The following is a 72,089-nucleotide window of genomic DNA, read 5'->3' on the forward strand; positions in this document are numbered from 1 at the left end:
GATTTCTGTTGATTTAACTCTGAACACTCACGTAATATTCTCTTGCTTGGTGAATTAAACACCACTGCATGGAATGGACGAGGATTGAGCCGAACCCTGGATGAAGCCCACTTCATTCTCATCTAAACACAAAACTATATATACGTCAAAGCTATTACAATAGATTCTGACTGTCAACACCTCGAGGTTCTGTTTATATGTGGCTACCTTTTATGGTTACTAATGAATGTGTGATTGGCAATAGTAATGGCAACTTAGGGCTGCCAAATTTCCTTCGATTCCATCACTACATCCTAACGCAAATAGTTTTTCAATGCCTTGGGTGTCTTTCAAAACTGGTAGGCAGCGTCTTCTTTGATATTTCTCGATGGTTTTAATTCCACTACAATCACAACTTTCATTTACATAAACTTCGTGTTTTCGCACGAGCGACGATTGTTCCAAGGTGAAATGTCACTTGGATGGTTTCAATGTTGTTGACCCATCATAACTAACTAACAGATATGCCCATTACAATTTTATACCACCCCATTATCAATATCAATTATGCATGGGAACCAATTAAAGCAACTTTTCACATTAATTTTATATGAGCATGAGAACATGTGTTAACAAGCAGCCCATAAAGCCTCATTTTGAATGCCATAGTCACTTAGAAGGAATTCCTCTTGTAGTAGCATCCTCCCTACTAAACTTTGCTAGTGCTAACATTAGAACCACCATTACAACAAGATATCTTTCTAGTGTTGAAAACACCATTATAGTAAGATACCTCAAGAGAGACAGAAAATTTAAAAAGTATGATAGTAATACTTATCCAGAAGATGGTATTGAAACTAGTAATTGTTCACGAATCCATAAGATTGTAAGGTCATTCTCATTATCATAATCATTGTCATCATCATCACCATCATCCTTGTCATTGTTATTGCCATCATTACATTATCATCATAATCACCATTCATGCCATCATCATCATCATTATGGACATTGTTTGCAATTGTTCATAATTGTAGATGTTGTAAGAAATATCATCAACCCAAAAAATGTGATCAGTGCTAGAAAAGGGTTGTTTAGGACACATTGATATACGTAAGAGAAATAACAACTCTATTTTTGACATATGATCGATGATCATCATCATCACCACCATTATCATCGTCATTGTCATTTTTATCATCCCCATCATCATCATTAATGTAATTTCTATCGACATTGTTGTAATCATGCATCATCATCATTCATGCCATTATTGTTTTTGATGATGACCTAGATGAAAATGATGATCATGACACCAAAGATAATGCTTATGATTATGACAATGACAACATCTAAAATTGGGAAGATTCGCCAATGTCATTAGCATCTTCATCATCATAATCATTGCCATCATCATCATTGTCATTGTAACCACTATCGTCTTTATCATCATAATCACAATTCATGTCATCGCCATCATCTTCATTTTCATCATTGTCAATATTATTGACATTGTCATCAACTGTTCATAATTGTCAATGCCATAAGGAATATCATCAATGCAGAAAATATGATGAGTGTTGGAAAAGGGATGCAAAAGCGAACATAGAAATGGGGGCAACAATAGAAGTAAAATTGGATGAAAAGTGGATACAACATAAGTAGATGAACAACAACATGAAAAACCTGACACAAAAGTGGATGCAAAAGTAGATGCAGTTGTCAATGCAAACTTGGATGCAAACATGAAGGCAAAAGTGGAAGCAAACATGGGTCCAATGGTAGGTGTAAAACTTGGCACAAATTGTGGTGAAACAAATGTGGATGCAACAACGGAAACAAAAGTATATGCAAAAATGGATGAAACAAAAGTGGATGCAATAGGGGATGCAAACGTGGAAGCAAATGTGGTTGCAATGGTAGGCGCAAGATATGGTGCAACAAAAGTGGATGTAACAATAGACAAAAAATATGCAAAATAAGATGCAAAAATGGATGTAAAAGTGGAAGCAAACATTGATGCAACAGGCAAAACAAAATTGGATGCAAAAAGTGGATATAATGTAAGTAGATGCAAAAGTAGATACAAAACGAGATGCAAAACCCAATGCATAAACTTGACATAAAAGTGGATGCAAAAATAGATGCAATATTTGATGCAAAAGAGGATGTGAACATGGATGCAAAATTGGAAGCAAACGTGGATACAACAGTGAGTGCAAAACATGGTGCAAATTGTGGCATAACAAAAGTGGATGTAACGATAGATGCAAAAAAAGAATCAAAGTATGATGCAAATGAAGATGTAAAAAGGGATGCAAAAAGTGAAATTTAAAATGGGTGCAATAGTGGATGCAAAATTGTGTGCAAAAGTGGATGCAATAGAAGTCGATGCAAAAGTAGATGCAAAACGAGACACAAAACCCGATGCAAATCCCGGTCCAAAATTAGATACAAAAAGGGATGCAAAAATAGATGTAGTAGTTGATGAAAACCTAGACGCAAATGAGGATGCAAACGTGGATGCAAAATTATAATCAAAAGTGGGTGCAAAAGGAGGTGCCAAACTAGGCGCTAATTGTGGCACAAAAATATTAGATGCAATAGTGGGTACAATAATAGATGCAAAAGAGGATGTAAATATGGATGCCAAACAAGAGGGAAAAGTGGATGCAACAAAAGTAGATGCAAAATTTTATGCAAAACTAGACACAAAACACGATGTAAAACTTGGCACAAAAGGGATGCACAAATGGATGAAAAAATGGATGCAAAAAATGATTTAAAAAAGGATGCAAAAAAGGATGCAAAATTCGATGCAAAAGTTGATGCAAGTGTAGGTGCAAAAAGTGGATGCAAATGAGGATGCAAAAGTATGTCAAACAAAATTAGGTGCCAAACTTGATGCAAAACCTGGAACAAAACCTGGTGTAAAGGATGACACAAAACTTGGCATAAAATTTGGTGCAAAACGTGGTGCAAAACCTATTGCAATACCTGGTGCTAAACTTGGTGTAAGATTTGGTGCAAAACTTGATGCAAATTTTGTGTCAAGTTTTGCACCATATTTGATAAATGGATGCAAATAGCACCAAAAATGGGCTCTAGATGCAAAAAAAGAAGTAAAAAGGGACGCTAATCGCTGGTTTTGTTGTAGTGAGCTGACATGTCTGGTTTCAGGGATATCATGCTGCTGTGATGGTCCTCCCTCCTCATGAACAACCTCAGGAGGTGTTGGTGGCGCTGTGAAAAAATCACGAGAGATAAAATCCTCCCATGGGATACCCTGCTGAGCCAACTGATGTATGACCACAAGCTGGATCAAACCATAATGATAGATGCTCCTGTGTTGCTGTGCTAGGCTCTTTCTCTGCATCAAGGGCACCATCTTCTCAATATTTTGGCACATGAAAAATGGTATGTTCATCATCCGTACCCGTGTGAAATGCATCAACAAGCGAATATGGTACGAATACAAACATGAAAATCTGCCCTCACAGGTGAAATAGTGCATGATGAGCCTCATCAAGGGAGCATACTCATCCCTCAAAAATCTGAAAGGAAATACACCAGTCATGTGCCTCATATATGCAGGTTTAATGTAGGGCTCATACTGAAATCTGTCCAATAGTTTGCGCTTGTTCCACTCTTCTCCAACATTAGGTATCCCTGTTGCTTGAGCAATAATTTCATATGACAATATAAAATCCACCCCTGCAAGATTTACATGCCCATCATGCAGATGCAAAACAAACAAGCGGACCAATTCCCTATGGTGCTGAATTTGAGAAATCCTCTCGCAAAATTCATAACATGAGAGGTGGCGAAACATGTGACTGCAAGTGGACAAGCCTGCAAATAGGTCAAAGAGGTGGGCTCCTCTCTCACATGGTGACCACTCTTACCACCCATGTGAGGCCTCCTTTGTACCTCAACTTCTGGTGTTGACTCACGGTCATCACTTTGCTCATAGTCGGTTTCGGTTTCTGACATGGTTTCAAGAGCAAAGTGGTTGAAATGTACTGCTGCTTCTGCTCAAATGACCTGCTGTTTTTCCCTGTTTGAAATGCTGCTTCAAGGGGACAAATAACACAAGGGAGATGTTAGGGAAGGGAGACTTTTAAGGGGAATTAGGGAAAATACATGAAAAAGGGAATTAAGGGAAGGAATCATGACATATACAACATCACACAATTATAATTTGCAAGGGTTTTATGGGAGGTAGGGTTTAGGGTTATATTATTGATTTTTAGGAATAGGGGTAGGGTTTTAGGGCTTTTGGTATTTTTGGTAGGGAGATTAGGTAAAAATGATAAGGGAGATGGTTGGGATGTGGGGGAAAAAATGGGAGTGAAAGGGATGACCTTGAGAGCAGCAAAACAAAACCCTATCTCTACTTGCACTTTGACATTTTTAAAGCAAATATACATGAAATTCTCATTTCAACTTGATGGCATTAAAACACATTTCCCATGCTCATTTTTATTTATCAAGAAAAATACTTTGATGATCAGAGGCCTACCTGCAATCTTGAAGAAATTTTGGGTCGTTTGGTAGTTTACAGGCAATTTTTTGTGGATGAATTCCCAACACGTCGCGCGCTGGTCTGGACGGGTCGTGCGCACCCAACACGTCGCGCTAGTGCTTTTTCCCAACTGCTATGACCCCCTTGACACGTCGCGCGCAGGTCTGGACGGGTCGCGCGCGGGCTCTGTCTGCAAATTCGCCCAATTTCTCTCCAAATCGATTTTCACTATTGATTTGAGGCAAATGATGATCAAATGGAGGGAGAGAGGGGCTTTATAGGCTTGATTTAAATTAATTTCCCCTCAAACCCTCTTTCTAAAGTTTATAACTTGACACTTTTTTAAAATTTAAATGTTGCTGACTTTATGGTTTCTTTTTTTCCTGAAATTGGTTGAACTGATGCTTTTTCTTGAAAATTTTTGCAGGGATAGCTTCTGAGGAATCTTGGCAAAGGGGACCAGGGCTGCATGCTGACTTTCGAAGAATTTTGAATTTTTACAACTTTTTACAAAAATGAGAAAATGACCTTGTCTTTAAAAACAGGGTTTTTAAATACAAGGTAAAATTAGCTGTACAAGATGAAATCTTTTGAAGAAATACTTTGATAGTCATCCCTCTGGCCTGCTGGGCATTTATTGACTTTTAAAGACATGACCTCAAAGACAAATTGGACCTAAACCCTAGACCTAGGACTTTTGACCTCAAGACAAGACAAGTAACCTTGAAAGAGTTTATTGACTGAAACAACTTGATCCAGCAGTGCCAAGAGGGGAATAAAGACACCAGCTCCTCCATCAGGGTTATGGCATGCCTAATGGAATGCAATGAGATGACACTGATGAGACACCTACTTATGCAAATGCAAAGAGCTTTGATCGCTGATGGAGGGCTACTAGACCGACTCTAACACGACCTTGGAGCATTCCAAGCAGAGTTTGGAGGTCTGCGCGCAAAGATCTTTGCACCGACAGAGTGACTCGAGGGCGAGTCACAATGTTTGTGTTGGGCACCTGTTGGCGTGGGATCCCCCAAGGGAATTTTTGGGGCTAAATGCCTACATTTTGGTTAAAAGTTGTAAATTCAATGTAAAGACTCCACATTTTGTGGGCGCGGAGTGTGTAGCTTGTAAATGAGTCTTAGGGTTGTCCATCCTCAATTTTTTAATGTAATGTCGGCTATAGAGATCTACCCATGGTCCGCAGACCATGGGATTGTATAAATAGAGCGAGGCTCTAAGTTGTAAAGAAAGGAATTTGAATGATCATGGAATAGAAGCATAGCGGGAGATCTAAGGGTAAAGTCAAGTCTTTGGGTCGTAGAGTAGGAGAAGGCTCTACACTTGAGTGTGTAGAGGCCTAGTAGTCTACAGCTGAGTGCGTGGACCCCTGCAGCTGAGTGTGCAAGGCGAGTCGAGTCTGTAACTATTGAAGCATTAATAAAGAGAATTCTTACATCAATTATGTGTATTTATTTCTTGTTTTCTGTATCAAATATATTGGGTATAAATTTCATTTCTATTGTCTATATGGTGCGCAAACATATATAACTATGTAGGTTAAGTGAATGTGAGTTAAATTATCTTTTCACACAAGGTTTACTAACATCTATATGAAGATAAGTAAGATACGCAGTGTAACTTGGGAAAATAGCACAATCGCTGCCATAGTAGTGCAAAATCACCTCAACCCCTAGTTAGGGCTGCGCGAAGGACAATTATAGCAGATCGCAAAGGTATCGTAGGTCAGAACAATGCTTGAAGTAACTTGCACGAAGGTAGGCATAGTTGGACTAAATCGACCCCTCAAACATCTCAAGGGTGCGGAAAGATGGTTGTAGCATCCCCCATACTGCTTCGGGTAAGACTTTAGTCCGTGCTCTGTAGATTGATGCCGAAAGGCCCAGTAGTGTAGGGAGTTGTTTGGCTAATTAACTCCGAACCTAGGTCAAGCCCCATCAAGCCAACATCAAATCAAAGTCTGATGACTGAGATTTGAAGGGGAGAGAGCGTGAGTAAGAGCAAGTCTCACTGGAGTCGAGTTTGGACGGTGATCGAAGCTTGGATCTGAATTTGTTGTTGGATTTAATTTTCCTGTGATTACATTAGATTTCAACAATTTTCCTCGTAGACATCATAGTATGTAATCTTTTGAAAACTATATCATTAAATATTTAATAATAAAATCAATTTTCATTTTAATGTTTTGTTAAGCATTGATCAAATTAATTTACTTCCATCCATTTAGTTTTGTTAACTTGTGTCATTAGTGTTGGAAAGGAAGAGAACCTAAAACATAAGATTCACCCAAAATACATGAGTTGCAGCTCTTCTATTGATCACAAAAAACTTGATTGTTACAATGAACCTAGCAAAGGGTATTTAACCTTTTCCAACTAGAGACTCGCCTAAAATAACTTGGCATGCAACCACAAACTATAAGTTCGACAATCAATTAACTCGACTTGACTCAAGGCTTAGTTAACTGACTCTCTAACTTTAGACAACTCCTCATGCGGGAGTAATTATCTTATTTTAACACTCCCCCTTAATTATGACCACTAAACTAAGACATGACTCATGACAACTCAAACATGCATGCTCGTCTATGTCTCAGCTAGGCTTACAACACCCAATTTTCTTCTATGAAACTCAAACACATCTTTTGCTAATGAATTAGTAAATATATCACCCAATTGATCACTAGATTTACAAGGCTTCAAGTGAACTTCTCCATTGATCACAATTTCTCTAATAAAGCGACATCTAGTATCAATATGCTTGCTCTTTTGATGAAACACTTGGATAGTGCAATCATTGAGGTGTTGTCACAGTATTGTTGTTGATTCTTCTTTCTACTTGATTTCATCAAATACTCTTCGTAACCAGACTGCTTGACATGATGTTGATGTTGCTGTACATATTATGCTTCTGCTGACGAAATTGTCAGAATGGGTTGCTTCTTAGATGCCCATGAAATCACACCTGAACCAAGATGGAACACAAAACCATAAGTTCTCTTCATATTATCCAAACTACCTGCAAAATCACTATCTTTGTATCCAATCAAATCCTTCTTTTTTGTGCTTCCATACATTATGCCACAATCTCTAGTTCCTACCATGCATCTCACAATTATTTTTTATGCACTCCAATGTGTGTCTTTTGGAGTCTCCATAAATCTGGAAATCAAACTCACTCCTTGCATGATATATGGTCTTGTAGTTGTGAGATATATGAGGCTATGAACCAATCGTTTTAATAGAATTGGATTGACATCAGATCCTACAACATCCTTGGTTAACTTTGTACCTGTTGCAACTAGTGTAGGGACAAATTTGCAATTTTTCATCCTGAATCTTTTCAACAAATATTTGGCATATTTATTATGAAAAATAAAAATTCCTTTTTTAGATTGCTCAACTTCTATGCCAAGAAAATATTTCATGAGACCAAGATCTGTCATCTCAAATTCTCTCATAATCGCTGCTTTAAATTCATCTAACTCAAAATTACCTATAAAAATCATCTCATCAACATATAAGCAAACAATCAAAATTTGTCCATGCTCATTTACCTCTGTGTACAAAGTAGGGTTAATGTTTCTTCTGCAAAATCCATTCTTAATCATGTAGTTGTCGATTCTATTGTTAGTTTCAGTCTTTGAAGCCTTCCTCCAACGATCAAATATGCTCTTACAAAGTGGTCTCAGGGTGTTAATGTTTCTTCTGCAAAATCCATGCTTAATCATGTAGTTGTCGATTCTAGTGTTAGTTTCAGTCTTTGAAGCCTTCCTCCAGCGATCAAATATGCTCTTACAAAGTGGTCTCAGGGTGTCAAAGTCAAATTTTGTCATTTCAGAGAATCTTCAAGTAAAATTTGGTCTCTAGGTATTAGGTCTAGGGTTTGTGTTCACTCCTTCTAAAGTTTTCCAAATGTCGATCCATGTCACCATTTATATGAGTGTACCATCATTCATAGAGTTTTCATCATCATTTCAGGTTCCAATGGGTCATTTTACACCTTGTTCATGCTTCAGTTGTGCCTAGTTAAGGTTCATTTCCCTCTCCTAGGGTTTTGAAGGTAATTTCTCTTGTATGGTCAAATCATCAACAAAACTTGTATCATAATGTTCATACACCTTCACCTATCCTTAATGTACCTTATTAAACACTTTCCATCACTAATATCACTCAAATTCCTCATTTTCACACAAGCCCTAGTTTCTTGCTACAATTTGACAATTTTCTAGGCTAGGCCTGTGTTTTTCCCTTTCGGACCCCTTCCCCTCACTCAATCTTTGAAATTCCACTTTCCCCTATTTCCTAAATCCATCTCTACTTACCAAAATTTCCTCAAGAATTTAGAAGCCCCTTATCCCCTTCATTTCCCTTCATTTCGACATATCCCCTGTTTCACACATCGGGATAGGTTTTACTCAAATGATGTTTCTGAGCAAGAAAACATGAATTTGGAAACACTGAGAGATATTTTTGTCCACAATAGTCCAAGGAAGAAAAAACTCCTTCACTTTTTACACAGGTGTCATGGTTTTAGAGAAATGTCAAAAATATAATTGCCTCGGGAGAATTGATGCACCTCTTAAGTGACCTTGGGAAAATCAAGATTTCTCCTAGCTTGGTTGGCGAAATGACTTGCTTGATAAGTTACATGATAACTAGACACAAATATCTTTCCAATGAGCTATCATGAGGTTAATTTTGAGTTGAGGAAGACCTTCAAAAGTTGACTGCAACAACACTCTTCATTTAGGTAGCCTCATTTTTCACATTTTGACCAGTTTTGGGAGATGACTTTTGACAGGGCCAATGACCTCCAAATTCGAAAATTCAATATTTTCTGGAAAGTAGACTCAATAATATTTCCAACGAGCTATCCCACACCTAATTTGGACACTGGAAAGGCCTCCAAAAATAGTATGCAAAAAGGCGCTACGCACTTGGGTGTTGACGCGGCGCACAGGATGGAAAATTACCATTTTTGCCAAAAAAAACTCTGTTTTTTGCCCAGTTTTTTCTCAGTTTGAATTTTTTCTCTCTCATGGTCAAACTCATGATGTAGATTGATGTAACTTGATGGACTTTGATGTAAAAATGATAAAAATTCACTCATGGAGGTAGATACATCATGTATAGGTGGTTTTCAACTGAATGAATCAGTTTCCCAGGTTTTAGAGGCAAGCTATTCCACTACCTACCTTTCAGTTCTTAGTTTAGATCTTGTTGAAACAGCTCCTAAACTCATGAATTCGACCCATAAAGGCTAGCATGAGTTGTTTGTTGCCTATATATAGTAATTTTTTAGTCATTTGTAAAGGTTGGACTCTTGTGAATGCTTTGATCATTATTGTACATCATCTCTGCAGTTTGGCAAAGGAGTAGATTAGGGTTTGTAGCATTTTGTGGGATTCTTGTGGCAAGTTGATTTGGTATTGTTTTCCTTCTGTGACTCAAGTTTACATGTGTTTATGTATGCCATAATCTCTCTCTTTTAAGCTTAACTAAATGAATCAAGTATAAAGGTGGAATTCATTGATGTTGCAGTGCTCTACCTTAGGGTTTATTTGGTTTTACATGTTTTCAACTGTTTGAAGAGGATTCCTGATACTTTCATGCCCTCTCCAACTCCTCACTAGTCTTAAGACTTTCCATTTCACTTATTTCAAAGTACTAAAGCATTTTCCTACCTCACCCCACAGAAATCTCTACAAGACTGAGTTCATTCCCCGGACCCAAAACTGCCTTTCACATTTGATCCAGCAAACCAACATAAAATTCAATCAAACTCCTCTGAGCATATACCTAGCCTAAAATTATTCTTTACATCAATCATCTCAAGCCTCATTTGCTATATTTTCCTGAGATTGACATGCAGAGAGCCCTCTCCTGACTTGGTAGGGCTAACTACTAGGTTAATCGTGGTTTGATGTTACCCTAGACCTGCCTTGCTCAGCCTAAGGTAGATTTAGGCCCTAACATCTGGTATACCAATCTCTGAAGTTTGCTTTAGTCCATAGAGTGCTTTCTTCAACCTATAAACTTTATCTTCTTTACCTTCAAATTCATAAGCTGGACGCTGCTACAAATAAATTTATTCTTCTAGAATTCCATTCAAGAAGGCTAATTTCACATCCATCTAATATACTTTCCACTTGTTTTAAGCTGTTGTGGCTAGAACTACTCTTACAGTATCCAATATGGCTACTGGAGAAAAAGTTTCTCCGAAATCTATTCTTGATTGCTAGAGAATCCTTTTGCTACAAGTCATGTTTTAAATTTGTCAATTTCACCCTCTCATTTAACTTCTTCTTGTACACCCACTTCACACCAATGATATTTTTGTCCTTTGGTAAATCAATCAAATCCCATGAATCATTCTTTTTAATAGCTTCAATTTCTCCATCCATGGCTTGCACCCAATTTTCATCTCTGATTTATTCTTCAAACGAAGAAGGTTGAAATGACAACAGTGAAAAAATTGAACTAACATCCAAATTGTCATAAATATATTTCAGACTACTCATCTTTCTCTTACCATTGCTTGATTCATCACCTATTTTTTTGTTAGGAGAACCTCAATCTATTGATCTGCTTGAAGATCCATGCTGCTTAGAAAATCTTGGAGTCCTTGTTGGTGTATCCCTGTTTGGTGTCTTCACCTGTGATTCTTGCACGGATTCTTGCTGCTCCTTTTATGCTACATCATCTTGTTCCATCAGTGGCACTTGTGCATCAACTTTTTTGTCTATACTACCATTCCATGACTCTTTTTCTTTGAACACAACATCTCTGCTAATTATGGTCTTCTTGGTGGCAGGGTTATACAATTTGTAAGATTTTGATTGCTCACTATGACAAGTAAATATTCATTTTTCACTTTTATCATCCAATTTTCCACTTCGCTCTTTAGGGACATGTGCATAAGCTACATGAGATACGCCACAAAACATACCTAACCATGCTTGTTCTGGTACTCTTTTCATCACACTCTTTGTAGGAAATATATTGATCACATAAATATCACATGTAACTACTTCTGCCCAATACTTATTAGACAAGTTTTTTCCTTTCAACATGCTTCTTACCATGTTCATAATTGTCCTGTTCTTTCTCTCTATTACACCATTCTACTGTAGTGTGTACCTAGTTGTAAATTGTCTTCTGATTCCATGTTGTTTGCAGTAATCATGGAATGCCTTTGAGTCATATTCTCCACCATGATCTGACCTCAATACCTTGATCTATCAATCACTTTGGTTTTCTGCTAAGGCTTTGAATTCCTTGAACTCTGCAAAAGTTTAAAACTTCTGCTTCAAGAAGTAAACCCAAGTCTTTCTACTATAAGCATCAATGAAAGTGAGGAAGTAACAACTTCCACGAATCGACTGTGATGTCATAGGTCCACACAAGTCTGTATGCACTAGCTCAAGAGATTTCTTTGCTCGGTATGCAACTCCCTTTGGAAAACTTTCACGGTGTTGCTTTCCCAAGATGCAATACTCACAAGTACTAGCAGGTTCTTTGATGGAAGGTAATCCTCTAATCATTTGTTTCTATTGCAACGATCTTTTACCAAAAAAGTGCAAGTGTCCAAATCAAAAGTACCATAACCAATAATCATTATAACATGCAACTGTAAAATAACTAACCTGATCATTGTACTTCATAATTAGAGGAAAGAGTTTTTTCCTCGTCATCTGCACCTTTGCTATCAACTACTTGCTTGGGGGCTTGTCATATATAACACTCTCTTGTCCTTGAAAGATAACTCTGTATCCTTTCTGTGTCAATTGATCGACACTTAACAAATTATGTTTGAGACTAGGAACATAATATACATCTGATATTTTCTTCAGCTCCCCTTGCTTGGTCAGAATGTTGACCACTCCTTTGCTATCTACATCCACAGTCTTGTCAGTCCCCAACTTTATCTTTTTTTTCACAGATTGATCCAAATTTGTAACCAAATTCTTGTTGCCTATCATGTGGTTATTGCAACCACTATTTAATAGCCACACACTATCAAAAGATTCATGCATGGCATGGCAAGCTAGGAACATGGATTTAGTACTCTCTATAGTGACATTATTCTTTGGTTCCCTTGATCAGTTATCTTCTTCTTGCAATCACGAGCATAGTGACCAAATTTAGTGCAATAACAACATCTCACCTTTGACTAATGCTAAGTTTTTTTAGTTGCTTCCACTTTCATGTTCATGCTCTTCTCGACCATCTCTCTGACCGCCATATCTTCCGCCTCATCCTCTGCCTCTTGATCTACTTTTGCCTCGACCTCTGTCTCTTGAAATAGAAACCCAACTTTTCAAAGCAGTCCCTAAAGTGGAATCCTTATTTCTGTCTATCCTTGCCTCATGTGATAGAAGTGATCCCATCAACTAATAAATTGTTAATGATGCCAAATCGTTGGCTTCTTCTATGGCTGCTACCACAACATCAAATTTGCTAGACAAAGATATAAGGACCTTCTCAACCACTGTTTGATTTTTAATTTCTTCACCATAAATTTTTAATAGATTTACAGTAGTCATGACCCGATTCATGGAAGAATCGATGTCCTCTATCTCCTTCATCTGCAGACTTTCAAAATCTCTCCTGGTATTCTGCAACTTAACAATATTGACTTTGACCATCCATACCTTTATAGCTTGTCGCAAAAGTCTCACATGCTTCCTTTGTTGAAGACGTGATCATAATCTTCTGGAACACTGCTTGGTCCACTCCTTGTTGTATAAGATGCAACGTTTGTGCATTCTTCTTCTTGTCTTTCTTCTATTGTTCCCTCTCTGCATTAGTGAGAGCTTGTTTTTTTGCTTCATTCTTAGGTTCTGAAAACCCAAACTAGACATAACCCCAAACATAATGAGCGTGCAATGTGGTTTCCATCTCAATGACCCACGCATCATAATCCTTCCCTGTAAATGATGGGAACTTGAGCTAGAAATTTGAGAAAGCCATCTTTCTTCAAAAATTTCTCTTTAAAAAATGTTATGAAACCAGCTCAAGAAAAGTTAGAAAATATAGATCAACGCCTTAGAATTCAGCCTCTTCGAGGGGGCAAACTCCTTTACATTACATAAATGAGCAATTCTTGGATGATACAAATGAAAAGACCTCCTTTCTATATATAGGAGTCTAAGGGGTCATAACATAATCAGAGCCGACATAACAATAATAATGTAAGGGCACAATAATAACAATAGTGGGCTTCTATGGGGCACATTAGTAACAATATGGGCACTACATGGGTACATCAATATAATAAGTGGGTTGTACTAATAACAATAAGGGGTTACACTAGTAGTATAGGGACCTAACATGCCCCTCTCCTTCAAAAGGTGTTGTTCTCAACGATTGAGTAGTTCTTGATGCTTCTGTATAAAATTCTTGTCCTCCCATGTGGAATCTTCAGCGGGTAAGTTCTTCCACTTGATGAGATACTCTGAAATTGATCGATTTCGTAGCTGTCAGGTTCTTGTTTCTGTGACTGCTCCAGGTTCCAATATGATTTTTCCTTCCTTTTCAATATCTGGCAATATTGTTTGAATTGGGATCTTTTGCAACTTTTGAATAAGTGGCCATACTTCTTTGTCCTTCTTCCATTCATCCCTTGCTTTTTTTATCCAATCTGATTGGATAATAGAGATAGCACAAAACAATGCTTCCACATCCTCATCCTTGAAGAGTCTTCCCATTCGGTAAGGTCGCCATTTTTTAAGTGCATGTAGTATTGCCAACATTTCCTTCTCATAAATAGCTTGGTTTAGATGTAGCAGTAAAAATACCCAATCACCTACATCAAAACATTTTTCACTATGATGTTGATCTACATGTTGTTTCATTTGATTTTGCACTGAAGTGGCGCTATCCTTTAAAAGTTGGAGAACTTGTTGTTGATGCTCGATGTGATCTTTCACTGCTTGAACCTTTTTCTTCTTGATATGTCCTTCTATATTTAGAGTTTGAGGAGTGGTAATTTCTTCCAATCCTTTACAAGATATGGTCGGATTCATTTCTTGACGCTCGATGTGATCTTTCACTTCTTGAACATTTTTCTTCTTGATATGTCCTTCTGTCTTGCTAGTTTGAGGAGTGGTAATTCCGACCAGTGAATTACAAGATATGGTTGGATTCATTTCTTCTTTCTTGATGTGATCTTTCACTTCTTGCACCTTTTTCTTCTTGATATTTCCTTCTATCTTGATAGTTTGAGGAGTGGTCATTCTTGCCAATAGTTTACAAGATATGTTCTGATTCATTTCTTCTTTCTCTGGGGTCGGGTCCTGGCATATATCCTCTTCTTTTGATGTTTCTTGATCCTTTTCTTCCTCCTCTTCATACTCTATGTAAAATAATTTCTTCTCAACACACTTATGACCTTTAGTGCATTTGCTATCACAATTGTAATAAAGCCCTTTTTCTCTTTTTTCTTCCAATTGTTGTGGTGTAACCCTTGTAGGTTGTGGAAGGCTAGGAGGAACAACACGTCCATCTTTATAGTTGTGAGGGGTAGACTTCCTTGTTGCCATAATTTTACTTTCAAATATGTCACAAATCCCTTTTACTCTTTCCAATTGTTGTGGTGTTGCTCTAAAGAAGGTGTTGCCCTTTGTATCCTCATAATGTGCTATCATTTCCTTCGTGAGAATTGACCACGTAACAAGTTTTTTACGAGAACAAAGCCCTTTATATCATAAAAATTGATCTAGTTCTAAATATGAAGATGCAATACATACCTTTTGTAATAGTGGTACACCATGTAGATCAAAATATTGCTCCATCTGAAGTATCCAATTTACCGGATCCTTGCCATCAAACTTCCTCATCTTGCTTTTTCTTGATTTTAGGACCTCGAAATTGAAACGACTGTAACTCTGTACTTGCGGATATTTAAGTTTTGAAATTGCTACCTGTAGTAGCCCTCTGTGTCCTCTTTCTAATGGCACCAGTCTGATCCAAATTGGATTCTCCAAAAAAGAGTTATGCACAATCTCCCAAGATGACCTGATTATAAACCTTTCCAAAAGAGCAAACTTGTATGAAGTGCCACGTGTTAATTTTTCGACCTTTGGCTCTGAAAAAGATATACAAGAAACTACAGTCCGTCCTCTATCTGTACCTTCTTATGAAATTTCAATCCAATGCTTAGAGAGAAAGTTATGACGTTTTTCCCTAGGTCACCTGTTTTGAATGTAATTCAGTAGTCTGCAAAAAGACCAAATTCCTCAGATCATATCTCCACAAATATCGCGCAAAAAGCTCTGAAATTCGGAGCCAAGGTTCAGCGCGATTTCTTCTCAAATGGGTTTTTTTTGCGACTTCTGAAACGTCATAAAAACAAAGTTATAGCGAAAATTCCACGATGACCTGTTTGGAGTAGCGAAACCCTAGAATCCAAAGCTCTGATACCAAATGTTATGAAACCAGCTCAAGAAAAGATAGAAAAGATATATCAACGCCTTAGAATTCAGCTTCTTCGAGGGGGCAACCTCCTTTACATTACATAAATGAGCAATTCTTGGATGATACAAATGAAAATACCTCCTTTCTATATATAGGAGTCTAAGGGGTCATAACATAATCAGAGCCGACATAACAATAATAATGTAAGGGCACAATAATAACAATAGTGGGCTTCTATGGGGCACATTAGTAACAATATGAGCACTACATGGGTACATCAATATAATAAGTGGGTTGTACTAATAACAATAAGGGGTTACACTAATAGTATAGGGACTTAACAAAAAACCTAAATTTCTCTTTTGATAAACATGGCAAAATCTCTATAAAAATCCCTTATAAATATACCCTTAATTATTTTTTAAATATTAAAATTAATTTATCTAAAAAAATATATATAAAAAATTCTTTATAAAAAACCCTTTTATAATCCCTCCTTAAAATAACTTATGATCATATATATCCCCTTTGAAAAAATTCCTTTGAAAAAGCCACGTGAAGATATAAACCATGTGAAAACGCATACTAATGAAACACTTTAAAAAATCGTATAACCTTTTAAAAACTTTATAAAAAACCCACACGTGACTTTCAAAAACTTCGTGACCTTCAAACAAAAAAAAAAAAACCACGTCACTATGCCTCGTGACTTTCAACCTTCAAAAAAAAAGTGTTGACTCTTATTTAGTCAAGACCACGACGTTTATTAGTGGTCTACGATCTTGAGAAAGCATAGAAATTATGCACTTAATTCGAAATTTTGAAGATTTGAAGGGATATGTAAATTGCACGGTTTTTCATTAATGAAGTGTGAAATTTGCACGTTTTTTAATAATTTTACAAATTTGCGATACAAATTAAAAGAAATTCATAGGCTCTTTTTTAGGCACCACAAATAAATTTGCAATAAATCATAGGCTTTTTTTTTCTTTGTTTTTTAGGCACAACAAATCTTGTAATCTTTCTTTATCTCCCATACTGATCTGTTAGAAAGGCCAAAAAGCTAAAATATAAATTTCACCCAAAATAGACAAGTTCACACTTTTCTATTCTGTTAGAAAGGCAAAAAAGCTAAAATATAAATTTCATCCAAAATAGATAAGTTGACACTTTTCTATTGATCACACAAAACTTGATTGTTACAATGACCCTGGTAAAGGGTATTTAACCTTTTCCAACTAGCAACTCACTTTTCTATTGATCACACAAAACTTGATTGTTACAATGAACCGGTAAAGGGTATTTAGCCTTTTCCAACTAGGGACTCATCTCTAACTTTAGTCTAACTCCTCACGCTGAAGTAATTAGCTTATTTTAACAATTAGCCTATCATTTTTTTTGTTAAAAATCGATTTATTTGAACGTAATGTTGATATTTTCAGCTATAAATGCGCTGCTAAATTGCACCCGAGTGCATGGCTCGCCGGTAGGGATTGTCGGCTTCCTCGCACCCCGCCAGTGATCAAATGTCGTCAATTGTGGAGCAGCTGTATCTTGGAGAAATAAATATGATTAATGTAACCATTGTAAATATTGTACATATTGAGCTTAATATAATACTTCTTCTAAAGACTAACCCCCTTTGAAAAAAAATACGCTACTAAATTAATTCATCGTGTGATATTTATCAAAATTTCAAGTCTTTAGTATGGAGATAAGTAGTTTAACGATTAATCAAATCGCCCATTTTTTTAAACACAACTGGAACTGAGCATCATATTCTTTGATCGTGTGACATTTATCGAAATTTCAAGTCTATATTATGGAGATAAGTAGTTTAACGATTAATCAAATCGCCCATTTTTTTTCAAACACAACTGGAATCTGAGCATCATATTCTGCAATTTTTAGAATCGCCAATTTGAGAATCGCCTTATTTTTGGCAAGTGGAATCTGATCATTATACTCTGAAAACTGCCATTTTGAGGGGTTGTGTCACAGGCAAAAAAGAAAAAGGAAAAGACAAAGCTGGAATTAAAATATTGGGAATTTTGAGAATTCCGGTGGTCTCACAGGGAAAAAAATCCAAATAAATCGCTTAATCATAACTTAGCTATCATTGACGAACCTATCAATTCACATTTCTACATGATTGTTTGATTTGGTTTGCTCCCATACGTGTAGAACAACTTAGCTACAAAGAAGAAGAATAATAAAACTCTGTTGTTTCTTCAGTTTATCGTCATGGAATATTGGGTTGTACTTTTTGTTCGCTTAGTAGGATGAGTGGTTCAGAACTTCGTACATAATATTAAATTGCTAACATGGTTAGATGCATAGTTACCAAGTTTGAATTCGAATTCGATTCGAAACGAAAAAAATTGGACTCTTTAAAATTCAATACGGAAAAAATTCGGCAATATACATCTTACACTATTATTAATAATATTTTTTCTTAAATTTTGAATAATCTAAATTAACAATTGTGAATTATATTATAAAAGTTGCAAATAAAATTAGACATTGAAATTAGTAGAAACAATTCCTCTTTAATGGAAGTGAATGAGATGTTGAAATTAGTAGAAACAACTCCTTTTCAATGGAAGTGAATAAAATACAATGGTCAGAACAAACTCTTTAACATTAAAAAAGGACACCCTTAAAATTGTTGGTTGGTCAATCAAAAAATAGTAACTAATGTTGTAGTTTTTAATGATAAATATTTAGGCAATTTCCTAATTACTAAAATAAAATATAGATAAAAAATCATCAAATTAGAATTCTTTTTGTTTTCCTAATTTTTCAAATGGAAGTGAATAAGATATTGAAATTAGTAGAAACAACTCCTCTTGGTCAATCAAAAGATAGTAACTAACCTGTAATTTCTAATTTCCTAATTACTAATTGAATAAAATATAGATTAAAAAACATCAAATTAGAACCATCAAGAATCATCAAATTAGAATTATCTTGCTATTTTGCTAATTGTTTAAAAGATTTAGAAACCATATAATATATTTTCCTTACAAATTTCTTAAAAACAAACAACTAAATTACAACCAATTTTATTATGAATAAATAATTCCATTTTCATTACTTACTAGTCAAAGTATTATATGAAAGAAATTAAAATTTAAAAAAAATAGACAAAAAAAATTATTGTGAAAATAAAAATTAAAAGAAAAGAAAAGAAAAAAAAAATTATTTTATTGTAAAAATGAAAATTTAATATGACAACTATTTATTTAGTTTTTATATAATTTTTTAATTTTTTTTTATTTTTAACAAACAATATAAAAATTAATAACAAGTGAAAATTACTAATACATCAAAATAACTTTGATAAAAATAAAACTATGAATTTTTTAATCATTAATCACACCTGTATTGCAGAGCAAACCGTCAATAACATTCTTGTTCCTTCTATCTTAAGTATCGTCTAACTTGATCCCTCGACCAGCAGGAATAACATCCTTGTCCCTTCTATCTTAAGTATTGTCTAACTGGATCCTCTACCAGCAGGAATAACATCCTTGTCCCTTCTATCTTAAGTATTGTCTAACTGGATCCCTCGACCAGCGGGAAGAATCAAGTTTAAACGGTTCAATATTCTACAACTGCATGACGAAACTAACGCACAAAAATTGGAGTACGATTTCTTGAAAAACACAAATCAAAGAAAAATTTAAAAAATAAATTTGAGAGACTGTAATGTGTGCGAATCGAACTTCAGCGTATTAATGGCCGAATCGGACCGAATTGCCGAATTTTCGAATTCTTCAGGCCGATTCGGCCGAATTTGGTAACTATGGTTAGATGTATTGGAAATGTATGTTTTCATTTTTTTTAAAGGGGTGAGTTTTTTAGAAGAAGCTGCTAAATTCATAATTTACATATATTTACAGAAGCGAGATTGAATTGGCAATTTACACATATTTACAGAAACAGATTGTTACAATATGCTGCGGAGCAGCAAAAATCAACAATAAATTATAGAGCAGCCTGAAACATGCATCGAGAAATCAAACCCAGGTGGGAGGCGGAAAGCCGTGTTTATTAGGGCATTGATCTCATGGAATACACATGGTGAACAACGTTCCAGTGGCGGATAGTTTCATGTGCATGGAGAGGTCCATTTCTGGGCTCTAGGAAATTTGAGCCCTATACCAGGCAGAGGGACGGTGACCTAGTAATGACTTTTCCACGCGCCAATTTTTTTACCCGAAGGACGATGAAAATGGAAGTTGGGGATTAGTCGGGTTGAGCAATGTTTACCCAGCCAACTCCATAAAGGGAACACTATCTATGTAAATATGATTTTGTATTTTTAATGATATAACATTGGTGTGAGATTGAAATATGTGATTATTTTATGTTTTGGTTTTTCTGGTTCAAATTTAATGATACAATATTTAATAAAATTGTATTTTTTATTATTTTAAATGTATTTTTAATATATAATTAAATTTATTATTTTGGAAAAAACATTATAATTATTTAGATTTTGTAAATTTTTATTAAATAAAATTGGCTAAATAACATAATATAAAAAGCCAAAATTTTTAAAAATTAAATTATAACATTTTATTTTACATTTTTAAAAACAAAAATAAACTCAATATGCTAATAAATTCAAAAATAAGTATAATTTTTCAGCAAGGATTATTTTCTCAAAAAATTATAATTTTTACTAACTGAAAATTTTGGAAATAATAGTCAAATTTCAGAATTTTAAGTATTAGATACATCATTAAAAAACATTAAACACTCCCAATTTTATTTTTTATTTTTAAATTATCAAAATTTCTATCCAACAAAATTATCTCCTACTTAAACATTTTTCCCGGATGTATGAAATCTGTATGGGAAAAAAATAAAAAAAAATCCCTTATTGACTGTACTTCACCACTTACATTTAATATCCGAACCGATAGTATTGTTCATCTCTATTTTTGAAATTAAATACCGACATAATATCAATGACCGTATGTGTTGGTAGGAACTGCCGAGTAATTTCTGAATTGGATGGCGCTAGATGTGGTTGTGTATTGAAATCGGTATTGTCTGTGTAAGTGTTTCTTGAGATAAACAATGAATGCAGGGTGCAGTAGGGTACCTATCAGTGCAATATCTGAGCTACTGATTATATGAGGGTTGTTGTTTGGTTTTATGGTTTTTTTTTCTTCTCAACGGAAGAAATAGTGTTTGGAGTAGCTTTCAATATACATAGTTTTGTGTGAGATTTGGTCTCAAGAATGTGGTTTACCTATTAGGGAAAATTTGGTCCTCGGAGAAAGTGTTTGGAGTAGCTTTCAATATACATAGTTTTGTGTGAGATTTGGTCTCAAGAATGTGGTTCAACTATTAGATGGGAAAATTTGGTCCCTGAGAAATTTATCTGAATTAAATGTAACTGGCCATTGATTACCAATGCACATGTATTTTTAGTGAATGCAAAAGTGTAGTAAAAACCCATTAATGTAGATATGTAATCTACTTCATTACACTTTTCATGTGGGGTGGGAACTAATGGTTTCAATATGATGTTCCTATCCTTTAATGTAAGCATCAACTGAAGTCAAAATGTGAGAGAAAGACTCAGCAATAAGTGAGCGAACATTTTAGTAGGATTTTGCCAATAACAAATGGATTGTGGCAGTGACATGAAAATAATCGTGTAATCTAATGAGGTGGAGGAGTTGCTGGGAAAGTTATGGAAATTCCGGTCATATTTAGATAAAATCGGCAAGGATTTTTGTAAATCCAAGTTATAGTTGTTAAACTTCAAAATTTTAGGGGTCCTAGATGTTTTTGATAGTGCTGAATCTATTTCCACCATCAAAAACATAATTCAAGCATTGCCTCTACAAAAATTTTTGAAATTTTTTTTTTCCAGATTCAAAACACTTTTAACCGTCGCAATTCTTCCACCTCATTAAAATAACGATCGATTTCCTTTTGCTATGTATCACTCCGAGCCCACAACTATCAAACCTTGGTATTCATTGGTGCAACGATTGCCTTTTTCTTTGTTTATATTCAAATGTGTTTTAATTGAGTAACCTTGAGGTATGTAGATGGTCTGAATAAGAGCCACATAAAGACAATTGGCACCGGGTTTAGCACATGAAAGATTTGAAGGTTTGAAGTTATAAATGAGGAAGGAGATTAGATTGTTGGCCTTAAGGGCTCATGCCATCACCAGGCTAATCTTTACATTGATATTTGATATTATAGTATCATGTTAATTTATAAAATGTGGGGATATAAATATGGAGATTTAGACATGAACGATCTTAATTATTTTTAATTACAATTATTTTATTATAACATAAAATTCAATATAATTTTGAAACTTATAATCAAATAAGAAAATTATATATATATATATATATAACTAAAAAAGCAAGTTAAACTTTTGTTTTTAAATATAGAATTGAAATAAGAAAAAATAATAAAAATGAAAAATTTGATTATTAAATCATATTTCATTATCAATTATATTTAAAATATTTTATATTTTTTCTCTTAATTTTATTATAAATGTTACTTAATTTTTAATTTTATTTTGTTTTTTAGTTTTTCTATTTTATTTCTTCTATAAATTTATTTAGATCTATGGTAGTTTCAAATCTATTAAGGAATAGAAGGGATCAAATCTCTTTAAATGCAATTTTTTTAGAGAGTTAAGATGGATCTAGACTAATTATCAAAATATAATTAGAGAAAACACATGATTAATGTTTAGTATAAAAATGTTGATGACCTAACTACATTCATAAGTTTATTTAGAACAATTTGTTATTTGTTAACCACAAAAACAACGCAAAACCATAAAATAAAAAAATTCAATACTAAAACCATGAAATTAAAAGAAAAAACGCATTAGTAAGACCATAAAATTAAGGTAAGAAATAAATGAATAAAAAGAAAATAAAATAATGTAAAATAATAGATTTGTCAGAATCAATTAATAATAGACATTTTATAATTATTTTATGTACAATTATATGCAAGAAATTTACTAATACAAAAAAAAGCAGTGACATACTACCAGATAACTTTTGTATATGTAAATTTTTTTCTTCACAATTCAACAAACTAGCAATTGTCCCAAAAGGTACAAAGAGAGGCCGATAGGATTATTAAATTGGAATTGTTGAACTTTTCTAGAAGAGTTAATTGGTTTGTGTAAAACCTTGTTTTCTTGGACTAGATCATTGTGCAATTAATTTTCTTTAGATGTTTTGTTTATATCTATATTACAAAGAACACATTGAATGTCTTATTTCATTTTAGAGTAAGTTAATTACCCAAAATCAAAAGGTTAAGTTAATTAAGTTAATTACCCAAAATCAAAAGGTTAAGTTAATTACCCAAAATCAAGAAACCTTTATAGATGGCCAAAAGCATATACGAAGCTCGCTAGTGACCAAGGCAATAGCCTGCATGACTATCTCCTACCAATATATTTCATTGAAAACCATAATTGTATATTGCATTTAGAAAGTCAAAACATAATATTAAAAAACATGTTGATATATTGCTATAAAAAAGTTAATTCCATTAGAAACCATGATATTATTATTATATTTTATAAAGAATAATATACATATATAGAATGATACTACATTGAAAACCATAATTATATATTGCGATTAGAAAGTCAAAATATAATATTCGAAACCATGCTAAATATAACATTACAAAACTTAAATGTCAAAGGGAGAACTTAGAAGTTGAAAATTAAATGAGCACAACCATTCCAAAGACCATGTCTATAGAGACGTTAAAAAACCATGGTCAATGCCAAATTAGGAGGCCGGAAGGCAAAAATAAAAATAAGAAAATACCAAATCGTTGCTAACATTACATGTAGCAAGAATAAAAGAAGCACTTCTTCCTCATGGATGCCTTCCTGATTGTGATCTCACGCTCGCCTGAAGACGACCATGCCTAAAGACAACCATCTAAACATGAACACGCACGCTCGCTTGAAGACAACCATCCCTGAAGATGACCATCTAAACATGAAAACACACACTTGAAAGGAGGAACAACACACCAGACACTATTCAGATCAGCTAATGAAGTATTATAAATTCTTGAAAATTTTGGAAGAGTTTATAGTGATGGTTTTGATCTTGTTGGAGACTGGTTCATAGCACATGCTAATGTGTTAATAATATTTGACTAAATTAAATGTCTCACAACAAGAATCAATCATTATTTGCATGCATAATGGCAAATTATGCAGTGCGATAAAAAAAGAGCAGCATGCAGTTTTCAATAAAAAAATTGTTTTATATTGTCTGCATACAAGAAATGATCCAATGGGTGTAGCAAGACCTCTACAAAAACTTTAAACAAAAAACTTGGGTCAGCTAGCATGCAGTTGCGTAAAGCAGTGCTTCCTCGAATGGCTATCCCTAGAGGCCATGCCTCTTCCTATACAATCGAATCATAATATAGTTGAGAAAAAAAAGACATCATTATGCTAGTAACAAAGGCAAAATAAATCCAAGTACCACAAATATAATATTAAGTATGATTTAAACACACGAGCATACTTGTAAATCCAAGTATCTAGAAAGGAGCAATTGGCGTAAACCAACAACTTTCACCTTAAAATTGTAGTTGTTCACATAGATGAACACTCGAAAATATCTTGCCATGTCAAGAAGGCAATTTAACTGATATTTGAAAAAAACAGTAAAAATATCTTGCCATGTCAAGAAGGGAACTCAACTGATATTTGGAAAAAGCAGTCACACTTCAAATCAACGGTTGAAAGTGTCTCACTTGAGGAGGATGAAAGTGTTGACAATTGTTGATACATAGGAAAAACCTATCGACCTAAAAATACATCCCAATGTCACTTCAATCCCCACTTTCCCCACCAAAATGGAATACAGTAAAGCCATCCAATTATGTTGACATCAGCGCTAGGGACACAATGAAAGGACGTATATTAAAATGCATCCCAATGTCACTTCAATGCCCACTTTCCCTACCAAACTGTAATAAAGTAATATGAACAAGGATTTTAGAAACTTCGGCTAGAGTATATGACGTTTCTAAAATATTTAATTATATGATTCTCCACTCGGCCGATCACATGGCCGTCATCAACTCATCAGCAAAGACCGTATAAAATTAATGGGGATAGCAGGGCAGAACGATTCAAGCTAATGGAATGATTATGAAATGGTATTAAGAGTAATTACGTTGATAGATTTTCTCTATATTAGAATAATTTTACGGGCTCTTTTGTATTAATTTCAAAAAAGAAAAACGATACTAATTTATTTTTGTCACCCACGTATACTAATATGATTCTACTAATAATAAACAAAGCGCTTGAATACCACTTTGATGAAAACTTTCATTAATACGAAAGAATTACAAGGTGTGCACGATTTAGACAACATTCCTAAAATTTATATGCTGCATTCCCTATCACGGGATTTAATATGATTGCAATAGACCTACAATGTGTGAACAATTTAGAAAACCTTTGTAAAATTTTATTGACTGCATTCCCTATCACCGGATTTATTCACTGTGTTCCAGCAAGAATTTGTCTACAGCTCATTCCTTCCGCACGATGTTGCAACTCAACTTAGTGTAAATCTCCCTCCACCCATGCGTCATTTGATCGTAACAGGTTTCACTTCTCTAAATAACCGAATTCATGAATCCAATCTTCGGGTTCTGCGTTATTGTAGAGTTCTACCATTTCTCTGTACAATTCTTCTGATGTAAAACCTGTTGAACAGTCGGACAGAGAAGGGAGCAGATTACAGTCTTGAGACGACTTCTCGTTCAAATACAATTGACTCTCGGCTAAAGTAGCTGCATCTTCCCCAAACTGATCGTAATGAGGAGACTGCTGGTCAGCTAAACTCGACATAGGAGAGAGAGGATTTGTAGGTGACGTTTCGACGGGATTATCAGCCAATCCCAAAGCAATAAGCTCGGATTCTTCGTCTCCGATTGAATCGTTCACAAGTAGGTGGCGCCATGAAGATTTCCGAGTTTCTTTAACATTGCATAATCTGAAGGCTTCATCCGATATAAGATTACTGGAGCCATCATCGTTATAGCCATTTTCTCTTACAATTCCAGAAACTCTCATGCCTGCTTTTATTCTAACGGCGGTGGCTTTCAATCAGTGGATTAGCAGACGGACCAATCGAGGAGAGTGTGTTTAGACGAAGCAGAGGCTTTGGGAAAAGTGAAGCACAGAAACTCTGTGCGAATTGATCTCCCAATAAATCAATCGCACTGCTGCGTTTACAAGCCCAAGAAACGGAATCGCAGCATACCAGTGCTTGCCAAAAGCTAGCGGAGATAGAAAAAGCAGTAAAAATATCTTGCCATGTCAAGAAGGCAATTTAACTGATATTTGGAAAAAGCAGTAAAAATATCTTGCCATGTCAACAAGGGAACTCAACTGATATTTGGAAAAAGCAGTCACCCTTCAAATCAACGGTTGAAAGTGTCTCACTTGATCCAACGGAGGAGGATAAAAGTGTTGACAATTATTGATGCATAAGAAAAACCTATCAGCCTAAATATATATATAACACCATATATTTAAAAATAATCTATATATTTCACATAAATAATCTATATATTTCACATACAGAGATTTAAACACCCTCCGATACACTCACATGACAACAGCGAAGCGTTACATACACTCACATGACAACAGCGAAGCGTTACATATATTCGCAGGAGCTAACGCAGGGAGATACGTTTTTAATATTTGCTTCGGATGGTATATGGGATTACTTGAAGCCGTCGACTTTATTCACAGTAATTCTCCCGAGGGATTCTTGTTTATTACACCGATTAAGCCTTGACCTGGTGCTTTCACGCAGGATTGTTGTTTACTACGCTGATTAAGCCTCGACCTCGTGCAAAGCTACATTGGTTATCCGGAGAAGCAAGCGTTTTTTAAATATTATACTTTTTGGAGTTTGGTCAAAAAAGAATTGGTTCAATATAAATTATTATTATTTTAATTTCAAATTGATTACGATTGTATATTGATTTAGCACTCTAGAAAATCCTATAATATTTAAATTATAGAAAATTTAAGAAAGAATTTGTCATTCCAAAAATCTTCATTAAATTTTCATTCAATAAAAAAATATTATTGTTAATTTAAGTATCCACTCTAAAAGCAAAGATAAATTAACTATTCAAATCTTATTTTATTAATTTTGAATTACAACCCACCCATAAAATACAACTGTTATGCTAATGGATGAGTTAATGGATGCAACAATGGATAAGGAGTTGAGTTACACTGGAGCAATCAAACATAACTACCATGCGCAGTAATGCATAAGGAGTTGTATATTTTATCATGTCTCAAACTACATAGAGAGAGACATGATTTCAGAGACAAAGAGGTTGAAATTGTTGTAGGAAGACCCTCCCTCCGCCACTGTTGCCCTCACAACCAACTTCAATTCTCTCACTCTCTTTCTCAATTCCCTGCCTTTCTCTTCCATCATTAACACTTTCACAATTCTTTAAACATGTCTCTGGGGACCACCCAGTAATTTTGTTCTGCTCTCTTTGGCGCCTCCAGCGCGATCTCGATCTCATCGACCACAAATTTAGAGTTGTAGTGCTGATCTGCGAAGAGCGGCCACGAGATCATGGGAACGCCCATCGTCATCGTTTCCAGCACGGCGTTCCATCCACAGTGGGACAGAAAGCCAGCGGTGGCAGGATGTGCCAGAATGCTCAACTGTAGTGCCCACCCTAGAATGATTAACCCCTGCTCCTCCTTCACCATACAACTAATGAATCCCTAGCGGAGAAAATCGAGCGCCGACGAGAACGACTTGGATCCGGCATCAGACGGTATCCGCAGAACCCAGACGAACTTCACCCTGCTGGCCTCCAAACCCATGGCCAACTCCTTAGTCTGAGCGCTCGAAATGGAGTTCTCGCTGCCGAAAGAAATGTAAAGCACAAACTCCTCGGGCCCTTAGAGGGATTGCGCCACTTCATCAATGCCTCCATGATCATTTTGTCCCTGAATATTCTATTATCCTTTTTCATGAGACTGTATTCGGGTGAGAACACCTAGGAAATTCTGCTCTGAGTCTATCCTAACTGGTTCATCTGCGCCTCAGACGTAAGGGGACATTCTGGCAGACTAGGGGCAATGTGGAACCTTTTCTCCTCTCCCTCCATGCTTAGAAAATTGATGTTGGCATTATTCTTTCTAGATATTTTTTGGGCTCCCCACATCGTCTTTGCATCATCAACCTAGGACTTCAGTCCATTATCCCCTAACAATGGGGAGCGTAGAAATCTTGGTAGACAAGGCGATTATGGACCCATTATCCAATTTTTTCTAAGACTTTTTTCAATTCGTTCGCTCTTCTCTGTGTGACATTGTTCTAGGCACCATTGCTCCCACTTGGAGGAAGGAATGCACCAGTTCAGAGGGCATCACAAAGCATTTGGACCGTTTCTTCCTTAGTCATTCATTGATTGAAACACTGTCGAGGGTCTCATCTCAGATCATTTTTTCACATATCCTTGACCATCAATCTATCTTCCTCTCTTGGGAAGGCATGGATTCCAAATGCATTTTTCCTTTCAAATTTAACTCTTCGTGGCTTCAAAACGAGGATTTCAATGCATTGGTGACTGAAGTTTGGTGTCACCCCCATCTCCCTCCTTCTGCTGATCAGATGGGTACTTTTTGTGGTAAACTTCGAGCTCTCAAGAAGAAGTCCTGATTTGGATCAGGGAGGAAAAAGCTACAGATAACAAGGCTCTCGTTGATATTGAAACCACCCTTGGATATTTCAATGACCCCCTTGACCACTTATATTTTTCTGATCGCTATAAAAGCATTATCATGGATTTGGAGGGGAAAATAATCGCATTCTGCTATCCATGGAATCTGAATGGCGCCTCAAGAGCCGTGCTTTATGGGTTGCAGTAGGTGACAAAAACACTAAATATTTTCACTCATGTGCTAATCTCAGAAGGCAGAGGAACTCGATCAAAGGCATCAAGGGTATTGATGGCATTTACTACCATGATAAAAAAGGAATCAAGCAAGAAGATTTTCACCATTTTAGCAAATTTTATGAATCTCAAGTACAATATTTTTCCTCACAGCTTGAGTCCATATTCCATAGTAGACTTTCCCCTCATGTTCGATCAGGAGGAAAATTACTTTTTGGCCAAGCCAATTCTGTCTGAAAAAAGTTATCGAAGTGTTAAAGACTTGTGCGAAAGAGAAAAGTACTTTTCGGCCAAGCCAATTTCTGTCTGAAAAAGTTATCGAAGTGTTAAAGAGCTGTGCGAAAGAGAAAAGTCCTGGTCCTGAAGAGTGGGTGGCTATGTGAAACGGGAAACGAAACAAGAAACGAGAACGATACGAGAAACAGAGTTGGCAGGTTTCCTGTATAAGAAATGAGGAGAGAGAAAAAACAAGATTAAAGGTTAACAATATAAAACACAACATTAATCATAAAAATCTAATGTTTCCACATGTGAAGTTTTAAAGAAACATTTATAAAGAGTGATTTACTTTTAATCATAAAAATCTAATGTTTCCACACGTGAATTTCTAAAGAAACATTAAAAAATAGTGATTTACTTTTAAGAAAGATGTCATAATTTTGCAAATCCAAAAATTTAGCCAATCATTAATTCCAAAAAAATAGCAAACATTTATGAGAATAAGAGATTTGAAATATAAATAATTAAATGTATCTCTAAAGCCACTTCTAGCAATTCATTTGCAAAAGACAAATAAACTTAATAATCTAGATTGTCTCATTTTCTAGAATGGTTGTTAAGCTTGACCCAATTCCAAAAGCATTATTATGGTCAATAGACTTCTTGGTACTATCAAAGATGTCTTCAACATTGTCTTGTATCACCTCAAGTGGAAGCTCATCATCTCCATCATCTTGTGAACCACCATAATCCCACATTCTAGTGGGTCCAGTTTTATACTCTAGTTGTTGTCGAGACAACAAGCATAGATTTGAGTGTACAAACACCAAATCTTGTGCCTTTTTTGTACCTAGGCGATTCCTTTTTTATGAATGTATAAAGACATATTCATTTCAATTTCTTTCACATGCAGATGAACTAGTAACCTGTAAAACAAAATTAACATTATGTTAGCAATAGACATTTGAAATCTTAAAAGGAAAATAATAAAAATGAACATTAGACTTAATTTCTTAAACAATAAATCAATACATTAAAGGTATTTGGTATTGATCATACCTGTGAAAGCAAACGAATAGCCAAACTATGAAGCAAGGGAGTCCCTGTACCATATTGCATCCAAAAGTCTATGGGTCCAAGTTGTTCTCTATTGTATGCATAGTCTTCATTTGCAAAGTGGTCTTCTAATCTCAAGTACTTTCCTAACTCAAGTCGTAAAGTAGTGTGATCCTGATGATCGTAACACCTACTTATAAAAGTGTTCCAATTTTGCATCACCTCCACATCTGTAGATAATTTCTTGTGAAACCATTTAGGATTGAGTAAGAATGAAATTGAATGAAGAGGGCTATGAAGCATTTTCCACCTTGTCAAACTAAGTTCCCACACTTCATTTCTAGTGTCTTTGTCAATCCTAGAATTTTCATCTTCCATTATATCATGAAGTTTCTCTCTCATTTGATCCATACTCTCAAAAAAATCCCCTAAGCATGGTTGATCACTATCAAATATGCGAAGGGTGGAAACAATAGGTGTGATCAAGGTGACAATATCCTCCACTCTCCTCCAAAAATCCTCTGAAGAAACGCCAATAATAATGTCCTCAACTTTTGGGCCATCTCCAATATGAGAACCCTTCCATCTCTGCCAATCCATTGATACCACCATCTCTCTCAAAGATTGATGCATTTTAATAAGGCGTTGAAGCATGATGAATGCATATGCAAATTTAGTCTCAGCGCATCGAAGAAGCTGAAGATTTGCATATTTCCTATAAATTTCTATGAATGTTGCATGATTAACAATAAAATTTTGTAGCATCTTTGCTTCATTTATAGTTTTCCTAACCCATGCAATGTTATTAATATCTTTCAGGAGAAAATTCATGCAGTGCACAGAATAAGGAGTCCAAAAAATTGTTGGATATTCATCCTCAATCAACCCCCCAGCAAGGACATTATTTGAGGCACTATCTGTAATAATTTGGACCACATTTTCTCTTCCAACCTCCTTTATTGCCTCTTTGAAGAGACCCATTAGGTATGAACCATCTTTTGTCTTTCATGTGGTATCATGAGATTTTAAGAACATAACTCCTTTCGGGCAAGATACCAAAATATTGATAAGGGGATGATGGTTGACATTTTTCCAACCATCTGAGACAATGGAGACCCCAAATTCTTTCCAACTATCTTTAATGTCATGAAGTCGAGCTTCAACCCGAGCCCTCTCTTCAGATAACACTGTCGTCCTCATCTTTTCATAACTAGGAGGCATGTAACCTTTAAGGATAGTGTTAACTAGATCCCTCACCATTTCCTTCCAATAAGGAGATCTACAAACATTGAAAGCTATGCCATTTGCGAAAAAAAATCGCCCAATGGATGCATCAAGATTTCCCCTCCCTTTTACATCCCATAAATTTTCAAGGTGGGAAACTGAAACTTGATGTTGAGAATAAGAGTGTTGACCACCAACTGCCAATCCACTAGGATTGTTGTTGGTTTGAATTGAACCTTCAACAATATGTCTCAATTTTTCAAGTTCATTAAATTGTTTATGTAGAGATGCTTTCTTTGTTTTAGGTACACTCGTACATATAACTATTTGTTCTTTTTTCCCCATTCCAAGTAAATGCCATCGAACTCTTGCTACACTCCCTGTTTTCTGTGTTTTACAATAAGGGAAAAACCAAGACTTTGAACTGCTTGATCCACTTGCTCCTCCACTATAAGATTTAATGCATTTCACGGCCGCCCATGACATTGATTCAAAGGCCTTTTTTGCTTCTTGATATTCTTTGCTTTGGACTTTTTTTGATACTCCTGTGGAAGAAGTCTGTTGGGAAAGGGGTGGTCTACTTTGTGAAGCTGGTGAACTTTCTTCCATTGTAATGACAAATGAGTGGAATAAAGAATAGATAATTCTCTTCCACAACCAATTCTAATCTGCATGGTTTATATTTGAAAACTAATTAAAAAATAAAAAGAAAAATACAATTGATACTTAATTAGAAAGTACAATTAACAAAGAGTTTGAAGAAATAAATTTATTCACATGCATAGTTTAATGTATTGCATGAGAGAATATACTCATAGAGCAATCATAATTTCATTTGATGTAAAATTAAATTCAAAACCATTAAATTTCATTACTATACTTAAATTTTACAATGTGATATGTAGTAAGTGTAATTCTATTAATTATTTTTAGCTTCAAGATTAAAAAAAAAACATAAAATTCCATTAGTGGTACAAAAAAATATATTTAGTGCCTATTATTCAATTATTGTTCACTTCAATGTTTTTTCTATTATTGCTATTTGATCTTTATGGCTGGAAAAAGTAGTCCCTACCAAATTTTAACATAAATTTGAAACATAAACATTAATTAAGTAATTAACAATTGTGAAGGCTAAATTTATGTGCATTTGATACTATCCAAATGAGTTAAACTAAAGTAATTTTGTGAAAACTGAAAAATCTATAACTATCCATACAACTAAAACTAAAGAAATTGTAAATGATAAATACTTAAGTACTTAAAAAAAATAAACTAAAACAATTGTGAACACTTAAATTTTTACATCACTTATAGATAAGTGCAAAAATTGTAAATGATAAATACTTAAGTACTTAAAAAAATAAACTAAAACAATTGTGAACACTTAAATTTTTACATCACTTATAGATAAGTGCTTGTACCAGAAGCATGTACCAGAAGCATTTGAGTGTAATAACAATAAAAAAGTATAAAATTGCTTGACAGAATCTGGTACAAAGAAAATCAGATAAATTTATCTTAATTTGATGGAAATAAAAGAAAGTGGCCCTTACATGTTGAACATGTGTTTACACTATTTACGAGATTACTATTTATTAAGTTATAAAAGGAAAGAAATTATATTGTTACAAATGACCTGGTCAAACATCAAGAATATAACTAGAGAGCACCTAAGACTATGCAAAATTTCTTCTAACACTCTAGAGACATTACATTCATTTATATTATTTTCTAACCAATGAATCATTTGTTTTCAATAAAACTAAAAAAAAATGCATCAGACAACACATTCATTATATTATTTTCTAACAAATGAATAATTTGTTTTCAACAAAACCAAAAAATAATTGCATTAGACAACACATTCATTTATATTATTTTCTAACAAATGAATCATTTGTTTTCAATAAAAGGAAAAAATAATTGCATCAGACAATGCATTCATTTATATTATTTTCTAACAAATGAATCATTTGTTTTCAATAAAACAAAAAAATAATTGTATCAGACATCACTGAAAAATATTTTGTTCCTAAGTGTTTAAAAAGGCATAAATCCAGGAGGCAATTGGATTACATGGCAAATGATGATTGGCAAGGGAGTAGTCTTCGCCCAGGAATAGTCATAGTGATCTTTTTGGAGTATTTGCAGGGCAATCCTAAATTGAAAAAGGTGTCTGATTGATTGGCATACTGTCATGGTGAAGTGAACAATGAAGTGATAGAGTGGTGGTTTTGGATTTCTTGGAAATGATTCTGTGAGCGCTAATTGTTGGTTTTAATGAAAAGTGAGAATACTTTTGTGGAGAATATATCTAGGACGTGAATTTTATTCTTGTTGTCTGGTACTGAAGTCTTTCTCTGATGAATTTGGGAATGAGGCTGATGATTTTGAAAAGACAAAAAAATCCAGCCTGAATCTGTAATTAAATATTTGTAATTAATACAAATTTACACAGTTTGTCTATATATACAAGTTAAATAAATACTCAACAACTGATTCATATTGTTTTGGGAAAAAATGGAAAGGTTTAGGGATTTCTTTGATCAAGGCTTGGTTTATATACAAGTTTTAGTAGCCATACAATATTGTTAATGACCTTGAACTTATAGTATCTAGAAATAGGAATCAAAATCATAAAACTATACTTCTAAACTAAAAAATGTTTCTACCTTATTACTGCTAGACCTAGGAATCAAAATCATAGAACTATGTTTCTAAACTAAAAAATATTTCTACCTTATTACAGTTCTTCTACATTAAATGCTTCTATTGATTGATTAAATTAATAAATTTAATATTTTTATTTGATTAAAAACTATGCAATATTTTTATTTGATTAGAAATTCATATTAAAGACCACGTGTTATTTTTATTTGATTAAAAAAATTAAAATATATATATATTTTTATTAAAAGCCACGTGTTAGTTGCAACTCATATTTATGATGTACATAGTTGGTAGAAATTTATTGATGTAGGTACGAAAATGACAATGTAGAGAAAATGGGGCAATTGAGATGATAAAAAGTGATAATTGAGATGTGAAAATTATAAGTCCATAAAATACCATAATAAAACCATTTCATAGAGATTGAGTTTGACGTTTTTCTATATATGTAAGTAATGGGTGGGAATTTTAGTGGTTTTTATGTATCTTGCAACTAATTTCAATTTTCTTTAGATAATCATTTTATAGATTAATAATTGATCTATGTAATCTCATATCATTATTAACATTTCAATAAAAAAGAAATGAACATGTTATATAAAAAAAAAATGAATGATTTTTTTTTTTCAGAAGAAAAAACTATATATGTTATATTGAGTTCATATAAACTGTTTTGATAAATACATAGCAAAATATGGATCGGAAAACCATCGATCAACATATCGCATCAGGTCTCATGCTGTGGATAATAAAAAACAAAAATGGTCAAAGACATTCTGAGCATATGTTCTAAAAAAAAACATTGATACAAGTATTCACTGATATTGTGTGTGCACTGAGACATATTGCCAATGTGAGAAGATGCTAGCAGATGTGGAGCCGCCAGAGGAATGCCGCCTGTAGAAAGGAGTCGACGTCTGGTGTGATTTACTCCGGAGGCAAGCTGCCAGTAATCAAGGATATAATGGTTTCGGGAGGTGAATGAGAGTCCCGAAAAACATAGCCGCACCGCCACTTCCAGACATGCCAGAGCGTGAGGAGGAAGATGGCGTGCCAGAAGGGACGCTGTGAAGACCACCAAGAGAAAGCATCCTTAACCGTGGGGAAAAGGAGGACAGGAAAGCCATAGCAAGTTGACAGCTCGATCCAAATGGCAGAGGTGACAGTGCATTGGAAGAACATGTGGATGTTCGTTTCCAAGTGAGAACGACAAAAGCAGCACTGACTTGGACCCTGCCACCCTTTTAGTTGAAGAACATCCCATACAAGATTCCTGTCATGAAAAAGAAGCCAGCCAAACAGAGTGGATTTGAGAGGGCAGTTGGCTTTCCAAAGTTTGTGTGGGAAGGGGGAGGGAAGAGGCGGGGTGAGTGAGGTGAGGGCGGAGTAGAGTCGTTTAACAGTGATGGGGTGGGTGGTGGAGTCTGTAGAGCAGATGAGGGAGTCATGTGGCCCCATTTGAAGGATGTTCAGGCGAGAGAAATGAAGGGTGGCGGAGGACCAAAGGGGACGAAGGGGGGGGGGAATATGAAGTTGATAGTCCGATTTCCAGATGGGCGACAATGAGGACCATGAGTCAATGAGCATGGACCAGGTGAAGATGCCCCTGGTGTGAAAAAAGGTGAGAAGCGCCGGGGGAATATGGGATTCCAGGTTGTGAAGGGTGGGGTCAAGTGCAATGAAGACGGAAGAACCAGAAGAGAAAGACCATTTGAGAATACTGAAGAAAAAACGTTGATTCTTGCGAAAGCAGCACCAGATGGGAGATCCATTGCAGATCCCAAGAGTGGATCTTCTGAGCCAGAAATCTAAGCTGCGACCCTTTAAATATTTCTGCTTGATAAGAGTAGACCATGGGCTGTTCCCGAAGAAGGCCCTGTGCATGGATTTGACGATGAGAGCATTGCCAAAACGCCGCATATTAATAAGACCCCAACCGCCATTCTTTTTGGGAATGGTGATGAAATCCATTCGTGCCAGGTGTAATTTCGATTGGTAGGAATGGCCTCCCCAAAGGTAATTAGCGGCAATTGACTGAATGATTTTGTGAACTTTTGCAGGGAGTACAAAGAGATGACCCCAATATACTGATAATTGGGAAAGAACCGCTTGTACAAGGACGAAACGACCAGCAAGTGATAAAATTCTGTGTTCCCATTTGGAGATTTTGCTATAGAATCTGTCAATGAGCCATAACCAATCAGCAAATTTGTTATTTTTGACTTTGAGTCGGAAACCAAGATATGGGAGGCCTTCCGTGAAGAGTGCGAGGTTGATGCCGAAACGAGTCGCTACCCAAAGGGCAGTGGCAAGGTTGGAGTTGTTATGAAATAACTTGGTTTTGTCATTATTGATGAATAGGCCAGTTGCCGCATGGAACTTCTGAAAGATGATGTATAAGCATGCCCAAGATGATTTACATAGCATGGCGAAAATAAGAATGTCATCAACAAAAAAATTATGAGAGAGAGAGATGTCCTTACAAATCTTAACCGGCTTACACCTCCCCTGTGAGACTGCAAGGTTGATATGCGAACTAAGAGAGTTCATCACCAAAATAAAGAGAAGTGGGGACAGTGGACATCCCTGACGGAGCCCTCGTTCCACCTGGAAGAAGGTGGATGGAATTCCGTTGATAATGACAGAGTAGTGAACGGATTCAACACATGCCATAATCCATCTGCATGCCCGTGGCGAGAGTCCGATTTTTGCAAGTAGAACTCGGATGAAGCTCCAACTGACACAGTCAAATGCCTTTGAGAGATCAATCTTGAGGGCGGCCGCGTCAATGTTCTTGGAGGAAATGGCAAAAAGACCTTCTTGTGCAAGGGCGACGGCATCAAGTATGAGCCGATCCTTCAAAAAAGCATGTTGCTGAGGAGATATATAGGAACTGAGAGTTTTTTTCATGCGCTCAGCAATGATCTTAGAAACGATTTTATATAGAGCATTGCATAGGGCGATGGGCCTGTAATCCCCGAAGGATGATGGGTTCTCAATCTTTGGAATTAAGGCAATGAAAGTGGCCGATAGAGCGCTGTTAATGTTCCCAGCTTGGCAAGTAGCATTTACCATGTTGAGAAGATCATCTTTAAGAATATCATAAAAATGTGAGAAAAATTCGATTGGAATGCCGTCAGGCCCGGGACTTTTGTCCTTCTTGAAGCCTTTTATGATGCTAGAGAGTTCTCCTTCCGAAATAGGACTGAGGAAAAGATCATTGGCGGCATCGTCAAACATGGTCGGGAGGTGGTTAACCGCCCACATCATGTCATAGATGTCATTAGGCTGGCGTTTGTATTGACCTCTGAAGAATGAAGTTGCCGCGGCCGAGATGTCATGCTGAGTGATGAGGGTGTTGCCCATCGAGTCATTCATGCTCCAGATTGAATTCCTTGTTCTGCGCGCACTGGCGATACTGTGGAAAAACTTGGTGTTTCTATCGCCCTGCTTGAGCCAGAGAGCTCGGCTTTTCAATCTCCATGAGGCCTCCTCTTTTAGGAGCAGATCTTGTTTCTGTTTCTCAAGGGACCATAGGAGGATCTTCTTGTCGAAGGATAGTCCGTGAAGATGGATGGAGGACGAGATGAAATTTATTTCTTGCGAGATATTGCTTAGATCCCGAGAGTCGGATGCTTTTTTCTTGATTTGCCATGACTTTACGTCCCCCCTGAGTTTGTCCATCTTTTCGCAGAAGGTGAGGAAGGGAGCATCCTCAGAGAGAGTGATATGGCCCCAAGTGGACTTGACAAAGGCCTCAAAGGAATGATCCTGTAGATGAACTGTATTAAACTTGAATGAGTAACCCTTCCTTTGTTGTTCATTGACCCATGCTAATGAAATGGGTTTGTGATCGGAGGTGGCGGCAACACCAGTTTTGGCTGTGGGCATCCCCCAGTCCTCAATGATAGAAGAAGACAGGATGAAACGATCAATTCGCTTAGCAATATAAGCGTTACCCACTCTCCCATTGTTCCACGTGGGGGCCATAGGAACCGGAGGGACGTCGACCAGGTCCCTATTGAGGAGCTCAGCACGCATTTTAACTGCTAAACTGTCCATAGACGAGCAGTGACCCCAACATTCTTGTGAGCAGAGCGTGAAGTTGAGATCACCCGCAATGATCAAAGATTGTATGTCAAGGATGCCTGTTAGGAGAAAAGAGTCCCAGAAGGGGGTTCTGTTCTTGTAAGGCGCGTAAACATTGAGCAGCTTTATTGGTTGGGGTCTTCCCCGAATGCTCGCGGAGAGGAGAATACCAGCTTGACATTTATATGCGATGGCTTTGACCATAAGAGGGTTCCAAATGGACACTAGACCTCCCGACAGGCCCTCAGCACTGATTGCCGACATGTGCCAGGAGGGAAACATTCTTCTGAAGAAAGCGATTGCAGACGAACTGGTGTGCATGGTCTCCTGTACAAAAATGATGCATGGATTTTCCGATAGGAATGTAGCTTTCAAAGCCAAGAATTTTGGGGCCATTCCTAAACCCCGAATGTTGTAAGAGACGAGGAAGGTCATTTAGAAGAGCTTCCAGCCACGCTTGCTCTAAGAGGCTGAGGGGGAGGAGACTCAAGGATGGGGACGTCGATGAGAGGAAGGTTAATGACTCCCAAATCTGTGGCGATCGATCGTCCTCTAAAATGCCTGCTGCCACCTCTGGTTTTTTTGCGGATGGTAATGTTCTTGGCGGAGGCGGGACTGATGGAAGGGAAGGCGGGCTTGTGGATGGTGAGCGGTTCAAGGATGGGAGGGTGACGGTTCAGGAGTTGGTCAATGTCATTGTCCGGTTCGTTGAGAGGGGAGGAGACAGGGGAGTTGAAAGGGGTCGAAGAAGGGTGAAAATCTTTGGTTGTTGGAGATGGAGGGGACGAGGATATTTGTATTGGATGGGAACCGACAACGAAATCAGCGACATTCAAGGGGAGCGGGGAGGGGACCGAGTTCTCTTCTGGCTGTTCCGGGATGGGAGGGCATGAGAAGTCGGCCATATTCATGAGAGGGGGAGATAGCGGGGGGCTTTTAAAGTCAGCGAGGTTAGGCGGTTCTCCCTTATTAGCATGATCAGAGGACATAAAGGAGAAATGTCGCCCTGAGAGGCTGTCACTATCAGATGGATCCTTGGTTTTTATAGAGCGAAGGGGCCTCGTTCTCCTGTATTTACAATCATTGTGTAGATGGCCTGTGCGATGGCAAGTGGAGCATCTGAAGGGGATGCCCCAGAAATCAATTCTCTGATATATACGGGATCCTTCCCATATGATTTCCAGCTGTTCGGGGTAGCCGCCTTTGTAAGGCCTCTCAATGAGTATCCAAGCAATGCGCTTATCCTTTTCCCCCCGAATCCATGGGTCAACATAGATAAATTTACCAATCGCATTGCCAATTGATTCGAGAGATTCCTGCGTCCATAGCTCGAGTGGGAGATTGGGAAGCTTTAACCATATCAAAGAGTGAGAAGGTGTGTTCTTGAGAGGGTCAAAGCCCATGTACCACCTTGAGAGCGATAGGAAACTCCGTCCAGATACCCACGGTTTATCCAGAACCCTTTCTAAGTCCTCCTGCTTTTGGAAGTGGAAAGAATACCGTTCTTTCATCATACGGGAGATAATGGGAGTGTAGCCGATTATAGGCATCCATGTTTTTGAAATCCATGCTCTCATGTCTGCTTCGGCCAGTTCGGGGAAATACCATTTCCCAACAAGAGCAAACTTCTGTAGACTGTCTATGCGCTCAGTCAAGAAAGACCCGGAGATCGTGACCGCCTTTGGGGGGGGGACCGTCTTAGCTGGTGCTCTGTTTTTTTTCCGGCGGGATAACTGTTGCTGAGATGCGAAGAGGGGAGGGTCCCTTAGCCGTGAAGGGAGGGAGCCTGACAGAGTGTCATGCCAGCTGGGGTTCCCACTTGTAGCATAGATAGCCTCTTCGGTTTCAATGGCCGCCGCCAATAGAGCCTTTGTACCCGGGGAGTCGCTGTCTGCGGCCATCCCCAGGCCGGTGAGAGATCCCAAAAAGACCGAGGGGAGATCCAAGGGAGGGCCCCGTACAATCGAAGGCTTGATTTAGAACCGTCGAAAAAGAAGCCGACGGAGAGAGATGCCCAGATGGAAAGTCGGAGGTGGGAGATAAGAGCTGGATGGGATACGGAGTCCTGACAAAATTCAAGTCCCAACAAGGTAGAAGGCCCAAAAGCTGACAAAGAATGATCTAAGAGAGGAGAATGGTGGCGCGGGTGACGTTGTGAACCGCCATAACCGCAGATCCCATGCAAGGTGGTGAGCAGAAGGGGCAGTGGTTGCAGAGAGGAAGGTGAGGAGTTATGACTGAGAGCCGGGAGAACGTGAATTTTGAAAAAGAGCCGGAAAGACAATCGGAAAAAACGTGTGCTCCCGGAGAGAGCGCTATGCTTCCGGGCGATTGTTACAGTCTATGCAGCAGCAACAACACTGTAAAACTATCCACCATTTCCCAATTCGAATTCTGAAGTCTTGACAGGGCCGGTAAATGTAAAATGATGCTCTGATTTTCTTGACTAGTGCACAGAGCATGAAAACTGTAAAAATGTTTTTACACATTAGATTTTTTTTGTATGCAGTGCAGTATTGACATCGACAATGCAATGTGATTTTAAAAAATTCAAATCAAAATCAATCACAACTGTGAATAATTCTTACCACACGTACAAGGAGTATGAGTTTTTTCGTAAATGTTAATTGCAAATAATAATATATTTGAGAGATCACATCGTACATGCAATTAATATGGAAAATCTCCGCGGAATAGTTGACTACATCACCATACGACACATTTTGACGTCATAGAACTGCCATGACTATAAACCAGCACTGCCATGACCGTAAACCACATCATTGTAAAATAAGAATGAAGCATTATCAACCAACCAAATTTCAAATAAATAAAATCTAAAAATTGAAAAAAATAAATTAATTTAATTTTATAAAGTTAACATTATCTATAGTCATTTGATTTTTAAATATTGTTTGAGGGAATTATTTCGGGAAAAAATGGAAAGATTTCATTGATCAAGGCTTGGTTCAAAAAAAATAATTGATAAACATTATTTAGAATATATATATTTTAGGTTTCCAGATTATCAATGTCATTTAAAAATGAAAGGGAAATAGAGTTAATTAAACAAGTGCGGTATGCAGTCGGTAGTCCCTGTCTATATAACCGAAAAATTAGCAAGTTATCTGAAAAGAAATTCTCATGGGGTTGGGGTTGACCCAGTGTGTATTACAGTTGTTGCAAGTGTGTGACAATTGTTGCCACTCATATTTAGTTATAACATTAAAAACACTTTAAAAATAATATTATTAATATTATATAATATTTATAATTAAAATTAACCAATATATATATTCATTTTAATTTTTTATTATAATATAAAATATTTTTGTTTTATTTTATTTAAAAAAATAAGTATTTCAATTAGAAATTGAACACATAAAATTTTACATCTCCCTAATATTATGAAAGTCTCATATCAACGACAATTTTCAAAAAAGCTATTTGGGGTTCTTGTTTACATTATTTTCTTATACACATTATTAAATAGATATGTTGACATACTTTATAATAATTTCAAAAATCAAAATATTATTATGATTTATGTTTTATTATTTATATTAATTTTAAATTAATTATAAAACTTATAGCATTTTTAAACTGTAATTAACAAAGTTAAATAAATATGAGTAAAATCAAGGATTTCACTTAGCTTATGCTCATCGTATTTTCGAAACCTTTCAAAATTTACAATACAAAATCAAGTTACAAAATCAAGTTCCACCAACTACGTGTAATTGTGATTGTTGTCGTTGTCCAATATTGTTGCTGGGTTGAAATCACATTTTATTGAGTTAATAGTAAGAAAATTGGTGATAACATGTGTAGCAGGAACCCTATGAATGAGGGAATGTCTAACAAAAGCACGATATCGACATGTGAGCTTAGCTAAGCATGTGTGTCTGCGGCCCGTGTCATGGTGACCCGATAGGATTGGAATGTCTGCAACTGGAGGAGTAATATCTTACCTGTGTTAGAAGGGCATCAAGAAAAACCAAACACATAGTTAGTATGTCAGAAGACCACAGGATGAAACTAATCCTGTCATTGCTTCCTTTTTCAGCATGGTTCGTGTTTATGTTTGGTTGGATTGCGAGCTGACCGCTGGCCTCGGCACACAACCAACTTACTCATAGTAGAGCAATCTGCTTGGCCAAAACGTTGTGCAGTAAGGAAAACAAATTCACTAGCTACCCTAACTACCCCAAGAGAAACGTCCTCATGCTTCTATATTTTATCGGTTTGATGGCCGAATATTTGGGGAATATCTTAACGTTCTATATTTTATCGGTTTGATGGCCGAATATTTGGGGAATATCTTAACGTTTGATTATCTAATATTTGGGGAATATTTTATCCGTTTGATTGCCTAATATTTGGTGAATATCTTATCTATGTGATTGCCTAATATTTAGAGAATATCTTATAGATTTAAAGAATTATGTCGTGTCACTTAACAAGTGAACAAAGTAATTTTGTTTGGCAACAGTTCAATAGTTTATTTTTAATATGGTTTTTAATAATTAATTTTGTATTTTTGTGATATAATTTGGCTAGTATATTTATCTAATACAGGTTCCTTACCACTCTAATTTTCAAATATTTAATATATATTTTTCTAAACTCATGTATAAATCTAAAGATTTAAATTTAAATAATCCTCATAGACAACACCTCATTTTCATAATTAATAAATTCAATATTATGTAAAACCATTTTAGAATTCTGATTTACAATATATTAAATTAAAAAACCACGGCTTTTGCTTCACTCCTACGCAATTGAATAATGATTTCAGTACAACACATTCATACACCAACTCTGATGCAATGCGAATACATTCATACAAGGTGTTCTACGTGGAGATGTATAATTAATTCAAGAGAAGCGATATATCTATTCTCAGCATCAAAAGCAAAACAAAAAATCTATTCCTAGCATAAGTGTCTGTTTTTTACCACTCCCTTAACTCTAATCTCAATCTCTTTATTTTCTTTTTATTTTGGGAATACGCATTACATTTCAGTCCTTAGTAGCAAATTAAATATAAACCAAAGAAACGGGGTTTAATGGCAGTCTACTGAAAGTATTTAGGATTGAGTCTTACCGTGGGTTTTACAGGGGAAATGGCCTTTGGAAATGAGCATATCTGAGTGATAATATATTATATACGATGCAGCGGACTGAGTCCACAACGAGATGAGAGGAACGTTGAATTTCTTGGCAATGAGCACCGTCCATGGCAGAAACGAATCTGCAATGATGCGGGAAATTTGATTGTCCTCCTGTTTGTTCAGCGTCTCGATTACTTCGTCCACTGGCTGCATCATTGTATTGAGAGTAAACTGTAAAAATCCTTCGTTGTACAAAGACCTATCAAAATCCATGGCCAAGTTATTTGAAATCTCTGCACAGCGAATGTCTAAAGCAGTTGTTTGAACAACATTGTTGATGTATGCTTGCGAATCAGATGAAGAACATGGTAACATATTGGACTATGAGCATTAACCATTAAACTTACCTCACTTGGAGCGATTCTCACAGTCAATCATGTGTTTTTTGCAGCGATTCTCACGCATGTCTTTTCTGCTCTCAGTGCTTGCCTTGTCTTCTGTGGTGCAGGCGCAGATGAAAGGAGTCTCCATTTCTGCCACTCCTCCATTGCTGCCACTCCTGCCATTGCAGACTTCGGCTCTGAAATAAGGATGGAAAATAATACATTCAAACATTGTAATTATAGTCATAATAGAAATATTATTTTCTTAACTGTCTTCAAAAAACGAATGTAACCATTACCAGCCAGGATTTGAAATTCACCACCCTCGGCGACATATACAAACATGAAACCCCGGTTGACATGCCGGTATAAAAACAGAAAGTTTATAAAGACCGGAGGACCGCATAGAAAACCTTAACTATCACAAGTGTTTACAGTTTTCGAAAAAGCTTAAGCAAAAGCTTGTGATATTACAGACTCGACAAAATAAATCATACAGCGAGCTCCCTATGGAGCTGAAGCGCTCACCTCATAAACCAAGCAAGGAACCATGCACAATGTAAATACCCAGAAAGCATATGGGCCTGTTTTATTCGCGTTCAGGGAGCCGAACAACGGTCTCATCCAGTTCCTCGCCCGACGCTTTGCCTTTGAAAAAACCCTCCACCCCAACTGGGAGGAGAAACAGAGGTTAAAAACCATAACACAACAAATAAGAACAAAAGAGAAACCTTAATGATGACATTCTGCAAGATATACCTGGTTTAACTCGGTTGAAGAACCTGATCGCGGACGAAATCCGCGCCATGAGCACTGCGAAACCCCAACATATGTCAGGAGAAGCCGAGTGTTTAGATAACCAACAGCGACCACCGTAACCGGAAACCTTCCTCCGCAGATGGTAAAGACTAATTTCATATTGTGTTTGGTGGCAAGAAATTGAGAGGCGGTGGTAGCCAGCTACCTGAGAGGTGGCAGATGGTGGCAGACGGTGGTAGCCAGCTGCCTGAGAGGTGAGAGGTGGCAGCTATATAATAAACTTTGTATGCGCCTAAGTTTCATGTTTGTCACCACAATTTTCCAGACTTTGGATAAAATATAACTTGTCACCACATTTTTACATTGGTATAAGCGAAGCCTGCAATAAGAGGTCCTTTTTTTCCCAGCCAAAAACCTTGGTTAAAATTTTGATAGATGAAAATTGTCATTCTAAAACATTGGTTAAACGATGATAACGCAAAAAAAAACATGGTCAATGAATGGATTAATAGGCGGTCAACGATCTATCGATCGCTATAGTCCCAGGCAGGGACTAATAAGTTGTAATTGATATTTATTTCTCCGAGGAAATGTCGAAAATGAAAATGATACGAGTTGTCAAACCAGAGTTAAAATAATAGCATAGATGCATTGAGTAAATTTGTTGATTGGAGTGAACTTTTGAAAATTGTAAAACTTTTTTTAGTTTTATAGATATTTCATAATAGTTTTGAAAAATATATATATATATATATATATTTTCTAGTTAAGACTAACCTAAGTACCCACGAGGGATTTGAACCGGTGACCTATCGCAAGGAGTGCCTTAACAGCGCACCCATTCACCGTCAATCCAAAGCCCCGTGGGCAGTTTTGAAAAATATTGAAAGTAACAGTTTTTTATTATTAATTTTAAGATTTTTGAATATAATTGATATCAAAAGTTTTTTTATTAAAATTCATTTAAAAATATATAAAGACAAAAATTAAAGTTTCTAAACATTTTATTAATGTTTTATAAAGATTTTGAGTTTTTTTTACTTAGTGACTCTTATATATTAAAAGGGAATTTTTTTTATATTTGGACACACAAAACCATGTTTTCTTTCTCTTTTAAAAACTTTAAGTAGGGAGATCAATTCTCTTCTCTCTTTGAAGACTTTAAGTGTGTGTAAATGTGTGTAACACTGTAACAAAGTGATTTTTCTCGGAATTTAGAGAAATGGGAAGAGCGTTGCCTTGTCTTGAAGAGTAATGCATTCTCATTGTTTAGAAGGCACTTGCTTGGATGAGAGCTTCAGCCTATGCATTATGTTGTGGAGATTTATGAGTGGGTTTAGTTAAGTCATGCCAAAAGAAAGCCCTAAAAGACTATAGCCCGAGTATAAGATTTAAAAAGAAAGCCATAAAAGATGATGCAGGAGCATCCAGCTCCGAGGAGACAGAAGGTGGTTGACTGTCTCGAAAAGAAAACAAGAACAAGCCGAAGACTACATGTATTGCTGGACAGGTTATTAAACTTGTCATTTTTGGTTTCTTTTTGTTATTTGTTTCATTTTCCAGAAGGCCGTTAAAGACCGTAGGATTACAGTTGTGAATTGTTTTAGTTTAGGAAATAATTAGCAGTTAGTTATCATTTTTGTTAAAAAAAAAAGGAAAAGAACTGGCTAACAGTTGGACAGATTCTGGTTGAACAGTTCAACCGAAAACAAGAAGCAGTTATACTTTCCAAGTATTAAAACAAAGAGAAAAATAGTTGGAGAGGGAGAATCTCCAGTACGAAGAAACAGATAGGAAAACAGTCTTCTGTAATAAAGAAAACAAATCATTTACTTTGCCAACTAAGAATCCATTGCTAATTATTTCATACGTTGAGTCCTATGTCTATTTCATACTTCCTTCTACTGTGAATAAAATGCATTTGAAACAATAAGACAGCAAGCTGTAACAGGAGTCGAAAAGGGAAAAGCGTTGCTACAGGAAACCATTTCCAGCAAAGGAGGGAGAACCATTCAACAGTCACCGACGAACGACCAGGTAACGAATACGATGCCTTCAAACCATTTACAAAAATAATACAAGTACTGAAAGCAAATGTGAAACAGTTTAATTCAATTAACCAGTTAACCACCGTCCATTACAAGCAAGAGCGCACAGAAAGATTTTCTGAGCAGACAGCGCTCACCAAAAACAAATTTCTTTTAAACGAAACCTCTTAAGCTAAATACAACAGAGCAGGGCTATTCGAGCCATAAAGGACAGAGTGGAGCACAACCCAACTACAACTCAGGTGACTGCAACTATAAAGGAACGAGAACCAGGAATATCAGAACCCATCACAAACTAACAATCGAATCGTGGTCGGAAAGACCCTACCCGTTGTGTGAGTCTGGGCGGGTTTTGATCTGCTCCCCGGAGATTGCAGAGAGAGCAAACCCTCGGCGGCCAGCCACCTTAAACAACCTGCAAACAGAGGAGGACGAGGGTTAGTGCAGAACCGGAATGAGAGAATGAGCTAACCCAGCAAACGAAACAAAGCCATAAGTACATTGGCGCTTACCTGTGGTTGATAAGGCGGCATTGCAAAACCGAAACCGACAACCAGAGCCTGATGACAAGGAACGAGTCCGTAAGAGTCTGAAACAGGCGCGAAGGCAGAGTATGGCATAGAACAAGTGCATACCTCGGAGGCAAGGTCGAACGAATCGAGCCAGAAGCGCGGAACTGGAGGTCACCCTGTCACAGTTAAAAACCAACAAGTTAACAGAGCCGAGAAACGAACCCATGCGACAGAAATTGTCCAGAGTAACAGCAAACATACCATAGCACAGGGCAGGGAACTGACGGTGTTGTCGCCCTCATAGAAGCTCAACGCACAGAACAGAGGAAGCCCGGAGGCACCAACGAAGCTCAACGCACAGAACAAAGGATCGCTCTCATAGAAGCTCAACGCACAGAACAGAGGAAGCCCGGAGGCACCAACATACCTCGGCAGAGCAGAGCTAAGAGTCGAGCACAATGAACAAATGAAAATGACAGTAAACGAGGGTAGGGTTTGTCAAAAGGCGGGAGCGGCCAGACCGAGGAGACCGACAGGTGGCGTCCCATGACCGGTGAGGAGGGACAGTAATCAATACAAGCAGATTGCAAGTGAGTCCAAATCCACGGAGGGTTTAATATCATCGCACCATAACATGACAGCTAATATAACCATAGGTTAATCACCGAAGGGACAAGAGGGGCCTGTAACCTTAGCACGGTTACCAACTACGTTCACATTAATTTCCACACGATTGAAACAACACTACGCAACGTTGGAGGGCTGGGCCATCAAAAGACTATAGCTCGAGTATAAGATTTTAAAAAAATCCATAAAAGACTATAGCCCGAGTATAAGATTTTATTTTATTTGCTGCAACTTAATATGGTCATGGGGAAATTGCTCGGTTCCTCCAACCCTTTATAAGGCAACCACCAAAACACAATGGCAGCAGGGCATCTATTCAAAGGCCTATATACCCTATGCCTCTTGATGGCAATGGGCATGTTATGCTCAAATGATAAATCCTCTCCTACACTCGCAAAAACAAGTTCATAAATTCCTGATAGTCTACACCCTAAGTAGGGGCATTTTTTCTTTGTTTGAAAACAGATGTTACCTACTGGGGCTATGGGGGCATTGTTCACTTTATTCTGTCAAGAACTCTCCCCCCTCGTTTAATAACTGAACATATGTCAGGGTATCATATTCTTTAAATTCAACAAAAATCGAAACCACAACTAAAATAAGAACACCATTTACAGCCAAGCCCACCATAAGCATGTTAGTGTTCTACCCAACCAGCCAAACTATATTCAATGTTAGCAACAAAAATCCATTATCAATGCAGGAAGAGTGCAATCGAAATGAGAATATGTTGCTTCTTAAGGATCAATTGCTAGCCTAGGTTCACATACCCAGGAATTGGGAATTCTCAAACAAATCCAGAATGCTATGGACTCTCTTGAATGCGCTCCTCTCTGCTTAAACTTTTCTTGACCAGTGTCTCCTGAATGGTGAATCTATGCTCCTTTCCAGCTTAAATTGTGCTCAAACCTCACTTTACGGGCAGGCACAACCGCTGACTCGCAGAACTCAACCCGGAGACTATTATTTTTGAAATGGGACCAACTCGGAGACTGTTGTTTTTTAAATGGGATTTAATACTAGTTGAAGAAGGAAATATAGAAAAGGAGGAAAAACGGAGACAAAACCAAAATGTTATAACGAAAACAGATAAACATTTTTGCGTAAAACGGAGACGGAACCAAAACGTTGCAACCAAAACGAATAAACGTTTTTGCATAATACATTGTGGGAAATGATCTGTTTCACTAGAAACTAGTTTCCTGTCAATAACAACGAGAACTCCCATATAAAACGTGGTTTCCTGTCCCACTTCTCGAGCTGTTTTTCGCAAGAACGTTGCCCATCGTTCCGTTTCTGGTAACATAGGTGGGGTGAAACTCTTCATTCACTTTTAGGGTCTTATGCTCTCTAACATTATCACTATTACAGAGGAATCTAGAATCAAAGGATATATTTCTGTGGAAATGAACACCACATTCATTGCACTAATCCCAAAGAAGGAGGACCCTGCTGCCCTCTCGGATTATAGGCCCATATCGATGTGTAACACAATTTACAAAGTTATCTCCAAATTGATAGCAGCTAGGATCAAGTGGACCTTATCCGCTCACATCTCTCTGGAACAGATGGGGTTCTTGGACGACAAGAAGATACAGGATGCCATCGCCATTATGCAGGAATGTATTCACACAATGAAATCTGGTAAGAGGAAAGCTAGTTTGCTTAAGGTCGACCTTCATAAAGCCTTTGATAACATTGATTGGGATTTTTGCGAATGATTCTTCATAAGGTCGGCATGTCACCTCCCAACATTGGCTGGATCATGGAATGTTCCAAGTCTAATAATTTCATTGTGATCATTAATGGATATCCGAAAAATTTCTTCAGGGCCCATAGGGGACTTCGGCAAGGCTGCGCCTTATCGCCTTTGCTCTTCTTGTTGGTCATGGATTGTCTCAGCTGTAGGATCGGTACTGAAAGGGCCGCAGTTAAGTTCCATGGTGTAAATATGAACATAAACATTTATATTTCTCACGTCATGTTTGCAGACGACCTACTTTCGGTAGCATGAACATCATTGAGGAATGGGTGGTATTACATAACATCATTACCACTTTCAGTGCAGCCTCGAGGTTATATATGAACAAAACGAAATCTCTGGTGACTTCCAGTGACACAGAGGAGCCTAGATGCGGGGAAATTTGTTCGTTATTTGGTATTACTGATGTAACTCTCGATCAGAGATTTACTTACCTTGGTTTCCAACTCTAAGCCAACAACTACGACAATAAGTATTGGGGTTGGCTAATTGACAGATTTAAAAATAAATTCATTGGATGGTCACATAGGTGGTTAACTATTTGAGGCAGGTTGACTCTCATCAAATCTGTTTTGCAGAACATCTCTGTCTTTTGGATGCAACTTTTTATGTTGCCCTTGGAGATCTCTCATAAATTGGATGCCATTATGGCCAAATTCATTTGATCAGGGACGGATTTGAAGGGAAAGCTTCATTTAGTGAGATGGAAATTCATTTCCAGGCCTATTGATGAGGGAAGCTGGGGTATATTTGTCACCTCATCAGGGAGAAATATATGCAGGGAAGGCCAAACATTTTTTCCTCCATATGGCGGGGCACGACAAAAAATAGACAATTAATGCTGGGCTTCATGAGATGGGAGGTGGGGATGGAAGAATGGTGGAGATTGGAATGGACGCTCTGAAAGGATTTCAGGGTAACCATTCACTATCATTTGACCTTATAACCACCTTAAATAACATGGGAATTCACCATTTTGCTCAGATTAGTAGGCAAAATGACAATACTCTACTACAATCCTGGGTAAAGGCAGACGAGCTTAGCTTAATCAGTCAGAATGCTATTGAATGGGAGGTCTACCTCACACATCTCTATGAATATGGCATCTCCATCCATGAAGGGGAAGATAGACTGTTGTGGGAGGGTAACATGAAGAAAGGCAAGCCAAGAGTCAAAGACACATACAACAAGCTTCCATTGGTAAAGCGAGATTTTGATAATAAAAATTGGTTCCAAGCCGCATGGAGATGGGTGATCCCATCCAAGCTCATTTGCTTTTGTTGGTTGTCATTACATAACAGGGCTCTTACTCGGGCTACTCTGAGGTGCAAGGGATTCCATGGCCGAGGCATCTTTCCCCTCTGCTAGAATCACAAAGAAGAGATTGGCCACCTCTTGCTACATTGCCCCTTTGCTAAGGAATTTTGGGAGGGTGTTCTGGTTCCTCCAGGTCAGCAGCAAACTCTGCATTCTTGCCTATGTTTATGGCTCCAAAAAGGCAATAAGTTCCATGCATTACCCTTCTACATCATTTGGTCTATTTGGCACAACAGAAACTCCTATATTTTTGAACAAAAACTATTGGTGATTCAAGAGGTTATCATGAAGGCTATTAATTATTTTTCAAATATCAGTCCCATTACGATACATATAAAGAAGAGAAGATATCAATAAAGGAACTAAAGGGAAAATATCCAATTGGTCTATTCGATGGGGAAAGCCAACGAATGAGTTGTGGCTATGGAGTAGTCATCATTCTGGAACCTAGGAGACTATATAACCATTCGTTGTGGCTATGGAGTAGTCATCATTCTGGAACCTAGGAGACTATATAACTTCTGGTGGAAGGAAGGGCAGGGCAGTAATAACAGAGTTGAGATCATGACACTATGGGGTGCTCTTTAGTTTGAAAAATGGTTAAGACAGGAACAGATTTACATTCATGGATATGCCAAAAGCATCATAGACTGGGTGAGGGATCACTCCTCCTTCAACCCTCCTATCCTCTCCAATTAGGTAGGGAGTATTAGGAGACTGGTTAAAGCCTTTAGAACACAACATACACGCACATATACAGAGAGCAGAATCAAGTGTTAAACATCCTTTCAAAGAGGGGTATTCACTCTGATCCAGATAAGTTTTTTTTTTTCAACTTACGCACATGGCGACCTCTTGAACTCTCGGTCCTTCAGCTCTTTATAGTGCACATACTCTATGGACACAACATTCTGGGAATATTTCAACTGTGTTACTCCTAGAAATTATGTAATCGCTCGTAGATATTATGCTCACTAGCTACAACTTTTTGTAATTTTTTACTGTGCTCTACCGTGGCAAAACTACTATTAGTGGACTTTTCTGTAACTCCCTCACACAAATATGATTGTAAAACAGAAGAAAAAAGATGAGAAGACGGGAAAAAAATGAAAAACTGCAGAATGTAAAAAAGCTCTGAGAATGTACTCTCTCTTTTATAAAACGAAAAGAAAGCATTTTCTTTTCTTCAAAAAAAAAAAAATACTCCTCCTTGTGTCTGTGGAGCCAATCCAAGCGCTTGTCTAATTTCGTATTTACTCTGATTTCCACTAGCGGAGCGATTCTGCTGGGTGGGTCTCATAATGCCTTGGGAGGGAGTAGGGGGCCTTACTTTTGCCACACTTCTGGAAATACTTCACGAAATCTGCCTCCAGATCGTAGAAGGTATTGACGATGAACCTCCATCTCTGATTGTTGCCTTCTATGATGCGGATATTGAATTGATAATCGCGCTCCCCATCATCAACTTGATTGCCTCCGTCGTCATCTGAAGGTTGGTGAGACGCGCTTCCTTTGGAAGTGCTGGTAAAATAGATCAACCTGAAAGTGTGCACAGAAGATTACGAGGGGGTATATTGCACATAATCAGTATGACAGTAGTTGCGTACATGCCGCATGTGATGAAGTACACTGGGGATATATAAATTTCTGCTCACCAAGGAAAATAATATTGAAAAAGAAAAGCAACCATGAAGAAAATATTAGGAAATTTACAAAGAATAATTTTGGAAAAGAGCATTTACAGTACAGGGAATTTCAATGGGCCAATGAGAATGCATCTAAAAACATCATCTACTTAATTTAAATTTAAAGTGAAAAACGACTGGTAGCACGTCGCTTTATCGATGATCTCGTGCAACAGGACAATTTACTCTTTTCACACTTCTTTGTCTCTAATCTTTGAATTTAGTATCACTTCATAATTCCTCGTTTCTTGGTGGATCACGATTTTGGTCCCCAAAGTGTTTAAACGCATTGTTTGACGTGCCTTATTGTGTAACTGCTAGAGGTACACTATGGCGTGAGGGGTGTGACAACATCCAATCATCTCGGATCCAGAGCGTTAGATGGAGGATCAACAACTGTAGAATGGATATTGGTAGGTGTCGTGAAAGAAGTTTCCACACTGCTCAATGTTTTGTTAGGGTTAATAACTATATAAGAAGGTAAAAACATGAGATAAAAACAGATGTCAAAACAGTAGACGAAAAAATGTCAAATGGAGATGAAAAAGGTAGACAATGCCTAACATGACCAATTTAAAAATGAGACACCTTCTCTGTAATTATTAATAGTAAACTTTATTAGTATTAATATTATTATTATTAAATATTTGTAATAAATAATAAATAGCCTTGATCCTTCTTGAGTTCGGATCTACAAGCGCTGAAAGGGATCAAATATCTCTCTTGAGATGTAAACCTCTCTTACATTGAAAATATATTTTATCTCTTTTTGTGTTTGGTAAATTTGGAGTTACCATGGATTTAGGTTGGTTTAATTATTAGTTTTTAAATAAGCCGCATTAGAAAAGAATACCATGAGAAAAAACCATGGATTGAGAATACCATAGGAAAAACCATAGGTTTGACTCTGAAAATGTTAAATAGAACATTCCAACAAAAATTACAACATCGCTACCGTATTGGGTTGAAGAGCATCTGTCGGCACTAATAACAATAATATAATCAACTTTAATATTAATATTATTCAAATGTCCATTGGCACATATCAACCACATTTATTAATGTGGTTGTGGTTATGCTAATTGGGGCCCATGCATGTAGAGAAATAGTAGATGATTATTATTAATAAAATTATTAATGATAAACTTTAATAGCATTAATATTATTGTTATTAAATATTTTTAATAATAGAATTATTAATTAATAATATATTTAATCATATAATAAGTAGCCTTGATCCATTTGACTTTAGATCTACCCAGTTGAAGAGCTGAGAGGGATCAAATATCTCTTTTGAGATGTAAACCTCTCTTACAATGAAAATATATTTGATCCCTTTCTGCTTTTGGTAAATTTGGAGTTAATATGGATCTAGTTGGTTTAATTATTAGCCTTACCACGTTAGAAAAGAATAACATGGGAAAAAACCATAGGTTGATCAAATTTAACATTAATATTATTATTGTTATTAGTTCCCTTGCTATTTTAAAAATAGTTTATCCGTCGGACCATGTGGATCTGGAGCCGGTTCCAGAGGATATATTGTCGGTTTGGGCGCTGGAACCGATGGAGCATAACCTAAAAAGGACGATACTACCAACTCAAACCACACCTGGAAAAAGAATCAACCTAGAGCTAGCTTGGCAACATGGCAGTGGTCTTACTTTGCTAGAGGAGTTAAAATCCCCGCGTATTCCAGTGGAGAGCTAGTTTCTGGTTTCTGAGGTGCATGAGGGTCAGGTTGATATGGTTTTGGTAAGGTACTCTGTTGGAAAGTCAACAGACTTACAGGTAAGTCCAAAATCCCCTCTCATTGTGTCTGGTTCGGGGGTTTTAATGAGAGGCTTGGAGGACATTGTGAGGAGTAGTGGTCTTAAGAGGTTGGAAGGGTTACATAATTTCTTAAACGAACTACTAGGGGAGGATAAGCTGGTTGTGGGTTTGAGTTTGTCTAAAACCTCGCACTGTAAGCTACCAAGGGTCTCTTGTGCTCTCAATATTTCAGAGTCTTTTCACCATGTTGTTAAGGCAATGGGCTACCCAAAGAAAGTTGTTACAGGTTTCCCAGTGGGTTTCTCTTCCTCAGGGTTTTTTCAGGGGAAAATGTTGGTTTTGTTGTGCCTGAGATCTTTGTTTTCCCTTCCATCGAACAACCTCGGGACGAACAGATAGAGGTAGGCTCTCTGGGGTCAAAGGAGGTTGGTAGCTTATTTCCTCTTGGTGTTGAAGGGCGGGTGGGGCTATTTGAAGGCCCTCAAGAAATATTTTTGGTTCTGCAAGCTATTAAGGAGGGGTATAAGGGACCAGGTAGCCATGTTGATGAATAGGTTTCTTGAATCACTCCCTCTGTGAATGGCTTACCCTCGAGAGTTAAAGGGAAGAAGGGAAAGGTCATTAAGAAGAAGGCAGAGACTCCCAAGCTAATCCTTGGAGTGGATATTAGGATGGATGAAGCCATGGCAGCCTTTGAATGCATAATCATAGGGCGGGTAAAGGGTCATCAATACTTTGTTAATTTCATAAAGGAATGGATAAATAAGGAATGGGCATCGAGGCTTGAAACAAAGACTCAAGTTATTGTTTTATCTTGTGTTTGGTTTATGGTTCGGTTTTCAAATATGGAGGTCATTGATTGGGTACTTGCATGAAATTGGGGTTTTGGTAAATCACCGATTTTATTCAAAAGGTGGACTCCTCTTTTTTATGTACAAAGGGAAAGGCTAGGGGAGATTCCAGTATGGGTGTGACTCCTGTCTTTTGCACTAAAACTGTGGTCTATGGATGTCTTCCAAACTATCGGGAACATCTTGGGTACCTTCCTGGAAGCGGACATGTCCTTCCAAGCTTCCATGGAACGAAAGGTGGCTCACATTTTGGTTAAGTTGGACCCAAGGGAGGGTTTGGGGGAAAATATTCAGATCCAGGTGGATGGATATTATGTTACTCAGGATTTGGACTATGAACAACTACCTTATCATTGCCATGGGTGCCACAAACATGGCCACTGGCTAGGGATTTTCCTTTGGGTTTCAAATGCAGGTGGAAAATTTGAGTGGAACGAATTCAAGATTTTCAGGAACAAAATGAGGATGTCGAAATGGAACATATTGTTGACCCAGGGGTCAATCATCCTAGGGCTTAGGTTCAGGAAGGGGTTGTGGATTAACAAAGGCCTTCTCTTGTGACAATTATCAGCTCTTCTTCTGTACCTGAGTAGGACAAGATGGATGAGGGTTTATCTCTTCTAGTGAGTATTGTTTCTTCCCTTCCTCCCTCACTTTCATTTCTTTGTATGCTTCTTGTGAATCCTTATTTGGGGCCTGGTCCCTCCAGGTATCCCAATGATGTTTTCACTTCTCAATGTGATATCTATGTGGCGTTCGATAACATTATCACCTCTATTCTACTTTTAAATCTCTCTGACACCTCCTTGGTGGATCATGTGGCATTATCCTCTGTTGTCCCCTACCCTAACAAACCCTATTACAATTTCTGCACCCAGAGGAAAAGAGACCATCAAGATGATCCTGTGGGTAGTCTCAACTTTCTGAATGATTTTTCTTGTCCTCCAAAGACTAGGGGTAGGAAATCAAACCTCTCAAAGGCTCAGTTAAAGGAAAAAATTAACATTGCTGATGGCAAACAAATTTCCCTAAAAGGGTCACTTAGAGCAACGTTGAACCCTTTTCCTGTTTCCAAATGGTTTGCTTGTCCTTCAATTGTAGAGGGCTTGCCAGTTCCCGAAAAAAGATAGCTCTTAAACACCTCTTTATGAATGTGGTTTGCGATGTTATTATGCTCCAAGAGACCCTGTGTTCAGGGGTTTATGCTAAAAATATTCTGGGGCACATGATGCATCGCTTGTCCTTCGTGGCTTTGGATGCTTGTGGGTGTTCTAGTGGTGGGAATAAAAGAAAGCAGCGTGAAACTTTTAAATTCTTGGGGTTTTGAGCTGATGCTTGGAGTGGAGGTCTATTCTTCTAAATTTTGGTCAAACTTGACCTTTGTAAACATATATAGACCCTGCCACGGTCGCATTCCTTTTTGGAAAATTTTTTCCTCTAAATCATTGATTAAGTGTTCAAATCTTGTGATGGGTGGAGATCTAAATTTTTCCCTTGGATTATTTGAATCTTGGAGGCCAAATGCTATAGCAGACCCATTGGATGGTTTCGTTTTAAACAAGATTCGTATGGGGGGTTTCATTGATGTGGACCCACTAAAATTAAAACCTTCTTGGATATATATGAGGGTGGGGGGTTTAGTGTGGCTAAACGACTAGGTCGATTTCTGATCAAAGAAGATTTGGCAACTCATACTCCATTTTTTTGCCAATGGATTAGCAATGGAGGTGAATCAGTCCATTTTCCGATCTTCTTGGAATGAATAGGGGAGAGTAGGAAGCTTGGTGCTCCCTTTAAGTTTAAATCCTACTGGCTAAAATATTTATCATATAACAAATTAGTTTGAGAAAGTTGGAACTTTGAGATAGAAAATGTGGGTCTTCCACTTGTCCAAATCTTCATGGGAAAGCTTAAAAGACTGAAACAGTCTTTGATTCTTTGGCTGAAGGAAAAAATGATGAGGGATGAAGAATATTTAAATCTTATGAAAAGGGATCTGGAGGACCTTGAAAGTTTAGATAATGATGGTTATGAAATGGAATAAAAAAAGGAAAAAAAATGGCTTTAGAAGGGGAAAGGCATAGGATCTTAAAGGAGATTGAAGAAAAATGGAGATTAAAAAGAAAAGTGATCTGGCTAAAGGCAGGTGATGAAAACTCCACATTCTTTCATAATTATGCCAAGGGTAGGAAAATATCAAACACTGTCTGGGAGTTGAAAAACAAAGATGAGGTTTCAACATCCTCCTTTAGTGATTTGGATAGAATGGGGATTAACCATCTTAAATCACTTTTCGAAGCTCCCCAAGAGGCCTCAATTGCTGAAGTCATCTAAGTGGCTCAAGTGTTCCTGACGTTAATTGCAGAGGATGAAAATGAATTCCTAATGGCTATGTTTACAAAGGGGGAAGTGGAAGAAATTCTCCTTTCGATGACAAAAGAAAAAAGTTCGGGTCGTGACGGCTGGACGGTGGAATTCTTTCAACATTATTTTGAGTTATTGGGGGATGACCTGGTTGGATTGGTGGAAGAGTCTAGGAGCAAGGATTTTGTTTGCGATCCTCTAAATTCTACTTTCATTGCTCTAATTCCAAAGGCTAGTTGTCCCAAATGTTTTGATGATTTTAAACCTATAACCCTATGCAATTGTATATATAAAATAATTGTTAAAACAATTGCTAGGTGTCTCAAACCAATTATTTCAAAAAACATATCACAAGATCAGTTTGGGTTTCTTGAAGGGAGACAAATTCATGAAGCTATTGGCATGGATAAGGAAACTCTACACAACATAGAAAAAAAAAAAAAAAAAGGGTATGATTGTGAAGATAGACCTCTCAAATGCATATGACAAGATTAGATGGATTTATCTACACCTTTTGATGACCCACCTGGGCTTCAATATTGATTTCATAAATTGGGTTATGAGTTGTTTAACAAATGTAAGTTTTGTTGTCCTCATCAATGGGGTTGCCTCCCCATTCTTTTTTATCAGAGGGGTCTTTGTCAGGGCTTCCCTCTTTCTCCTCTTTTGTTTCTTTTTGTAGCTGAGGGTTTGAGAAAATTGATACATTATGTCATCAGAAGGGGAGAATACAAAGGTATCGAAATTTCTATAAATATGTTAGGTCCCTATACTACTAGTGTAACCCCTTATTTTTATTAGTGCAACCCCCTTATTGTATTATTGTGCCCATATAGTCTCCATGTTGTTATTATTATGCCCCATAGAAGCCCACTATTATTATTGTTGTGCCCCTACAATATTATTGTTATGTAGCCTCTAATTCTATTGGGACCTCTTAGACTCCTATATATAGAAAGGAGGTTATGTCATTTGTATGATCCAAGAATTTTTCATTTGTGTATTTTAAAGGAGGTTTCCCCCTCACATTGATCTATCTTTTTTATATTTTTGTGAGCTGGTTTCATAACATTTGAAATGAGAGCTTTAGAATCTAGGGTTTCACTGCTCCAAATAGGTTATCGTGGAACATTCGCTATAAAAGTTTCTCTACGAAGTTTCAGAAGATAAAAAGTATACCCATTTGATCCAAAATATTGGTGAATCCTGGGCCTGAACTTGAGATCTTGTTTTGCTATATTTTTGAGATATGGTCCAAGACATATCGGGTTTTTGCAGACTCCTGAATTACGTTCCAAACAGGAGACCCTGGGAACATCGTCATAAATTTCTCTCTAAGCATCAGATTGAAATTTCATAAAAAGTTATAGAAAGAGGATGTCCTGTAGTTTTCTTTATATCAGTTGTAGGTCCTAAGGTTGAAATAGTGACACGTGGCACTTCATATAAGTTCGATCTACTGAACCAATATATAATCCAGTCATCGTGGGAGATTTATCATAACTCTTCCTTGGAGAATCCAATATTGATCATACTTGCGGAGTTTGAAAGAGGACTCAGAGGGATACCGTAGGACACAATTTTAGACCTTGGAGATATGAAATTACAGAGATACAACATATTCAATATCGAGCTCCTACAAAGTGAAAAAATGTGTGTAGTTTTTTTAATCATTTTGCATAAGTTTGGTTGAAAAAATAGTTTGAAGGAATTCAAAGGGCAAGGAAGAAAATATGAATGGTACAGAACAAAAAATTAAAGGCAAGATGGAAGATTTTAAGACAGATTTGACAAAGTTGCTACAAAAAATTATTACTAATGGTGAAATGGTAGTAAAAGAAACTCATGATGAGAATAAAATAAATCTTAATCATGATTTCATAGACTCTAACATTGGATTGAAGCCCCACCATGTTCCAAATATTGATATTAGGACATTTGATGGAAAGGATCCCGTAATATGGATACTACAGATGGAGCAATATTTCGATCTCCATAATGTGGAAAACACAAAAAAGGTACGCATTGAAACTTTATATTTGGAACCAAATCAGTTTGTATGGTATCAATGGCTTTTCTCTCGTAAACAATTTGTCACTTGGAAAATTTTTACGGAAGAAATTATAACACATTATGAGGATACAAAAAGCAACACCTTTTTTAGCCAATTGATAAATCTCAAACAAAAGGCTTCAATGATGGACCACATTCAGGACTTCCAAAAATTGAATATAAGGGTAAAAGATATTCTAGAGGAGCATAGGATTGATGTGTTCATAGGGACTTTAAAGGATAACATCCAACATGAGGTTCGCCTTTGGGAACCTAATTCATTGGAGAAGGAATTCGGGTTGGAAAGAAAAATGGAAAGATAAATTATGGAAACAAGGAAGCCTACCACTCACAACTGTAAAGATTGAAATGTTGTTTCTCCTAGCCTTTCACCACCTACAAGGTTGATAACATAACAATTGGAAGAAAAAAGAGCAAAAGGGCTTTGCTACAATTGTGATAGAAAATGCACTAAAGGTCATAAGTGTGCTGAGAAGAAATTAACTTAAATAGATAGGGAAGAGGAGCAAGAAAAGGAACAAGAAACGTTAAAAGAAGAGGATATACACATGGGACCAATCACAGAGAAAGAAGAAATGAATCTGACCATATCTTGTAATGCATTAACGGGAATTAACACTCCTCAAACTCTCAAGATAGAAAGGCATATCAAGAAGAAGAAGGTAATAGTGTTGATTGATTCGGGTAGTACCCATAATTTTATTCATTGTAAGATAGCCAAGGAATTGAATTGCATCATATAACCAGCACCAGAGTGTCAAGTAATGGTTGCAAATGGAGGAACCATACATTTATCTGGAAAGTGCCATAATATCAAGCTATCCATGGGAGAATATGTCTTGAATAGTTCAATGCTTTCCATTCCAATGGGTCATGCAGATGTTGTAATAGGATTCCAATGGATACAATATTTGGGTACGACTGCTTTTAATTTTCAAGAACTTTCCTTGAAATTTTTTTGGTAAGGGTAGGAAGTTGAATTAAGGGATATTGAAGGGAAAACAAGAAAGATAATCAGCCCTGACAGCATGACAAAGCTTCTAAAGAAATAATAATGGGTCGTAATTGCACAATTATGTTCACTAGAGGTTCCCACATCAAAATCATCTATTTCTCCAGATCTCCAAAACGTTTTAGACAATCATTCCAAGGTATTTGAGACTCCCAAAGGCCTCCCACCTATTCATGATCATGACAATGCTATTCGTTTGATTCTAGGAAGTGTTCCCACAAACATCAGGCCTTACAGATATCCATATTCCCAAAAGCGTGAGATTGAAAGTAGGGTTTCAGAAATGCTAGAGGTTGGTATAATTCAACCTAGTCAAAGTTCTTTCTCTGCTCCAGTTGTATTGGTACACGAGAAGGATGGATCATGGTGCATGTGTCTAGATTATAGGGAGCTCAATAAAGATAAATTTCCCATTTCTATCATTTATGAATTATTGGATGAATTACATGGAGCAATTTACTTCACCAAGTTGGATATTCATTCAAGATATCATTAAATCTGAATGAAGATTGAAGACATTCCAAAAACAACATTTAGAACTCATGAGGGTCATTATGAATTTTGGTCATGCCTTTTGGCCTTACTAATGGACCTTCTACATTTCAAGGTTTGATTAATTCCATTTTCAAACCCTTCCTTAGAAAATTTGTGTTAGTATTTTTTGATGATATACTAATCTACAACAAGTCTTGGAAGGATCATGTTCAACATGTTGACAGGATGCTCAAGCTATTGGAGGAGAAACAATTATATACAAAAAGCTCCAAATGTTTCTTTGGAGTATGAGAGGTGGAATATTTGGGTACTCAGTTAGCTCATAGCTCATCTTATCATCCTCAATCTGATGGGAAAACTGAGATAGTGAAAAATTTGTTGGAAAGATATCTCCGTTGCTTTGTATCTGATAAATAGACACAATGGGTCAAGTGGTTGCATCTGGCTGAATGGTGGTATAACACTTCCTTTCATACTGTAGCTAACATTACCCCATTTATGGCACTTTATGGATATCATCCACCATCCATCACATCATCTTTAAAAGAAAATTATGAGGTTCAAGCGGTGGAAGATCACATCAAGCATCAACAACAAGTTCTCAAACTCTTAAAGGATAACCTCACTTTGACACATATTAGAATGAAACAATAGGTAGATCAACATCGCAACGAAAGAAGTTTTGATGTAGGTGACTAGGTATTTCTATGACTACAACCATACATACAAATGTCCCTCAAGAAAGCTAAGAAGGATAATAAATTATCACCAAAGTATTATGGTCCGTACAAGGTGTTACAAAATATTGGTACCATGGCATACAAATTGGATCTTTTTGCATCTTCCCGAGTGCACCAAGTTTTCCATGTTTCATTCTTAAAGAAGGGTATAGGTGACAAGATCCCAGTTCAAACAATATTTCCAGAACTTGACGAGGAAGGAAAAATCATATTGGAACCAGAAGCAGTCACAAAAATAAGAAATCGACAACTATGGAATCAATCAATTTTAGAGTATCTTATCAAGTGGAAGAACTTACCCATTGAAGATTCCACATGGGAGGATGAGAATTTTATACAGAAGCATCAAGAACTACTCAAGCATTGAGGACCACACTTTTTGAAGGAGAGAGGAATGTTAGGTTCCTATACTACTAGTGTAACCCCTTATTATTATTAGTGAAACCCCCTTATTATATTATTTTGCCCATATAGTCCCCATGTTGTTATTAGTATGCCCTATAGAAGCCCATTATTGTTATTGTTGTGCCCCTATGATATTATTGTTATGTAGGCCTTGATTGTGTTGGGACCCCTTAGAATCCTATATATAGAAAGGAGGCCTTGTCATTTGTATCATCCAAGAATTGTTCATTTGTGTAATGTAAAGGAGGTTTCCCCCTCAAAGACATTGATTTTAAAGTTGTTGATCTATTTTTCTATCTTTTTGTGAGTTGGTTTCATAACAAAATCTCTACATGACACATCTTATTTTTGTGGATGGCATTTTAATCTTCTATGACAGACCAAGGGGTGATCTTGAGAAGTTGCATTCCATTCTAAATCTTTTCCGAAGAGAAATTGGGATGAGTATAAATTCTCACAAATCTTCCATTTCCCATTATGGTCTCTCTATGGATAAGCTAAATAGAGCTCTTGTTATCTTTCCCTTGGAAGTCAAAACTATTATGGAGAGCCTCAATTACATGGGATTTCATTTGAAGCCGGATTCCTATAAATCCTTGGACTGGAAATGGTTGGTCTCAAAAATCCAGAAGTGGGTTAAGCATTGGAGCTTTAAATGGTTATCTCGTGTTGGTCGTTTGGTTCCAATCAAATCAGTTTTAAAAGCCATCCCATTTTAATTTATTGCTCTATCATGGGTTCCGAAAGGCATCCTTTCACAAATTAGAAAGTTCTATGGTAATTTTCTTTAGGTGGGTGCAAAAGATGAATAGGTTCTTCCATGGGTAGCATGGGAGAAAATTGCTTGCCCAAAAGACAAAGGGGGTTGGGGCATTGGGGATCTCCCTTGTTTTTCTTGATCCTTGGCAGCAAAATCTAGTTGGAACCGCCTAACCAAGGATAACTTATGGACTTCGGTGATAAAGAGGAAATATTGATCCACTGGATCTGATGGACTCGATGAGGTCGCGAGAAAGGAATACTAGGAACTCATCAGTCATCTAGAAGGCAACAATGGATTTTTTTAACATTATCAGGGATGGACTTTCCTGGATGGTTGGTAATGGTTCTAGTGTACGAGTGGGTGTGGATCTATGGGTTGGTTGCAATGAGTCATTCATTCTTCCAAGAGTATTAAGGGATTCTCTTGCGGTGAGGGGAATTTTCACTTAAATCAAATTAAAAATGAGGCCACTACATCCTTTGTTATTTTTTCATAGCATCGGAAGTGATATGGCATTGAAAATTGGTGGAGAGGTTAAGGCACATGAGTTCTAAAGAACCCATAAACTGTTTGGTGCAATTCCACCTGGATTGTATTTTATTAAAATAATTAATATTTTTAATGGGGTTCATAAGTATAAACTTAGGAAAATTAAAATATTAATGGGTATTAATCAAAATATGGGTGAGAATGATCTAGAAAGTGGATCAAGTCATGTTTTAATCTTAGCCGTTGATAAGAAACTTAATCTCGATCGTTGAAGACTCAACAGGAAAGTATAAAATGGAGGCTTGGGGTTCATTTGGAAACACACACAAAGAGAGAGAGAGAGAGAGAGAGAGAGAGAGAGAGAGAGAGAATTGATATAGAGTTTGATTGTTGGGGCTAGGAAGCTGAGAAATTCAAACTAAGTGATCATTCTGTATTAGAGGGGCTATGAGGATCTAGGAGAAGGACTTTCTAGATAATACTGATAGAGAGATGGAGAAAGCGTGCAGAGAGGTAGTGCAGAAGCTGGGAGAGCTAACGTTGGGCCAGTCTGGGCCCACATAGTCCCAACGCAAAGCTGGAAGGGCTAATGCAGAGCAGAAAAGTTGTCTATCACACAAAATCTAGATTTTCCAGAAGAGCAAGAACTCACAGAAATTGTTGGAACTACGAGAACTTCCAGAACTATCAGGAACTGCTGGAATTTCTGAGAGAGATGACGCAAAGGAAACACAGGAATCGTGATAGATGACATAGAGGCAACATAGTAGTCGAGAGAGCTAACGCGGAAACGTTGCCTGTCATGTAGATTTCAGAATTGTCAGAACTACCAGGAACTATTGGAATAGATGGGAGAGATGACACATATGGAAGAGAAGGTGATGCAGGGCTCATGTAGAGGCAACCCAAAAATAGTTAGGGCTTAGCTAGTCTTGTGTTGGATCAGAAAAAATTCTACCGAGTGACGTGAGGTAAAACTCACTCAGATTTTTCTGCTAGTATTTTCTCTGTAAAGGATTGCTAGATGGGCATCCTAGATTTGTATTCAGATATTTCTCCTACACAATAATAAACCCTCAGAGCTGTTGCACTGATTTCCCTGCATTGGGTTTTTTCGGGGACTATTGTATCCAAAAATAAGTGTGTCCTATGTATCTTGTTCTTTTCTCTATTTTCTGTTTCATGAGATCAAACATTTAATTAGTGTAGGATGCAAAAGTAATTTTCTTTAGTATTTAAAATAATAACTTGATAATGTATGTTAAAAAATCAAGTAGGTGAAGTAGATTCAGTTTTGCTGCAGTAGGGGTTCCTTCGAGTCTAGGATATTTCACATGGTATAAGAGGAATAATTTTGAAATAGGAAGAGTAGATCAAGTGCTGAGTAGTAAGGCTAAAGCTACACTTGGCAGTAATTTGAATCCACTTGAAGGGATTGCGCAGTCCTTGTCAGAAGTAGACCCCAGAAAATCTCTATCTGAGTGAGACAACGGAGAGGTACGATTTCCAGTTTGTGAGTTTGTAGAGGTAGAGGGAGTGACATAGAGCCTCAGCACAATGCTTGAAAGGCGCAGTTTCTATCGGGGCAGAAATCCATTGGAAAAGAACAAAGACACGTAGAAGGGGAATTTTCTCCTCAGAGAACTTTCCACTAGAAAATTAGAATTTCTCACTTGCTGAGTAGCCGAGCAATGCTAAGTAGTGACTAGAGTTAGTTCGACAATTGGTTGAGATGGTAGCACATGGGCTCAAAGATCAGGACAGGTTGGAAGGAGCCTCCAACTATGTCATATGGAAGACCAAAATCTTAGTTGTTCCAGTGGAATATGATCTCGAGACCTACATCAAAAGTGTTGTAGATGTTCTTGTTGACAACGATTAAAAGAAGAAGTGCAAGGCTGAGCAGGGGAAGGAAAAGAGGCTCATTCTCAATGGAGTTTGAGATCATGTGGTCTCACACTTGCAAGGCAAGGTTACAACCTGAGAGATGTGGGAAGCCTTTTCTTCTCTATATGAATTTTCTTCCGAACAACAAAAGATGTATTTAGAGAAGAAGTTGCAGTGGACTTTGATGCAGAAAGGAGAACGGGTGAACCTCTATCTTCTGTGTCTTCAGGACACTAGAGACCAGCTTGCTGCATTGGGTTCCACTCTTGAGCAACCATGAGGGTGAGGATAGCCCTGAATGGAGTCTAGGATGAATGGAAAGTTTTCGTCCAAAGCATATTTGGCAGAGAAAACTACCTTCATGAGAGGAGATGTGGGCATATCTTCAACATGAGTTAAGGAGGGACCTAGTAAAGGTCAACCTTAGTGGCAATAGTTGGAGTGGTACAAAAAAAAATTAGGAGGAGGATAACACAGCTCTAGCATCGAAGAGACAAAAAAGGTCGAAGCAAAAGAAGGACATTTCGAAGGTGAAATGATTCAGTTGTGGCAATTTGGGCCACTATGCATCCCAATGTCCTTTGAAGAAAAAGGACAAGGGTGAGAAACATGATCCTAAGGTTGGTTCAACAAATATTGACGAGGATGAGTTTTCCATGAGTGCACACGCATCTCCAAGAGGGAGATCGAGCGATATTGAGCTCTAATCGGGATGACGACATGTGGGCAAAATCCTTGAGGAGTCAACCTCTTAGATCAATTCCTTTCTACGAGAGCCCAAGATTCAACAATAACGAGATGGAATTAGTGTCAGATGATGTAGTGGATTGTTTGGAGGACAGATGCAGTAACTGGGGACTAGAGACTGATCATCACAAAGAAATTTTGGCAGCACTGCAGTTGGCACAGTGCATGAGTCAGTAGTAACACAGAAGATTCAAAGTGTCAAAGTCAGACACAGTCAGATTCCGACATTCATTATATTATGCTTAACACAGTTAAGTTTAGCTAATTTTGGATGTTTTTCAGTTGCTTCTCTCAGCAACTGAGTTGCAGTACGGATGCAATGTTAGCAGTGGCAGTGCTAACAGCATAGCAGATGCAGCGTTTGAGAGGGAGTTGTAGTATAGATGTAGCAGTGGTAGTGGCAGTGCCATGGGTAGCAGTACAGTTGCAGTAGGAGAACAATGTTGGTGGAAGCAACAATGTAGAAAGGAGCTTCTTCAAACAGAGAGCAATATGTAGGTGGACGTTGTTGTTATAGCACCTTCCTCGCTAAGAGGGAGTGTTAGTTTTCAGTATCACTGGAAGTGCTCTAGCCTTGAAAATTGGTGAAGAGGCTAAGACAGATGATTTCTTAAGAACCCAAAAATTGTTTGCTGAAATTCCACCCGGACTGTATTTATTAAAATAATTAATATCTTTAATGCAGTTGCTAAGTCTAAACTTGGGAAAATTAAAATATTAATGGGTATTAATCAAAATATGGGTGAGAATGATCTAGAAGGTGGATTAAGTCATGTTTTAAACTTACCATTAATTAGAGACTTAATCTCGGTCGCTGAAGATTCAATAGGAAAAGTATAAAATGGAGGCTTGGGGTTCATTTGGAAATAGAGAGAGAGAGAGAGAGAGAGAGAGAGAGAGAGAGAATTGATCTAGAGTTTGATTTCTAGGGTTAGGAAACTGAGAAATTTGAGCTAAGTGATCATTCTGCAGCAGAGGGGTAGTGAGAATCTGGGAGGAGGACTTTTCGTAGAATACTAACAGGGAGACAGAGAGAGCTTGTGGAGAGGTAGCACAGAAGTCGGGAGAGTTGATGCTAGGCTAGTCTGGGTCCATACAATCCTTTTGGAAAACTAGAAGGGCCAGTGCAGAGCAGAAAAGTTGCTTGTCACGCAGAATCCAGAATTTCCAGAACACCCAGAATTGTCGGAAACTACCGGAACTGTCGGGAATTTCCAGAACCTTCAGAACCATTGGGAGAGCTAACATAGAGGAAACACAACAGTTGGGAGAGTTGACAGAGAGGCAGTGTAATATCTAAGAGAGATGATGAAGAAACGTTTCTTGTCATGCAGATTCCAGAACTGTCGGAATTGTCAGAACTGTCAAGAATAGCTAGAACTATTGAGAACTACCGGAACAGCCGGGAGAGTTGACGTAGAGGGTAGAGAAGATGATGCAGGGCTGATGTAAAGGCAATGCAGAAATAGTCGAGACTTAGCCAATTTTGTGCTGAATCAACTGAAATTCTACCAGGTGAAGTGAGGTAAAACTCACTCATATTTTTCCTCCAGTGTTTCTCTACAAAGGATTGCTAGATAAGCATCCTAGATTTGTATATAGATATTGCTCCTATATAATAATAAACCTTTAGAGCTGCTACACCGGTTTTCCCGTAATTGATTTTTTCAGGGACTATTGTGTCCAAAAATAAGTGTGTCCTATGTATCTTGTTCTTTGCTCTATTTTTTGTTTCATGAGATCAAACATTTAATTAGTGTAGGGTGAAGAAGTAATTTTCTTCAGTATTTAGAAGAATAACTTGATAATGTATGTTAAAAAATCAAGTAGGTGAAGTAGATTCATATTTGCAGCAGTAGAGATTCCTTCGAGTCTAGGAATTTTCACATCCTTATGGTTTAAGGGGTGGTAGAGTGTCAAGGATTTAGATCTTGAGCCCAGGTGGGTGGATATATGGAAGACCTATTTTCTAGAACTCCAACACACAAATGTTTGTATAAAAAAATAGTCTGACGAGCTGTGTTGGGTATTCTCTCCAAGTGGTTTTTATTCTTTGAAATTTGGCTATGGTTTAAACATGAATAGGAGGATTGGAAACCCAAGTAAATGGTGTCTTAAGTCACCGTGGAAACTCAATTACCCAACAAAATCCAATCTTTTCTTTTGGTGCATTCTTAGGAATAAAATCCCCTCTTGAGGTAATCTTCATAAAAGGAACAAGCATGGGCTAGGAAGATGCCCTCTCTGTAAAACCAGTGATGAATCCTCTACTCATCTGTTTCTATTATGTCTAGTTACAAAAAGTATTTGGGGTTTCCTTTTTAAAAATGTGGGTTTGGTTTTTCAATGGGTTGGGGTCTCTTTGGAGGATTCTTGGCATCAGTGGTGGTCTCATGTTTTAGATCCTCACTATAGAAATAATCCTCTAATTGTCTGCTGGGGGGTTTGGCTGGCCTGAAAGTCTACTATTTTTCAGGACATGGCTTCTCATTCTTTTCTTACTGCAACATAAGCTACTTTTGTTTTGGCATTGATTCCTTATATCATTCTTGTCTTGCCATCTTGACCTGTCCAGGCTGTATTCATCAGGCCTGATATCCCTTGGGCTTATTTCGATGGGGCTTTGAATGCACAGGGCTGTTGTGGGGTTGGAATCATCATCCATTTAAGTGATCGAACTTCCTTTAAATCATCAGTGGGACTTGGTACTAGGACTAATAATTATTTTGAACTAAAATCTTTGAAGCTTCTTTTGTGTTGGTTAAGGCTATTGGACATTGCTTTAGCCCAAATATTTGGTGACTCCATGAATGTGATAAAATTGACAAATAATGAGCAGAGATTTCAAAATCTAATTTTGATTCATATTTTAGATGATATCCTTTACCAATTAGTTTTTCATGACATTTCTTTCTGTCACATTTATAGGCAAAGAAACATGGATGCCAACAATTTCTCTAAAAAAGGTCTTTAGCAAGCTCTGAACACCTGGCATATAATCTCAAGGGTCAATGGGCAAGTTCTTGAGATGGATTAGCCTCTGTTCCTCTAAACGTTCTTTTCTATTTTTTTGTTATTTTTGTTCTAGTGGGTTATGGGACTGTAATCATACAATTTTATTATTGATATTTCCTTCACTATTGTTATTAGACTTTACATTTCTGAAAAAGTTTTTTTGGATTTTTGGGTTGTTTTCTCTGTATATACGGAGAGACCAGGGTTTTACTATGACAGTTGATATTCTCTTGCAGTTTGTGAAATTTTGTATATAGAAAAGAGTTGTTTTATCTCTTTTCCTCAATACGTTGTGCAACACTTTCTAATCAGGGTGAACACACAGTCTTTGATCTGAATGCTTTATTGCATCCACTATGTAACTTTTTATTTCCTTAATAAAGAGTTCGATTTTTCTCTAGAAAAAAATAAAATTAGTCAACTTTATCAATATTAACATTATTATTATTAAACATTTTAAAACCTTGATTATGAACAACCATCAATAACAATAATAATAATGTTTTGAAACTCAATATTAATACTCATGCTCATATTATTACTCCTCAACTTTATTAATATTAGTATTATTATTTTTATATCCTATTATATATTAAATTTTATTTAGAAACCTTAATATTATTATTAAATATTAAACCTTAATCACAAACCTTAATGTTATTACTATTAGGGCTTGTGAATAAGGTTGGTCAACCCTATAATAATATTATTATAGGGTTGAGCAAGTTTGATCATGGTTAACTATTAATAATATATTCAATTATATAATAATATATTCAATACCTTAGTTAACTAAGGTTGTTAATGTTTGACTTTAGCTAACCAAGATTGATTATTATGATTAATTGTATAGGCGTGACCAAGTTTGATTATGGTCAACTATTAATATTATATCCAATGATATAATATTAATAATATAGTCAACAGCCCCAAGAGTTAGCTCAATCGGTCAAATCAAGTGCCCCGCAAATGGGAGGTCACAGGGTCGAATCCCGAAAGCTCTTGGGGTCAGGTCAGTAAATAGGCCGAGGGGTGTTGATGCCCTTCGGGTGGTGTCCACTCAGTGTTAAATAACCCTAGACGTAGCAGCTACCCATTGACCCGGGTATCCGTGAACCAGTATGTGCAAAAAATAAATTAATAATAATAATATAGTTAACTTTAATATTAATATTATTATTATTGTTGTTGTTGTTGTTGTCGTTGTTGTTATTAGTCAATTTTATCAATATTAATATTACAAGTAGTCTTAAAGTGTCACTTTTTCGAAAGTTTTTCAGTTCATTTTCAAGTTTAATTTTTCTAGAATCCGGCAAGCATTCATTGAAATCACAAGTTTGACAGGTGAAATCTTCACAATCGAAGTGTCCAATGGGTTTTTGAGGATGATGAATCTATATATGTAGTCAAAGAACCATTTTAAAGAACACAAATCAAGATTTGGCCACAAATTTTTTCACCAGATTCAGACAAGAAATCTGTCGAAAACAACTAAAAGTTGCACTTAAATACTACTCCTTAATATTATTATTTTCCACGTGGCATAGAATAGATAGTGACAGGGTGTTATGTCAAGGCACTTTGTGGTGTAAAGGTCACTGACTCAAAACTTTGTGTGCAAGAATCCAACCATGCTAAAGGTTGGTGTGACCTAGGCTCAGTGTAATCCACAAGTGATTTTGATGGCTTAGATGCTCCCTATGTCGCGGTTACTCAAGCTACAATTTAGTCGTGCAATCATCATAAGACTCACATAAACTAGCAAATAAAAAAATTACTATTATTATTATTATTATTAAACATTTTTAAATCTTGATTGTGACTAGCTAGGGATGGCTTTGATTGTCTTAGGTTGACTATAATTAAATATGACCAAGTTACGTTGATTGAGGAAAATTATGAGTGGACAAGGTTGATTATTGTTAGATATGGTAAACATAATTTTGAACAAGTTTTATCATGGTCAACTATTTAAATATTGGTTATAAAGTGTGACTTTATTTACTATGTTTGACTAATGTAGTTAACTATGTTTGATTATTAATATTAATCAATAATATTTATAGGAAAATTTGTTTGACTGAAGTTGAAGAGTGTTGACTTTAAAACATAATCAAACATAGTCGAACATTGTCAACCACATTAGTAAATATGGTTGACTAATTTTGTAATGTCGCAATGCGATGTTGGATAAATTGCAATGTAATATCACACAGTGGCAATGTTTGTCACAGTGCAATAATGTGATGTTAGATAGATTTATGTATGATTGTCACAAAAAGTTTAATTACTAATATGAATCAATAATATTAATAGGAAATTATGTTTGACCAAAGCCCAAGAGCGTTAATATTCAAACATAGCCAAATATAGTTGAACATAGTCAACCATGTTAGTAAATGTGGTCAACTAATTTTCTAATGGTGCATTGCAATGTTGGATAAATTGCAATGAAATGTAATATTGCAACAATATTATTATTATTGTTATTATTAGTAGTAACAACAACGTTATTATTATTATTATTATTATTATTAGCCAACTTTTAAATATTAATATTGTTGTTATTAAAAATTTTAAATCTTGATTTTCATTGGCCAAGGATGACCTTGGTTGAGTAAGGTTGACAACGTTTGACTTTATGAACCATGATTGACTATACTTGAATATGGTTGAGTTACGTTTACTGAGGATGACTATGCATGAAAGAGGTTGACTATAGTTAAACATGGTAAACACAAGGTTCACCAAGATTGATCATGGTCAACTATTTAAATAATGACTATCAAGGTTGACTTGACTTTGTTTAACTATGTTGACTAATGTACTTGACTATGCTTGACTATTAAAATTAATGAATAATAATAATAATAGATGATTATGTTTAACTGACATTAAAGAGCATTGATTGTCAAACATATTTAAATATAGTGGAACATAGTCAACCATGTTAATAAACCAATGTGTTTTAACCATATTAATATCAATATTGTTGAATTGAGGCTTCTGTGATCCATATCAAGTTATGAGAAGATTTTTCGGCGTAAATCA

The 72,089-nt window shown here is 36.8% G+C and overlaps 1 long non-coding RNA gene and 1 pseudogene across 1 annotated transcript; both read right to left on the reverse strand.

Annotated features, from left to right (window-relative positions):
* Nucleotides 1–27,332: 27,332 nt before the first annotated feature.
* Nucleotides 27,333–52,348, reverse strand: LOC149208567 (UDP-glycosyltransferase 72E1-like; annotated as a pseudogene).
* On the reverse strand, nt 46,599–47,163 carry LOC149208568 (uncharacterized). The gene is made up of 2 exons (XR_016252138.1): nt 47,034–47,163; nt 46,599–46,936 (listed from the first exon to the last, which is right to left on the reverse strand). It is a non-coding gene; the product is annotated as an uncharacterized LOC149208568 (long non-coding RNA).
* Nucleotides 52,349–72,089: the final 19,741 nt, after the last annotated feature.

This window comes from Pinus tabuliformis, chromosome 1_2 (assembly GCF_031772625.1).
Source record: "Pinus tabuliformis cultivar Carrire ecotype Pingquan chromosome 1_2, CPIR1, whole genome shotgun sequence".
Taxonomy (NCBI): domain Eukaryota; kingdom Viridiplantae; phylum Streptophyta; class Pinopsida; order Pinales; family Pinaceae; genus Pinus; species Pinus tabuliformis.